The sequence below is a fragment of the Schistocerca cancellata genome, chromosome 10 (assembly GCF_023864275.1).
Source record: "Schistocerca cancellata isolate TAMUIC-IGC-003103 chromosome 10, iqSchCanc2.1, whole genome shotgun sequence".
In the NCBI taxonomy this organism is placed as follows: Eukaryota; Metazoa; Arthropoda; class Insecta; order Orthoptera; family Acrididae; genus Schistocerca; species Schistocerca cancellata.
Genome location: NC_064635.1, coordinates 200,265,268 through 200,337,356, shown reverse-complemented (window position 1 = coordinate 200,337,356; position 72,089 = coordinate 200,265,268). Strand labels below are relative to the sequence as shown.

Sequence of the window (72,089 nt, the reverse complement as noted above, 5' to 3'; positions counted from 1 at the left end):
TAGGGCTGAAAGTGTTGGGGTGGATACTGGTTACATGCAGAGAGCAAGGAGTTAGGAGCATGGCCAGTGTCAGGTATAAGAAGGAGAGGGGAGAGATGGAGAGGAAACAAGGAAGGTGAAGCCATGATATTGTTATTATTGTTGTTGTTGGTAGGGTGGATAGGTATTGGGGCATATTTCATTATCTATGAGGTGGATCAACTGAAGTTGTGTAGCTGTAGTGTCTATAAGTGGAGGAACGATGGGCTGCGTCGATAATGCTGTGGCAGTGTACCATGATTCGTATGGTGGGGTTGTTGGCATCTAGTGTACAGAAAGTGTAGTACACACAGAGATGTCTGCAGTGGGTGATAAGGTGTGCGAACTTGATGAGATAGTAGAGAAACATCATTTGGAAGGTACGTGGATGTGGAAGGCAAGACAGAATCCAGAGTGCTCAAGAATTGATGATAATAGGGGAACCAACAGTTAAAATAACCAAATAAGCAGCAACCAGTCGCAAAATCATGTTTTATTTATTCACTTTTTCAAATCGATTTCAACTGATTAACAGCCATCATCGGGGCTTTCAACGAATATGTGCCCTGAGTAGTAAAACTGTCTTAAGCAGAGGCCAAACACGAAGTTGACCTCTGCTTAAGACAGTTTTACTACTCGGGGCACATATTCGTTCAAAGCGCCGATGATGGCTGTTTATCAGTTGAAATCGATTTGCAAAAGTCAATAAATAAAACAAGATTTTGCGACTTGTTGCTGTTTATTTGGTAATTTTATGGTTTACGGTCGCTGCACAAATTGGGAACCACATGGAGCCCACCATTCATAAGAAACCAATAGTCTTGTTGGAATCAGCTTCACAAATAGCGTGGAATATGCGGAGGTGTTTAGAATACGCGGAGGTGTCCAATGAGGGTGAGCAGCGCAGAAGTGGGAAGGTAAATGGATGCAGAAAGCAGGATGGAGTGGAAGACGTTCAAGGATATGGAGGGACTTACAGAATTTTGGTGGAGCAGATATCCATGCAGCTTTTGTGTAGGAAAGGATGGGCTGGATCTGGGTTTTGCACAAGTTGAGAACAGTGAAGAGGTGAAAACCCCAAGTTGAGACAGTTAGTAATTTTAGTCTATTCTGGGCTTTCCGTTGAAAAATTAGTCGATGGGATGGTGATCAAGTGTTGGCAGAAGATATTTTAGTGTGTTAGCTAATTGGACAGAACAGTTGTAGATGGTGAGGTAGACATCCAGTAGGAGGAAGCTGCAGGTCGTTCATCCTCTAGTTACTGGCTGAACTTTGGAGGGGTTTACCTGATGGAGATGGATATCCAGAGTTCGTTGGAATTTCTGGAATGAGGAAAGCAGTGTCAGCATATGGAAAGAGGTTGACTCATGCAGGTGGTACAGGCATATCGGCAGTTGAGAGAAGTTATACTGTGAATAAATTTTGTTGAAGAACATCACTATGGACCACTGTTGGTGACCCCGACCAACGTACTCCCTACAGCAAACGAACCCCTTCTAGACAAAGACGAGGTTGAAGTGGAATACATTTAACAGGCTTCCAAGCATACAAACCAGACTGATTTAATCGCCATGAAATGGTTCTGGGAGAAATATGTGTGCCGGTAACAGTTTCATGTCTGTAGTGATCTGCCTGGGAGTGAGATGTCTGTTGCTTTTCGCCATTAGGACTACATATCGATGCTCTTGCGCAGTGGTGCTCCGTCTAGGGCCACTAACATGCCTTCACACAGCGTTTGCATGTTCAGCGGCCTTTCTTAAGAAGATAAAGGAGTGGAGAGAGGACAGAGCCTTGGGGCACACCTGCAGTGAGGTGGAGGGTATGTGAGATGATATTGTTAACAGTGACAAATAATGAGCTATTAGATACGAACCATGCAATGAGGCGGAGTTAATTAATTGGAGATGAATAAGTTTGGAGGTTGAAAACCAGACCAGAATGCCTTACATGGTCGAGGGAAACAAAAATGCCGGGTTTTTCGGTGTTGAGCTGGTAAGATAGGAGATGAGCGAGGTAATGGAGTCAGTTCTCAGAGGAGAAACTGGGATGGTAGCCGTACTCACTACCACGGAGGAGATCATGTTGATTCAGATGTTACTGGATCTGTTGGGAGAGGGTGGACTCAAAGAAATTTTCAAATATTGGGGGAGGCTAAGAGATGATAAGAGGTGGTTCGAAAAAAAGTGGGATTTATAAGGTTTTTCACAGTTAAGGATGATAACCTGTGGAGAAGATCGTGTTATAAAGCATTGCAAGGGTGCCAAGAAAGGTAATGGGTCATTCTTTGAGGTGCCAGTAGGTAATACGGTCGTGACCAGGGGAAGTGTTCCGTTTTTTGTGAAGCACTTATTGTATGTCATGTACTGTGACAGATGTGTTTAATTCTGTTTGTGATGTGCTGTCCAAGTAGTGGAGATTGGGAACCAGTGGTCGGTGTGATGGAACTCTAGAGGCGGAGACATTCATCCAGTAGAGGGTTTCGAATGACTGATGATGACTTTGATAAAGTTGCGCCTTACCTGATGGCGGGATGAGACCCGACTCTGGGAGTGCAGAATTAAAGTAGTCATCACTTAGTGACAGACAGCGGGTGATTCGTCATAAATCTGGAAAACTGTGACGTCAGCAACAGATAGCGGAGCGGGAGAAGCGACTGGTGCGACACCTGGCGGCGACCTGTGGAGCGACAGCCGGGCCATGTGGTTTGTCACAACGGGGGGGGGGGGGAGGGGGGGCAGCGGCAGGTGGTGGGGGTGATGACGCAAGCGGCCCGGAGGCAGCGGTTTGCACGGAAAATCGCAGCTGGCAGGGGCATTGGATTCCGGCACACTGCCTCGCAATAGCTGCCTGATTTCTCTGAGTTTCTCTTCCGTCCTCTCTCTACCTCCTTCTTCTCTCCGTCTCTCTCTCTCTCTTTCTCTTTCTCAACAAATTTCGTATGCGCTTTACATCAGTAATAACGGGGTACAAAAAGGAACAATAAGATCAATATGAAGCGTGGAGACCTTTTATTTTTAAAGTGACTGACTTTAATTTTTGGATTTTATTCATTTGTTCATTGTCGGTATATTTTGTGATGATGGTGCCTCACAGTTCACTAGTACCTGAAAAAAGCCGTATTTCCCAACCACTAATTGCTGCTGGTGAAACAGTCCTTTAGTCAATACCCATTTCGATGAACTAATCATCGTCAAGTAAGATAAAATTATTTATGAACAGCCTATAAGGCAAGGATCTTCCTGTGGTGTCAAAAATAAAACAAAATTCTCAGTGAATTCGGCTTAGATAGTAAAACCACAGTTCCATTTAAGCAAACAGTTACAAAAGCCCATTCCAATGTGAAATGTAGAGGTGACATTTGCAGAAGTTTTGGGATTAAAACTGGAGTCAGAAAGGTAGAGTATCTCTCGTTGTGTTCTAGGAAATGCCAGAAGTGAATGGACAACGTCATTAAGAGAAAACCAAATCATTGAGCGACTTAGATAAGGTTACAATAGGGATGAGCTAAAAATTGGCAGCCTAAGTATTTTTCAGACAGTGGAAACAGCTACTAGACAGACAGAGATGCTGAAAGAACAAGCTGAAAAGTCAGGCTTACGAATCTCCTTGGGGAAAAACCAAATTTATAGAAAACATTAAGGCTGCTCCCAAGATGGGGAAAACTAAATATGGAAAAATTGGGGGAGCTAACAAATATATGTATCTAGGAGAAGTCATTGAACATTTCGAAGAAAGCAGCCATCGAAGCAAGAGTTAATAAGATGAAAACAGCGTACTGCCTCACTAAGCATGTTTAAGAACGATAACGCATCGACTTCCCTCAATTCTCCCAAAGTATCTATTTTTATGTAACTAATGCTTAAAAAATCATTAAATCTCTAGGTTTCCTCACTGATCGAAAACGGTCTGTTATTGGCTGAAGCTCAAGTGACGTCACAGGCTAGGAAATATCTGTGTGTTCCAGCAGTGTTACCTGAAGTAACTAGTGTTTTTCCGCAAACAGTTTATTTATTTAAAGTTGGAAAATGCATTCAGAACTTTTACTAGCAATGGAAAGGAATTCTGCGAAGGCTGATGGCTGGAACCTTTCAAAAGTTGGTGCGTTTATGATCCCTTATTTCTTCAAAAACAATGCAGATAATTATGTTTCGGAAATAAGAAACGTGAAAACTGCACTGCATGGCGACTGTGACGGAAGCACTGTGACACAACAAAAGTTCGCAGAATTGTCTTAAAACTGAGGGAAAATGGGTCTGGATTATTTGCACAGATCGTGCTGAAAACGTTTTCCAAGAGAACTTGTGCAAGCCTGTACAATAAAGCAAATTGGAAATTTCTTCATTCTGAAGATAATTCTCATTATTAATTGCTGTGATTGTTGCCAAAACTACTACTGTTTTCCGGATATATCTTTTCTCAGCTTTCAAATTACCAAACAGCTTAATAATACTCATGAGGAGTAGGAGGGCACCATCGTGTTTCCCATCAACAGCTTTACACATTGCTGTTTTTCTGTTCCTCCAGATCATTAATTTAAACCATTGAAAAATTATGTCTAGAAAATATGCAGTTGATGTAGCAAAATTTTATGATATCTGTTGTTCTACTGCATACTTAAGACCATAATTTAAAAGTGCTGAAGCAGGACCAACTTTCATTTTATCGTGATACCTTAGTCTTATTACATTTCCTCGTAGTTTCCAAGAAAAGTTCAATTTTTGAACTTCCTGTCAGGTTAAAACTGTCTGCCAAACCGAGACTTGAACTCGGGACCATTGCCTTTTGCGAGCAAATGTTCAAGTGTTCTTTTTGTCAAAAGATACAGCTTTACAACACACTCAATGCCGACACTTGGAAGTGGCAAATATTGCCTTCACAGACTTGTTGGGAAAGAATAATGTGGTCGTAAACCGTTTAATAGTTCCTTAGATTCCTCAGAGTAAGTGCTGCATCAGGCAACATACACAGTTTCCAAACACCATCCTTGAGATTCATTTAAAATCGACGAGGCGTAAAATGAAGACAATAAATGAAAATAGATATTAAAATGTAATATGATACAGAATTTAAAGCTGGTACATAAATGTATTACGAATAACGTAAAGATAAGAAGACGGCAGTATTAAGCGGAAAAAGCCAACCATGCACCGAGAGGACCAAGCTTGTGAACATTGACTTAGAATCGTCATTTGCTTCAAATTTCATGGGGATACGTTTCTTCTATACAACTAAATGAAAGAAAGTCTGTTATTTGCCATGCACGTTTTGCATCTTTTATTTATGAAGCATCTTCATTTGCCTGTAATAAATGTTAATTTTATACGTATAACAAATATATTATGTGGTACTTACAATGTGTAACTATGTTTCATTTTGTAACGTTTTTCTCTTGTCTTCCAGATTAGAAACAACTTTTGTAGACTAGGTTTTGTGATTTTAAATGATCGTTTGTTTTACTTACGATTTCTAGTGGTGTTAGTTCATATTTGTGGTCCTCGAGATGTATTCTTTTGGCCCCTTGCTGCAGCTGACCAATTTCCAGCGTTTCTTCATCCACATAGATTACATCACTTGCGCTTTTCATTTTGTGATCAACTTGCGTGTGTTTACAGCGTATAGTGTTGCCAACTGTTGTTGAGTATTTATCTTTTCGTCTTTTGTTTCTGTTTTGCGTTTGTGTATGTTTGCTTGTATGTATCTGTTGTTATGTGTGAATGTGTCGTTTTTTGTCAGAGTGTTGTGTGTGTGTGTGTGTGTGTGTGTGTGTGTGTGTGTGTGTGTGTGTGAGAGACACACACACACACACACACACACACACACACAGACAGAGAGAGAAGGGGGAAGTGAGGACGATTCATTAATTACTTACTCTGGTTTCGTTTCAGATTTCTGTTTGTTATTGTTTTAGTGGCTAACATGATCAGTGAGTTGTTGCTTGTATTCATTTGGTCATTAATTACTTACCTTGCAAGGGTTCTTCCTGCGTGAAAGTTTTATTTGTAACGTCAGGAGTAGTTTGTTGTGATTCTTCACTCTCATAATTTTCATGCCTTGTTCCATGTTGGACGTTCATATCCATATTTTATCGGCTGTTTGTCAAAGGTAGAGTGGCTCTTCTCATACTTCCAGCTTCCTATATATTCTTTATTCCCAGTTCTGAGATTCCTGCCTGTCATCCTCACATATACTGATTCACATTCTTGGCACCCCAACTGATATACAGCTGCTCCTTGGTATATATCTGATTGGTTTATTGTTGTTTGTAAATAAATGTGACTGGAGTGTGTTTCTCTTTCTGTAAGCAATGTGTAATCCCTATTTCTTTAATGTATTTGCTACCCTGTGCTTTGACTTGTGTTTCTGTGTTAAAGTGTACCATTTCTTTGTGTTAGATGTGTCATAAGTATTACTGTTTTGCGTTTCCATGTGTTATATGGTCTATGGGGTTTTTCGGTGTTTGTGTTCTCCGCTTGTTTTCATTTTTTTTTTTAGCTGTGTATTGATTTTTTGGTTGAGTCTTTGTACTGTATAGGTATTGTAACCGTTGATTGTGCCTATCCATGTCACGGATTTCCAGTCAAGTTGTACAACAGTTTCAAGAATATCCTTCTCAGACTCCACAAGACCATCCAACACATCATATTCAATCACACTTACGAAATAAATCATGTAATTCCAAATGATATTAATTTAAAGATCAGAAACAACTTGTTGGTAGCACAAAGAACGACATTATTTGCAGAAAAGACGTGGTTAGAAAATGAAATCCAATCGCTTTATACCAAGATGTCCTTGCTTAATAAAATGTCATGTGATTTACATTTTGAGTTATCTGCATTTATTAACAGCTCAACAGTGATGGTCAACATGGTAAAAAACTGAACGCATCACAGCAAGAACACTTCAGTATATACAGTACAAGTACAAACCAAAAATTAGAACACCCACTAACAAAAACAACCGGAAAGGAAAACGTGACAAAGTACAACACACAGACCACCACAATTTCACCCAAAACTAATAAACCTCACAGATATCGACTTAACAGAGAAAGAAACACAGCTGTTAGAGAAAGGGCTGAAACACAACGGCAGTAGGTGACCACTACATAGAAAAGAAAGCATCGTGACAGAGGAAGATAAACTAGACAATAACACAGTAATAATGCGGCTAACACGTGAACTAGTGAAGAAAGAAACTAATAGTATAATCACCGTGTCAAAGAAAGAGCAAAACAGGAAACTTCAAACACAAAACAACACGACTAAGAAATTAAAAGGAAAACTACTATATAACATCTTGAGAAAGCCAACAGCCATAGATACAACAACGCATGCTTCATCCAACCACTGGCAAAATCAATAATTAGCGGCCCTACGACACATGTTATAAAGACTAAGTAATATCCCACTAAGCAAAGAAAACTACGAAAAAGAATTACAAGCAATACAGCTTATAGCCAGAAACAACTGTTGGAACATTGATACAGTACAAAGACTCAACCAAAAAGTCAAAACACAGCTTAAGAAAAAATGAAAACAAGCGGAGTACACGAACACCCAAAAGTGCGACAGACACTACAGAATACACAGAAACACAAAACAGTAACTCATGACATGACTAACACAAAGAAATGGTACAATTTAACGCAAAAAACAAAAAACAAATCAATCCACAGGACAGCAATTATATTAAAGAAACAGAACAAGAAACACACACCAATCACATTTACAAACAACAACAGACAAACCAGATAAAAACCAAGGGACAGTTAGAGTGCCAAGAACGTGAATCAGTATATGTGGCGATGGCAGGGAGAAATTTCAAAAGCTACATATAAAGAACATACGGTATAAGAAGCTGGAAGTATGAAAATAGCCACTCTACCTTTGCCAAACAGCTGATAAAACATGGTCATGAACCATCCAACTTGGAACATGACAGGAAAATTACTAGAGTGAAGAATCACAACAATAAACTCCAGACACTACAAAAAAACTTTCACACACAAACAGCCCTTACAAAGAAAGTAATTAATGACCAAATGAATATAAGAAATAACTGACTGATCTTGTTAGCCACTAGAACAATAAGAAACAGAACTCTGAAACATAACCGGAGTAAATAATTAATGAATCTTCCTCTCCTCCTCCGTCTTTCTCTCTCTTTCTCTCTCTCTCTCTCTCTCTCTCTCTCTCTCTCTCTCTCTCTCACACACACACACACACACACGCACACGCACACGCACACACACACCACTCCAACACAAATCACACTTATAAGAAACGACACATTCACATATAACAAAATACACATACACGCAAACACACACAAAGCAGATGAAGAATATTAGACCATAGCACAGCACTAACAATAGACGAAAGATACCCAACGATAGTTGGCAACACTACACACTGTAAACACACACATGTTGATCACAAAATGAAAAGCGCAAGTGATGTGATACATGCAGGTGAAAAAACGCTAGAAATCGGCAAACTGGAGCATGAGCAACGAATGAACACTTCTCCAGGACCACAATAGAAATCGTAAATAAAATAAATCGATAATTTAATCTCCTGAAATCTGTGCTACAAAAGTTTCTTTCTAAATTGAAAACAAGGTAGAAACGTGACACAATGAAACATAATAACACGTTGTGACTACCACATTATACACTTAGTATAGGTATAAAAGTATACATGTATTACAGGCAACTGAAGATGCTTTATAAATAAAAGAAGCGAAACGCTCATGGTCAAAAAGAAACCGTCTTACATTTACTTGCGTAGACAGGACATACCTCCATAAATTGCGTTAGGAGTCTAGCACAGTAGTGTTTACTTACATCAAAATTATCCTCACAGAAATAAATAAACAAATCTAGTGACCACTATATCATTTTGATTTCTATGAGCGAGTAGCAACCACATTTTATGCATCTTCTCATTGAAATGCTGAGAAACTATTCTTCGGGTGCTTTTATAGCTGCGCATATTCAATATGGTACTACACACCATTTGTCAGCCATTTTCCGAAACATTAAGCTCCAAAACAAAATATCAATGTCAATGAACTTTACGACAGTAGGAGCATTTTAATGGGTTTTGAAATTATCTGAATTTCAGTTCCCCTTATTTCTATATTGCAAGTTCAAAAATGGCTCTGAGCACTATGGGACTCAACATCTTAGGTCATAAGTCCCCTAGAACTTAGAACTACTTAAACCTAACTAACCTAAGGACATCACACACTCCAATGCCCGAGGCAGGATTCGAACCTGCGACCGTAGCAGTCCCGCGGTTCCGGACTGCAGCGCCAGAACCGCTAGACCACCGCGGCCGGCTATACTGCAAGTCACGAGGGAAAGAAAGCATGCTCTTACCCTAAAATAACATAATTAACCATTCAAGATGATTCCGAGAAAACAACCAAATATCAATTGCGTGACGTGTGCTTCAACATTAGATGCGACATACTTCCGGAAACCTACCATGGACTTGTCGAATTTATGTCACGGAGAAACTTTTATTCTAATCCGTTCCGGAGGTGGCCCAACATGTTGCTAAGCATGGAGTCGTTATCTTTTGGTTCTCCGTTGTATATACTTCTAGTAAAATATGTTGCTAGCTGCATGATATATACGTCAACGCCAATGAAATTAGTTTCAAAGAAACAGAAATTGTCCAGGAGGTTACAAGCAACAAGGCAAGACTTTAATTTTTCAGGGTAATGCCATGGCATTAACGTGTGGTGCAGTTGTTATTAGAACCGAACAGGAACGATTGTTGTTATTGTGTGCCAGAGAACGTGCACATAACGAGAGAGGACCAGCTTGTAGCAAATCGCCCCTTCCACCTTTCGCTACCACTCAAGACGAGAGCGCTTTCGCAAGAGGAGAGAATGGTGAAGTTCTTCTTCGCAGAAAGCGATGAGAGGGAGGACGCGATCCTCAACCTTAACAGGCGGGCCGACCGGCCGTAATGACGTCACATCGTTACCCCGGCAGCCAATCACGCGGAAGCCGTTCCGCCCCCATATTTCCCGATAACAGCTGCATTGGAGCAACGCCGAATGCTACTCCATCTTCCCGTTCCCCTCTTCCCAGCCTTCGATTCTCTTTTGTTTTTTTCTCGATCTCCATCCCCCCCACCCCCTCCCACCCCCCTTTCCCTGTCTCTGTCTTTTGTGCCCCCTGTCCCAGCGACCGGCGTATCTCCGACGAACTCATTAAATTTACAAATACCTGTTAGGTCTCTCCAGCAACAGACTTTATCGGTGCTTCATTACTGATGTTTGCTATTCTCCTGTATACAGAGCCTTTCACAAATGGACCTGTACACCTCTAGAGGCTGGTTACGGGACTAGGAAGATAAAATGCACTTTCTAGACCCAAGATTTCGACACCAAAATGTTATGCCTGTCTCTCTTATTTAATTGCGCTCCCTGACAAAAAAGCGAAGCACCTAGAATCACTGCTTAGAGGTAAATATAACTTCGTCACACCATCGGTGGGTATGTAAATGATTAGAACCGAAATTATTTTGACAGGTAGGACGGACTCCAGACTGCATTACTGTTGCACATGTTTGGTGTTATTGCGAAACCTACTAAACCAACAGTCTTGCCACATAAGTAATACTGCACTCATGCTCATAAATTAAGGATAATGCTGATACATGGTGGAACAAAGGTCTGGTGGGCGGCCTGCAGGTTTAAATCACCTCTGGGTATGACCATGCAGTGCATTTGACCTGCGGTCGTCGCACAGTGGCGCTGGCAACAGTCCATATATGCAGAGGTGTCTCGGTGCTTGTCAGAGTACAGTGCAGCGAGTAAGTGTGCAGACGTTTTCAGACGTTCTAATGGTGACTGTGTGTTGAAACAGGCTCACAGAACACATATTGATGACGTTATGAGGGGTAGAATACTAGGGTGACTGTAGGCTGGTCAAACACAGCAGGTCGTAGCACGGGCTCTCCGTGTGCCTCAAAGTGTGATCTCAAGATTATGGCAACGATTCCAGCAAACAGGAAACGTGTCCAGGCGCTACAGTACGGGACGTCGACAGTGTACAACACCACAAGAAGACCGATATCTCACCATCAGTGTCCGCAAACGGCCACGGAGTACTGCAGGTAGCCTTGCTCGGGACCTTATTGTAGCCACTGGAGCAGTTGCCACCAGACACACAGTCTACAGATGACTGAACAGACATGGTGTATTCGCCCAGAGACCTGCAAGGTGCATTCCACTGACCCTTGGTCACAGGAGAGCCCGTAAAGCCTGGTGTCAAGAACACAGTACATGGTCACTAGAACAGTGGTCCCACGTTATGTTCACAAAAGAGTCCAGGTAAAGTCTGAACAGTGATTCTCGTCGGGTTTTCATCTGGCGTGAACCAGGAACCAGATACCAACCCCTTAACGTCCTTGTAAGAGACTTGTATGGAGGTCGTGGTTTGATGGTGTGGGGCGGGATTCTGATTGGTGCCCGTACATTCCTTTGGCAGAGGAACTGTAACACCACTGTTGCACCACTATGTCCGCCTCTTAACGGGTGCAGTGGGTCCTACCTTCCTCCTGATGGATGATAACGCACAGCCCCACCGAGCTGCCATCGTGGAGAAGTACCTTCAAACAGAAGATATCAGGCGAATGGAGTGGCCAGCCTGTTCCCCAGACCTAAACCCCATCGAGCACATGTGGGATGCTGTCGGTCGACGTATCGCTGCACGTCTTCAAACCCCTACGACACTCCAGGAGTTCTGACAGGCACTGGTGCAAGAATGGGAGGCTATACCCCAGCAGCTGCTCGACCACCTGCTCCAGAGTATGCCAACCCGTTGTGCGGCCTGTGTACGTGTGCATGGTGATCATATCCCATACTGATGTCGGGGTACATGCGCAAGAAACAGTGGGATTTTGTAGCACATGTGTTTCGGGACGCTTTTCTCAACTTAACACCAATACCGTGGACTTGCAGATCTGTGTCGTGTGTGTTCCCTATGTGCCTATGCTATTAGCGCCAGTTTTGTGTAGTGCCACGTTGTGTGGCACCACATTCTGCGATTACTCTTACTTTATGACCAAGAGTGTAGTTCCTGTCAGATCAAAGTTAAGGGCTGTCGGGCTTGGCTAGCACTTGGATGGCTCACCATCTGTGTCTGCCGAGTGCTGTTGGCAAGCGGAGTGCCCTCAGCCCTTGTGAGGCCAATTGAGAAGCTACTTGATTGAGGAGTAGCAGCTGCCGTCATGAAAACTGACAAAGGTCAGGAGAGCAGTGTGCTGACCACATGCTGCCCTGTATCCGCATTTGGTGATACCTATCGCGTGAAGGTGAGATGGCGGTCGGTCGGTACCGTTCGGCCTTCTGAGGCCTGTTCTGAGGAAGTCAGCATTTGGATGGCTCACCGTCTGGGTCTGCCGAGTGCTGTTGGCAAGTGGAGTGCCCTCAGCCCTTGTGAGGCCAATTGAGAAGCTACTTGATTGAGGAGTAGCAGCTGCCGTCATGAAAACTGACAAAGGTCAGGAGAGCAGTGTGCTGACCACATGCTGCCCTGTATCCGCATTTGGTGATACCTATCGCGTGAGGGTGAGATGGCGGTCGGTCGGTACCGTTCGGCCTTCTGAGGCCTGTTCTGAGGAAGTCAGCATTTGGATGGCTCACCGTCTGGGTCTGCCGAGTGCTGTTGGCAAGCGGAGTGCCCTCAGCCCTTGTGAGGCCAATTGAGAAGCTACTTGATTGAGGAGTAGCAGCTGCCGTCATGAAAACTGACAAAGGTCAGGAGAGCAGTGTGCTGACCACATGCTGCTCTGTATCCGCATTTGGTGATACCTATCGCGTGAGGGTGAGATGGCGGTCGGTCGGTACCGTTCGGCCTTCTGAGGCCTGTTCTGAGGAAGTCAGCGCCTGATATGTTGTATAAGGGGTGTCAACAGCTCCTATGTTGAGTGACCACTGTGAACGGCATGGAGATGTCACATACTCATGTGAGACAATGTTTCAACACTTGACAGAGTTGTCTCCATTTTGCTGACTGGTCGAATTGTGTAATATCCAAAATTGTGAGGCATTGGGATGTTGGACTAAATGGTAACGTAAGGGCAGGCATAATCCTCATCAAGGTTCTAGTTGACCATATCTGTCACGAAGGAGGATTGCCGTCGTGCGCACCACATCATCACATCTACACCTGCTGTCTGAGAAATGGAGTCACAGCAACATTTTGTGACATCCAGCACCAATGATCAGAATCTAGCAGCAGCCACACTAGGTAATTACCGTCTCATGTGTTGGCTGCCGTTAACACCACAACACAAATGGTTCCATTTGGAATGTTGCCATCACCGGGAGTGCTAGATTTCTTGGGTTTTAAATGATCCTTTTTAGAAAACATAGTAATGTATATTCGTAAAAATCCCAATGCTTTGAAATACAGTGCCGTTTTAAACTGGAGAGCCAAAGAAATTTGTATACCTGCCTAATATCGTGTAGGGCCCCTCGCGAGCACATGACATGGCATGAACTCGACTAATTTCTGAAGTTGCGCTGGAAGAAATTGACACACATCCTTAAGAAGATGATCTCTTCTGAACAGTACGTTGCAAGGCATGCCAGATATGATCAACAGTGTTCATGTTTGGTGAGTTTCGTGGACAGCGAAAGAGTTTAAACTCGGAAGAATGTTCCTGAAGACACTCTGTGGCATTTTTGGACTTATGGGGTGTCGCATTGTCCTGCTGGAATTGCCCAAGTCCGTCTGAATGCACAATGCACATGAATGGATGCAGGTGACCAGACAGGATGCTTACGTACGTGTCACCTGTCCTGTCAGAGTAGTATCTAGACGTATCAGGGGTCCCACATCACTCCAACCGCACACGCCTCACACCATTACCACTCACTGCAGACGTGCGTGGTCTATGGATTCATGAGGTTGTCTGCATACCCACACACGTCCATTTGATTGACAGAATTTGAAACGAGACTCGTCCTACCAGACAACATGTTCCCAGCCATCAAGAGCCCCCCCTCCTGCCGGAGGTTCGAGACAAAAATAGTTCAAATGGCTCTAAGCACTATGGGACTTAACATATGAGGTCATCAGTCTCCTAGACTTAGAACTACTTAAACCTAACTAACCTAAGGACATCATACACAGCCATGCCCGAGGCAGCAATCGAATTTACGACCGTAGCAGCAGCGCGGTTCCAGACTGAAGCGGCCGGCGAGGTTCGAGTCCTCCCTCGGGCATGGCTGTGTGTGTTGTTCTTAAAATAAGGTAGTGTAAGTTAAAGTAGTGTGTAAGTCTAGGGACCGATGACCAAAGCAGTTAGGTCCCTTAGGAATTCGCCGGCCGGGGTGGCCGAGCGGTTCTAGGCGCTACAGTCTAGAAACCGCGCGACCGTTACGGTCTCAGGTTCGAATCCTGCCTCCGTGCATGGATGTGTGTGATGTCCTTAGGTTAGTTAGGTTTAAGTAGTTCTAAGTTCTAGGGGACTGATGACCTTAGAAGTTAAGTCCCATAGTGCTCAGAGCCATTTGAACCTTAGGAATTCACACACACACACATCCAGAGTCCAATGCCGGTGTTGACGGGCCCAGGCGACGCGTAAGGTTTTGTGTCGCGCAGTCATCAGCGGTACACAAGTGATCATTCGTCTCCGAAAGCCCATATCGATGGTATTTCGTTGAATGGTTAGACACTTGTTGATGGCCCAGCATTGAAACCTGCAGCAATTTTCGGAACGGTTGCACTTCTGTCACCTTGAACGATTCTCTTGAGTCGTCTTTGGTCCCGTTCTTGCAGGATATTTTCCGGCCTTTTTTTTTAACTTTATTGTTATTTTAACACCTGAACAACCAGGTAGGCTGGCAGCGGCATGATAAGCCGCTCTTCAGCCATAGTGGTGACAATAACAGTACAAGAATGGAGAATTAAAATGAACAGAGTGATGGGCAAAAAATAGTGGTCACAGAGACACAAAAAAACACGGAGGCGTTCACACGCGACGATAACGACACTGAAAACACGTTGACACGGCGCACATAACACTGATGAATCCGACGGCACAAGTGAACGTAAAAGCGTGGCGGTGGACACTAAAAACTGAAAACGACGTCACACACACAAGACACTGATGGCGATGATCTCCGGCGCGCGAAAGTCCACGTAGCGTGTGCGAGTCTGGGGACCTGCCAAGAGGGGAAGAGCTGTGAGGGCGGGTGGAAAGGGTGGAGAGGGGAGAACAGAGATGCCAATGGCTGAGGAGATGGGAGGAGGAGTAGAAGGACAGGGGAGGGGAGGCCCGGGGGAGGAGTGGGGAGAAGGGGAGGAGGGATGGAGGGTGCCCAAAGGAACAGATGCAGGAAGAGGGAGGGAGGATCAAAGTTGGTAGGAGGGGTAGATGGAGGGGAGGATGACATCATCAGGGAGGGGGAGCCGGCGGAAGCCGCCTTGGGAGAGGGTAAGGAGGGTGGAGAGATGGAGACCGGGTGGGACGTGGGAATACAGGCACGGCAGCGGGCGGGGGTGGGAGAGGATCGGGGCGACAAGCGGGTGAGGAGGATCGAGTTTACGGGAGGTGTACAGGATCCGTATCCTTTCCGGCCTTAGCCATGTCTGAGATTTGATGTTTTGCCGGATTCCTGGTATTCACGGTACACTCGTGAAATGGCCGTACGGGAAAATCCAAAATTCGTCGCTACCTTGCAGATGCTGTGTCCCATAGCTGGTGCGCGCTGACTGCAACACCACCTTCAAACCCGCTTAAAATCTTGATAAGCTGCCATTGTAGCAGCAGTAACCGATCCAACTCTTTCGCCAGACAGTTGATGTCTTACATAGGCGTTGCCGACCGCAGCGCCGTATTCTGCCTGTTTACGTCTCTCTTTATTTGAATACGCGTGCCTATACCAGCTTCTTTGGCACTTGAGAGTAGAATGTATCAGTCCAATTTCGATAAGAATGAGGGCAGTTGAAAACTGATGTAAGAATCAGCACGGCACTGCTGACACAACGGTTACCAGATGGCACATAGTGTGGTACATTAGACGGTAAGCATGTGCCTGCGATGTGCAAGACATGCTTCCACCTGGTCTATAAAGCAGTTTCTCACTGTCGTTCTCAGACAACGGCTACACTGCGGAATGGTACCGTCCCTAGTATGAAAGTTACGAAGTACAGAAGCAGCGAATGCTTCGCAAGTTTTAAAAATTAAAAGTGAGAGGAGGCACAACAGACTTGCCACGTCATACAAGAAATAGGAAGTGCAGGGAAACTAAGACGAAATGGCTGCAGGAAAAATGTGAAGACATCGAAAAAGATATGATTGTCGGAAGGACATACTCAGCATACAGGAAAGTCAAAACAACCTTTGGTGACATTAAAAGCAACAGTGGTAACATTAAGAGTGCAACGGGAATTCCACTGATAAATGCAGAGGAGAGAGCAGATAGGTGGAAAGAATACATTGAAAGCCTCTATGAGGGTGAAGATTTGTCTGATGTGATAGAAGAACAAACAGGGGTCGATTTAGAAGAGATAGTGGATCCAGTATTAGAATCGGAATTTAATAGAGCTTTGGAGGACTTACGGTCAAATAAGGCAGAAGGGATAGATAACATTCCATCAGAATTTCTAAAATCATTGGGGGAAGTGGCAACAAAACGACTATTCACGTTGGTGTGTAGAATATATGAGTCTGGCGATATACCGTCTGACTTTCGGAAAAGCATCATCCACACAATTCCGAAGACGGCAAGAGCTGACAAGTGCGAGAATTATCGCACAATCAGCTTAACAGCTCATGCATCGAAGCTGCTTACAAGAATAATATACAGAAGAATGGAAAAGAAAATTGAAAATGCGCTAGGTGACGATCAGTTTGGCTTTAGGAAAAGTAAAGGGACGAGAGAGGCAATTCTGACGTTACGGCTAATAATGGAAGCAAGGCTAAAGAAAAATCAAGACACTTTCATAGGCTTTATCGACCTGGAAAAAGCGTTCGACAATATAAAATCGTGCAAGCTGTTCGAGATTCTGAAAAAAGTAGGGGTAAGCTATAGGGAGAGACGGGTCGTATACAATATGTACAACAACCAAGAGGGAATAATAAGAGTGGACGATCAAGAACGAAGTGCTCGTATTAAGAAGGGTGTAAGACAAGGCTGTAGCCTTTCGCCCCTACTCTTCAATCTGTACAACGAGGAAGCAATGATCGAAATAAAAGAAAGGTTCAGGAGTGGAATTAAAATACAAGGTGAAACGATATCAATGATACGATCGCTGATGACATTGCTATCCTGAGTGAAAGTGAAGAAGAATTAAATGATCTGCTGAACGGAATGAACAGTGTAATGAGTACACAGTATGGTTTCAGAGTAAATCGGAGAAAGACGAAGGTAATGAGAAGTAGTAGAAATGAGAACAGCGAGAAACTTAACATCAGTATTGATGGTCACGAAGTCAATGAAGTTAAGGAATTCTGCTACCTAGGCAGTAAAATAACCCATGACGGACGGAGCAAGGAGGACATCAAAAGCAGACTCGCTATGGCAAAAAAGGCATTTCTGGCCGAGAGAAGTCTACTAATATCAAATACCGGCCTTAATTTGAGGAAGAAATTTCTGAAGATGTACGTCTGGAGTACAGCATTGTATGGTAGTGAAACATGGACTGTAGGAAAACCGGAACAGAAGAGAATCGAAGCATTTGAGATGTGGTGCTACAGACGAATGTTGGAAATTAGGTGGACTGATAAGGTAAGGAATGAGGAGGTTCTACGTAGAATCGAAGGAATATGTGGAAAACACTGATAAGGAGAAGGGACAGGATGATAGGACATCTGCTAAGTCATGAGGGAATGACTTCCATGGTGCTAGAAGGAGCTGTAGAGGGCAAAAACTGTAGAGGAAGACAGAGATTGGAATACGTCAAGCAAATAATTGAGGACGTAGGCTGCAAATGCTACTCTGAGATGAAGAGGTTAGCACAGGAAAGGAATTCGTGGTGGACCGCATCAAACCAGTCAGTAGACCAAAAAAAAACAAAATTGACAAAATGAATACCTGGACATTGTCCAGTATGTCAGCTAGTAAAAGAAAAAAAATAGCGGAGAAAGTGGTGGGAGAGCTCTGAGGGCTTTCATCCGGACGACCTCGTCGTAAAGACGCTCAGTCGTACAGAATCGCAGGTTCTGTACTGGAAGGACGATCACGTGACTCGGTTTGGGTGACAGCCCCCTTCCGTTGGCCAGACCTGGCTGTCCCTCGCGGCCGCCCTGTGAGGCGCCAGAGGTGTGGGGTTGGGACGCCGTCCCCCCACGGACGACGCAGTGACGTCACGGCAGTGTGCTCCTAATAGCCTATCAGCCGGCAAGATGGGCTCCGCAGCAGATTGGTTCCGCCCCGCCACGCTCTGCGACACCGCAGAAGCTGCCGCACAGCTGGGGTAGCCAGAAGCCAGTAGCCAGCTGCTATCTCATGATTCCTCCACCCACGTGTGGAGCCCACCTCACAGTTTTTCTATATCGATGACGTCTGGATACTGTATACAGGGTGAAAAGTATTTAAACCGACAAACTCTGGGAGGTTGTAGGGGACATCAAAACAAATATTTTTCCCTAATGTCATTTTTTCCTATGAGGAGTATTTAAACCGGCAGAGGAAGATTTCTCTGGCGGCAAATTAACTACACCAACAAACACTTTTCCATTTTTTTATGAAGAAGAGACATGGCACTAACACAACCCAATTTCAATTGCAGTAGATTTTCAAAAATGCCTCCATTGACACGTAAACAAAGGTTACACCGTCGGATCATGTTCTGTCTCACACAGGCAAAACCCCCAGGAGAATCCCGAATTGTTCCTGCTGCTGCTACTATCCGGGCAACCAGATCCTCGTCTGATGCAACAGGAGTTGCGTAAACAAGGTTGCGCATCTCTTTCCACACGTAAAAGTACAGAGGGAACGTATCTGGGGATCGAGCAGGCCATGGTGCAGGACCACCTCTGCCAATCCACGTTTCTGGGAACCGTCGGTCCAGGAATCGACGCACACGACGACTGAAATGTGCCGGCGCCCCGTCATGTTGGAAGCACATGCGTTGTCATATAGGGAGCGGGATGTCTTCCAGAAATTCTGACAATGCTCTGGCGAGAAAATTGTAATAGTGCCTGCCATTTAATGGCCTAAGTAGGAGATACGGGCCAATTAAACAGTCCCCAACAACACCGACCCACACATTAACGAAGAACCGCACTTGATGAGCGCTAGTAACTGTGGCATGTGGGTTATCCTCACTCCAAAAATGCGAATTGTGCATGTTGAAGACTCCATCACGCCCGAACGTTGCTTCATCGGTAAACAACACAGAACATGGAAATGTAGGATGCACTTCACACTGTTCCAGGTAGCACTGCGATAACTGGGCTATGGGTGGATAATCAACTGGTTCCAGGTTGTGGACACGCTGTAAGTGAAATGGACGTAACAATTGCTCTCGAAGCCTGTTCTCACATTCGTCTGATTCGTCCCCATGTTACGTGCAATTCCGCGAGTGCTGATTGAAGGATCCCGCTCCACATGCTGCAAGACAGCTTCCTCAAATTGCAGTGTTCTTGCCGTGCGACGGCGTCCCTGTCCAGGTAATCTGCTAAATGACCCGGTCTCACGCAGACGTTGGTACTCAGCAGCAAAGGTCGTATGATGCGGGATACGGCGATTAGGATATTGTTGTTGATGAACCCGCTGTGCAGCTCGTCCGCTGTGACGCGCTACGTAGTACGCACCAACCATATCAGTGTACTCACTCCAGGTGTATCGCTCCATTAGTAAACAGAGACAATGCACTACTACACTGGTGGACAGCAGTTGCCTACAACTGAAGAGCGTAATACGGCTTCCACCGGTTTAAATAATCTTCATGGGAAAAAATGACATTAGGGAAAAATATTTGTTTTTATGTCCCCTACAACTTCCCAGAGTTTGTCGGTTTAAATACTTTTCCCCCTGTATACACGTTCAGTCGGAACAGATACGGGTTTCGGAAGTGGAGCTTGCTGGATTTTCTGTTCTACCCTGCAATATTTAAACAAGACTTACCACTTGCTGTAATGAAAGAAACACTAAAGAAAAATCAAGACATGTTCACTGGATTTGTCGACATGGCAAACCGTTCCACAATGTCAAACGGTGCAATATAGGCGAAGTTATGAGGAAAACAGGGATGAGATGTAGGGAAATGAAGGTAATATACAATATCTACAACAGCCAAAGCGGAACAGTAAGAGTGGAAGACCAAGAAAGCAGTGCTCGAATTAAAATGTGTGTAAGACAGAGATGTAGTCTCTCGCCGCTACTGTTTAACCTATACATTGATGATGTAGTCACGGAAATAAATGAAAGGCACAACAGTGGAGTCAAAATTCAGGGTGAAGGGATATTAGTCATAAGGTTCGCTAATGACATTGCTATCCTCAGTGAAAATGAAGAAGCATTACAGGATCTGCTGAATGGAACGAACAACCTAATCATAACGTGTACAGATGTGGATTGTGAGTAAATCGAAAAAAGATGAAAGTTGTGTGAAGTAGAAGAAATAACAACAGCAGAGGGTGGGCGTACTGGTAGTTGGGAGCTCCAACGTCAGGCGCATGATGGGGCCCCTTAGGGATATGGCAGCAAGAGAGGGGAAGAAAACCAATGTGCACTCCGTGTGCATACCGGGGGGAGTCATTCCAGATGTGGAAAGGTCCTTCCGGATGCCATGAAGGGTACAGGGTGCACCCATCGCTCATGTCGGCACCAATGATGTGTGTCGCTATGGATCCTCTCTGGCTTCCGGCGGCTATCTGATTTGGTGAAGACTGCCAGTCTCGCTAGTGGGATGAAAGCAGAGCTCACCATATGCAGCATCGTCGACAGGACTGACTGCGGACCTTTGGTACAGAGCCGAGTGGAGGGTCTGAATCAGAGGCTGAGACGGTTCTGCGACCGTGTGGGCTGCAGATTCCTCGACTTGCGCCATAGGGTGGTGGGGTTTCGGGTTCCGCTGGATAGGTCAGGAGTCCACTACACGCAACAAGCGGCTACACGGGTAGCAGGGGTTGTGTGGCGTGGGCTGAGCGGTTCTTTAGGTTATATGACCTTGGGCAAGTACAGAAAGGGCAACAGCCTCAACGGGTGCAGGGCAAAGTCAGGACATGCCGGGACCAAGCAACAATCGGTATTGTAATTGTAAACTGTCGCAGCTGCGTTGGTAAAGTACCGGAACTTCAAGCGCTGATAGAAAGCACCGAAGCCGAAATCGTTATAGGTACAGAAAGCTGGTTGAAGCCAGAGATAAATTCTGCCGAAATTTTTGCAAAGGTACAGACGGTGTTTAGAAAGGATAGATTGCATGCAACCGGTGGTGGAGTGTTCGTCGCTGTTAGTAGTAGTTTATCCTGTAGTGAAATAGAAGTGGATAGCTCCTGTGAATTATTATGGGTGGAGGTTACACTCAACAACCGAGCTAGGTTAATAATTGGCTCCTTTTACCGACCTCCCGACTCAGCAGCATTAGTGGCAGAACAACTGAGAGAAAATTTGGAATACATTTCACATAAATTTTCTCAGCATGTTATAGTCTTAGGTGGAGATTTCAATTTACCAGATATAGACTGGGACACTCAGATGTTTAGGACGGGTGGTAGGGACAGAGCATCGAGTGACATTATACTGAGTGCACTATCCGAAAATTACCTCGAGCAATTAAACAGAGAACCGACTCGTGGAGATAACATCTTGGACCTACTGATAACAAACAGACCGAACTTTTCGACTCTGTATGTACAGAACAGGGAATCAGTGATCATAAGGCCGTTGCAGCATCCCTGAATATGGAAGTTAGTAGGAATATAAAAAAGGGAGGAGGGTTTATCTGTTTAGCAAGAGTAATAATTGCAGATTTCAGACTACCTAACAGATCAAAACCAAAATTTCTGTTCCGACACTGACAATGTTGAGTGTTTATGGAAAAAGTTCAAGGCAATCGTAAAATGCGTTTTAGACAGGTACGTGTCGAGTAAAACTGTGAGGGACGGGAAAAACCCACCGTGGTACAACAACAAAGTTAGGAAACTACTGCGAAAGCAGAGAGAGCTTCACTGTAAGTTTAAACGCAGCCAATACCTCTCAGACAAACAGAAGCTAAACGATGTCAAAGTTAGCGTAAGGAGGGCTATGCGTGAAGCGTTCAGTGAATTCGAAAGTAAAATTCTATGTACCGACTTGACAGAAAATCCTAGGAAGTTCTGGTCTTACGTTAAATCAGTAAGTCGCTCGAAACAACATATCCAGACACTCCGGGATGATGATGGCATTGAAACAGAGGATGACACGCGTAAAGCTGAAATACTAAACACCTTTTTCCAAAGCTGTTTCACAGAGGAAGACCGCACTGCAGTTCCTTCTCTAAATCCTCGCACAAACGAAAAAATGGCTGACATCGAAATAAGTGTCCAAGGAATAGAAAAGCAACTGGAATCACTCAACAGAAGAAAGTCCACTGGACCTGACGTGATACCATTTCGATTCTACACAGAGTACGCGAAAGAACTTGCCCCCCTTCTAAGAGCCGTGTACCGCAAGTCTCTAGAGGAACGGAAGGTTCCAAATGATTGGAAAAGAGCACAGGTAGTCCCAGTCTTCAAGAAGGGTCGTCGAGCAGATGCGCAAAACTATAGACCTATATCTCTGACGTCGATCTGTTGTAGAATTTTAGAACATGTTTTTTGCTCGAGTATCATGTCGTTTTTGAAACCCAGAATCTACTATGTAGGAATCAACATGGATTCCGGAAACAGCGATCGTGTGAGACCCAACTCGCTTTATTTGTTCATGAGACCCAGAAAATATTAGATACAGGCTCCCAGGTAGATGCTATTTTTCTTGACTTCCGGAAGGCGTTCGATACAGTTCCGCACTGTCGCCTGATAAATAAACAAAGTAAGAGCCTACGGAATATCAGACCAGCTGTGTGGCTGGATTGAAGAGTTTTTAGCAAACAGAACACAGCATGTTTTATCAATGGAGAGACGTCTACAGACGTTAAAGTAACCTCTGGCGTGCCACAGGGGAGTGTTATGGGACCATTGCTTTTCACAACATATATAAATGACCTAGTAGATAGTGTCGGAAGTTCCATGCGGCTTTTCGCAGATGATGCTGTAGTATACAGAGAAGTTGCAGCATTAGAAAATTGTAGCGAAATGCAGGAAGATCTGCAGCGGATAGGCACTTGGTGCAGGGAGTGGCAACTGACCCTTAACATAGACAAATGTAATGTATTGCGAATACATAGAAAGAAGGATCCTTTATTGTATGATTATATGATAGCGGAACAAACACTGGTAGCAGTTACTTGTGTAAAATATCTGGGAGTATGCGTGCGGAACGATTTGAAGGGGAATGATCATATAAAATTAATTGCTGGTAAGGCGGGTTGGTTGGTTGTTTTGGGGAAGGAGACCAGACAGCGTGGTCATCGGTCTCATCGGATTAGGGAAGGAGGGGGGAGGAAGTCGGCCGTGCCCTTTCAGAGGAACCATCCCGGCATTTGCCTGGAGTGATTTAGGGAAATCACGGAAAACCTAAATCAGGATGGCCGGACGTGGGATTGAACCGTCGTCCTCCCGAATGCGAGTCCAGTGTCTAACCACTGCGCCACCTCGCTCGGTGGTAAGGCGGGTACCAGGTTAAGATTCATTGGGAGAGTCCTTAGAAAATGTAGTCCATCAACAAAGGAGGTGGCTTACAAAACACTCGTTCGACCTATACTTGAGTATTGCTCATCAGTGTGGGATCCGTACCAGATCGGGTTGACGTAGGAGATAGAGAAGATCCAAAGAAGAGCGGCGCGTTTCGTCACAGGGTTATTTGGTAACCGTGATAGCGTTACGGAGATGTTTAACAAACTCTGCAAGAGAGGCGCTCTGCATCGCGGTGTAGCTTGCTGTCCAGGTTTCGAGAGGGTGCGTTTCTGGATGAGGTATCGAATATATTGCTTCCCCCTACTTATACCTCCCGAGGAGATCACGAATGTAAAATTAGAGAGATTAGAGCGCGCACGGAGGCTTCAGACAGTCGTTCTTCCCGCGAACCATACGCGACTGGAACAGGAAAGGGAGGTAATGACAGTGGCACGTAAAGTGCCCTCCACCTCACACCGTTGGCTGGCTTGCGGAGTATAAATGTAGATGTAGATGTAGCGAGATACTTGACATCATAATTGGTGATCACGATGCAGAAGAAGTTAAGGAATTCTGCTATCTAGGCAGCAAAATAACCCATGATGGATGGAGCAAGGAGGACATCTAAAGTATATTACCACTGGCCAAAAGGGCATTCCTGGCGAAGAGAAGTCTGCTAGTATCAAACATTGGCCTAATGCGAGGATCAAATTCTGGGAATGTACGTTCTGCGCACAGAATTGTAGGATAGTGAAATATGGACTGCGTGAAAACCGGAACAGAAGAGAATCGGACCATTTCAAATATGGTGTTACAGAAGAATTTTCAAAATTAGGCGGACTGATAAGGTAAGGAACGAGGAAGTTCTCCGGAGATTAGGCGAGGAAAAGAATGTATGGAAAACACTGAAAAGAAGACAGGACATGATACTAGAGCTTCCTGCCAACAGCCTACAACCTACAAACGTGCAGCATTCCATCACATGAACCACCTTTTCCTTTCTATCCCTATGTGCCAAGAAGACTTTGACCAGGAACATAACACAATAAAAACAGTAGCCATGAATAATGAATTTGACCCCAACACCACTGACAAAAGCTTTAGATAAGAAGAAGAAGAAGAAGCAAGTCTGTTGCCAATGAAAAATACAAACAGTAAAAGAAATGGTGTAGATTACCTTTTATAGGGAAAACATCAAATAGCATAAATAACATCTTGAAGGCAAAGGGTTTCTCTGAGTTTTTCTATGTCCCATAGACAATAGGTAGTTTCTTGTTTAATTCAAAAGACAAACAATGGGCTATCACAGAAACTGGGGTTCATAAAATCACATGTTGTGAGTGTCAGTCTTGCTACATTGGACAGACTGGGAGGTCAATCTGTACCAGGTTTAAGGAACACCACAGAAGCTGGAGATTGAGGAAGCCTGTTACAGTCTTTGCAGAACATTGCCTGAACAATAATCACACATATACAATAGATGTACAGGTCCTACACACAGAGGAAAAGGGAGCCAAACTCAACCAATTAGAAATTTTAGATGAAGTGTATACCCCATACCTATTATTAAACGAGCAAACCAAATTCAATTATTCACTTTTTTTAAATGACATCACAACTCCAAGATACAGGCAAAACTTTGAGCCCCAGTCCATCGTAGTTAAAAATATCTCGGTTGATGCATAACTTTAGTCCGGTCATTGTAGTATAATTGGTGAATGGATAATAACGTACGTAATTTGTTAAAAATGGTCATTAACGTAATTGCACATTAAGCTTTGGATCGATACCCTAAGAAGTTGAGACGATTATCTTTGCCTTGTCATCATGTTTCTCTGTGCATTATAATCTTTGGGAATCAGTAATGCACTGAAAAATGAGCTTATACCCGAAACCTTGGTTAAGAAATAACATTAATAATAAATTATGAAACAAGGCTAAAAACAGTGTTCGTTTAGTAAATTTACAATGTTTCACCAAGAACCCAAAGCTGATTCAATTAAAAGTTTTCAAGATAAGTAATTTTGAAATCAGGGAGTCCTTCACTGCACAGCCTGTAAATAAACAAACAAGTGTCCACTAGTGGCGTCCACTAAGTAATGATAAACACTTTTTTTCTAAAAGTAGGTTGGTTCTAATCAGGATTCCAATCTTCTGGCTACAAAACCCTAGTTTTCAACATAATCTCCGTTCAGTGCGAAGGCCATGTGGGAGGAGGGAGGTGCTGTACGGCTTTGAGGTACCAGTCTGCTAGTCGACGTCGGAGCCGACGGCTGACTCCATCAATAACCTCCTCATCATCCATGAATCACTTCCAGCGGAGTGCATCCTTCATTGGGCCAAACGAATGGAAGTCGGAAGGTGCGACATCAGAGCTGTAGGCTGGATTAGGAAGAAGTCCAATCAAGTTTTGTCAGCTCTTCTCGGTACGCAGAGGCCATGCGTCGTCACGGAGAAGAGCCGACGAAAACAGATGCCTCGCCCAACGACTCACCGCGCTTTTGTTCACTGTGTCTGTGCACATTTTGCAAGCGCATACGAATAACTTCAATGCCTGATTTTCCGCGAAAAGAACACACCACCGTTATACAGGGTGAAAAGTATTTAAACCTCATAGGAAAAAATTAAATTAGGGAAAAATATTTGTTTTGATGTCCCCTACAACCTCCCAGAGTTTGTCGGTTTAAATACTTTTCACCCTGTATACGCATTTTCAAGGCTGTGTGTAGCGGCGCCGCCCCATAACAGAACTTCATGAAAATACAGTGGTTGAAGCGCGAATATTCAACGCTATTCAACAACAAATTTTTCATCTTTTCAACCGAAATTGGCCGAGGACGAAATGTGTAGCCTTACTTATTCAGCGGCCCTCGTATACCCGGCTAGTAGTGCAGGCTCAGCTGACCGCCAGTACCTGCCGAGGACCCCCAGTGACGGACCACTCGCTCTGGTTGCAGGTTGTTCGAGGAGCACTCCGACCTGCTGGAGCTGTTCGAGCGCTTCCGGTCGCTGAAGACGCGCGAGGAGCAGGCGAGCAGCATGGAGCTGGCCGAGCACGCCACCACCGTGATGAACTCGCTGGACGAGGCCATCCGGGCGCTCGACGACGCCGACACCTTCTTCACCTTCGTGGAGCAGGTCGGCGCGTCGCACCGCCGCATCCCGGGCTTCCAGCCGGAGCTCTTCTGGGTGAGTCGCAGCTCTACCCAGCCCACCGCCCGTGTCAGTGGCCCTCTGCAACTACTGGAACCAGCAGACGTTCCATAGTTGGTCTGGTACTGCGTATAATGGATCCGTGCTCGCTCCATTCAGATCACTCGTACTCTTGCACAGTTACTGCCCTGAGAGGGAGGGACAGAACCACCCTTTCCCAGTTGGTTAGAATATGACATCTTCTCTATGCTTTTCACAAAACTAGCTCCAAATTGTTCTTGTTGATTACTAAAGTTCACGACAAGCTTCTTCAAACATACCGGGTGATCAAAAAGTCAGTATAAATTTGAAAACTGAATAAATCACGCAATAATGTAGATACAGAGGTAAAAACTGACACACACGCTTGGAATGACATGGGGTTTTATTAGAACAAAAAAAAAAAACAAAGCCCACAAAATGTGCGACAAATGCGCGTCGTTTGGTGATGATCGTGCGCTCAGCCGCTACTTTCGTCATGCTTGCCTCCCAGGTCCCCAGACCTCAGTCCGTGCGATTATTGGCTTTGGGGTTACCTGAAGACGCAAGTGTATCGTGATCGACCGACATCGCTAGGGATGCTGAAAGACAACATCCAACGCCAATGCCTCACCATAACTCCGGACATGCTTTACAGTGCTGTTCACAACATTATTCCTCGACTACAGCTATTGTTGAGGAATGATGGTGGACATATTGAGCATTTCCTGTAAAGAACATCATCTTTGCTTTGTCTTACTTTGTTATGCTAATTATTGCTATTCTGATCAGATGAAGCGCCATCTGTCGGTCATTTTTTGAACTTTTGTATTTTTTTTTTTTTTGTTCTAATAAAGCCCCATGCCATTCCAAGCATGTGTGTCAATTGATACCTCTCTATCTACATTATTCCGTGATTTATTCAGTTTTCAAATTTATACTGACTTTTTGATCACCCGGTACATTATCCAATTGTTCTTGTTGATTACGTAAGTTCACGACAAACTTCTTCTAACATACATTATCAAGTATTTCTGCTGACATTATAGTTATACACTGTAAGACAAAAAAATCGACGCACCAGGAAGGAATCACCTGAATGGGACGGAAATTGATACATGTGACACTTGTACAGTCAAGCAAATGATAACAGTAATGACGGGAACTGAAGAAATGACTTAAAAATTGTCCTACAGCTAGGACTCGAACCCAGGCGTCCTTGCTTAGTAGACAGAAACGCTGACCGCTACGTCACCGCAGCACACTATACTCTCCCCAATACAAACTTCAATTCATATCTTCGGCTTATTTCCCCCCCCCCCCGCCCCCCCTAAATTGTCGCCTTGCAGGGACTCTCTGGCACTGGAATAGCATCGCAAAGGCGGTGTAATGGTCACCATTTCTGCTTAGTAAGCAAGGAGACCCGTGATTCTTCTGTTTCTCCCGGCGTATTTGTTGCTCGAACAGTCCACGGGTGTGCTGCCGGTTGATAGTGTCCAACGGGCACAATATTTCGGCGATCAGACATGTCGCCCTCGTCAGGTGCGCTGACGAACTGAGCTCCTGAGGGCGGGTGGCCGTCTTAAATCCCCTCCACCTGCGAGGCCGTCCGTCCTCAGGAGCTCAGTTCGTCAGCGCACCTGACGATGGCGACATGTCTGATCGCCGAAATATTGTGCCCGTTGGGCACTATGGACCGGCAGTACACCCGTGAACTGTTAGAGCAAGGAGACCCGTGTTCAAGTCCCAGCCGTAGCACAAATCTTTAATTCATTTTTTCACCTTCCATCATTTGGTCAAAATTTCATTATATCTACACTCCTGGAAATGGAAAAAAGAACACATTGACACCGGTGTGTCAGACCCACCATACTTGCTCCGGACACTGCGAGAGGGCTGTACAAGCAATGATCACACGCACGGCACAGCGGACACACCAGGAACCGCGGTGTTGGCCGTCGAATGGCGCTAGCTGCGCAGCATTTGTGCACCGCCGCCGTCAGTGTCAGCCAGTTTGCCGTGGCATACGGAGCTCCATCGCAGTCTTTAACACTGGTAGCATGCCGCGACAGCGTGGACGTGAACCGTATGTGCAGTTGACGGACTTTGAGCGAGGGCGTATAGTGGGCATGCGGGAGGCCGGGTGGACGTACCGCCGAATTGCTCAACACGTGAGGCGTGAGGTCTCCACAGTACATCGATGTTGTCGCCAGTGGTCGGCGGAAGGTGCACGTGCCCGTCGACCTGGGACCGGACCGCAGCGACGCACGGATGCACGCCAAGACCGTAGGATCCTACGCAGTGCCATAGGGGACCGCACCGCCACTTCCCAGCAAATTAGGGACACTGTTGCTCCTGGGGTATCGGCGAGGACCATTCGCAACCGTCTCCATGAAGCTGGGCTACGGTCCCGCACACCGTTAGGCCGTCTTCCGCTCACGCCCCAACATCGTGCAGCCCGCCTCCAGTGGTGTCGCGACAGGCGTGAATGGAGGGACGAATGGAGACGTGTCGTCTTCAGCGATGAGAGTCGCTTCTGCCTTGGTGCCAATGATGGTCGTATGCGTGTTTGGCGCCGTGCAGGTGAGCGCCACAATCAGGACTGCATACGACCGAGGCACACAGGGCCAACACCCGGCATCATGGTGTGGGGAGCGATCTCCTACACTGGCCGTACACCACTGGTGATCGTCGAGGGGACACTGAATAGTGCACGGTACATCCAAACCGTCATCGAACCCATCGTTCTACCATTCCTAGACCGGCAAGGGAACTTGCTGTTCCAACAGGACAATGCACGTCCGCATGTATCCCGTGCCACCCAACGTGCTCTAGAAGATGTAAGTCAACTACCCTGGCCAGCAAGATCTCCGGATCTGTCCCCCATTGAGCATGTTTGGGACTGGATGAAGCGTCGTCTCACGCGGTCTGCACGTCCAGCACGAACGCTGGTCCAACTGAGGCGCCAGGTGGAAATGGCATGGCAAGCCGTTCCACAGGATTAGATCCAGCATCTCTACGATCGTCTCCATGGGAGAATAGCAGCCTGCATTGCTGCGAAAGGTGGATATACACTGTACTAGTGCCGACATTGTGCATGCTCTGTTGCCTGTGTCTATGTGCCTGTGGTTCTGTCAGTGTGATCATGTGATGTATCTGACCCCAGGAATGTGTCAATAAAGTTTCCCCTTCCTGGGACAATGAATTCACTGTGTTCTTATTTCAATTTCCAGGAGTGTAAATGATAACAGATTCAGAAAAATTGGACGATATGTTCTAGAGAAAGAGCTTCACAAACTGAGCAAGCCAACAACGCCTTCGTACACCTCTGGCCCTTATGCAGCCAGTTATTCGCCTTGTACTCACCTGGGATACCGCGCCAATTTCTTTCGAACTGGCGCGTTAGATTGTGAAAATCCCGACACGGTTGGAGAATCCTGCCAACTTTCTCTGTTTGGGTAAGATCCGGCGACCTTACTGTCCAAGGTGGGGTTTGGCAAAAATGGAGATAATGGGTAGAGACTGCCGAGTGAGTGAGGGCATTATCTTGGTGAAATGTAAACCGAGGGTGGCTTCCTATGAAGTGCAACAAAGCTAGGTGTAGAATATCGTCGACGTACCGCCGTGCTGCAAGGGTGCAGCGCACGACAACCAAAGGCATCCTGCTATGAAATGAAATGCCACACAAGACTATCGCGTCTGGTTTTCGGGCCACATGACGGCCCGAGCGAGGTGGCGCAGTGACTAACACAATGGACTCGTATTCCGGAGAACGATGGTTCAATCACACGTCCGGCCATCCTGATTTAGGTTTTCCGTGATTTCCCTAAATCGCTTCAGGCATGTTCAGGAGTGGTTCCTTTGAAAGAGCACGGCTGGCTTCCTTCCCCATTCTTCCGTGAGACCGATGACCTCGCAGTTTGGTCTCCTCCCCCAAAATCGACCCAAGTCCCCCGCCATGTGACGGGCGACAATCAGGTTGATATCCCACTGCTGTCTGGGCCGTGTCCGGATTTGTCTTCATCCTGCAAGCTCGCTGACTGGAGCAGAATTGTGTTCAGTGGCGAGTCTCACTTCGAAATGCGCCTCGATAACCAGCGAAGAAGTGCCTGATGACTTCCTGGATACTGGTGGGACACCAACCTGGTTGTCGCCCGCCATACGGCCTGAAAATCAGAAGTGATGGTCCAGGGGCCATTTCATTTAATAGCGGAATCCTTTGGTTGTCATCTGCGGCATCCTTACAGCACAGAGCAACGTTGGCGACACTCTAGGCTTCATTTCGTTGCCATCCATGACAAGCCATTCTGGGCTTACATTCGGCGAGATAATGCCCTACCACACACACAGCGAGAGTTTCAACTCTTCGTCTTACTGCTTGCCAAACCGCACCTTGGCCTGCAAGGTTGCCTGATCTCTTGCCAACTGAGCACATTTGGAGCATTATGGGCAGGACCCCACAACGATCTAGCGCGCCAACTGGACGTAATTTGGCACGATATCCCTCAAGAGGACATCCAGCAACTCTGTCAATCAACGACAAGCCGATTAACTGCTTGCATCAGTGCCAAAGGTGGCTTAACACATCAATGACTATCTCAGTTTGCGAAGCTCTTTCTCTTGAATAAATCATCCAGTTTTTCTGAAACAGTAATCATTTCTTTGTCTGTACATCGACATCACATCTACTGATTCCCTCCCATTCGGATGATTTCTTTTTGGAACGTCGTTCTTCTTTTTGTCTTGTAGTGTATGTAATTTTTTAGTAAGTCTGTGTGATGCTACTATGATTTACTACATCTAGATGGAGAGAAGAAGTCCATAAACCATCTTGGAACGTGAGATCTTTTATAAACTGTGTTGTTAACATTGGTTACATATTTACTTTCTATAGATGAGTAATAGCGAAATGTCGTGTTTTTTTTTTAGCAATAGCAAAATGACAGACGATTTTTCCGATGATGTTTTATGTTTACAAGTAAATTGTATCTTAGAGATGTTTTTGTCAGACATACTGTACGTTATGTGAATGTACGATGTTGATGTTGTCTATTGTTTTTTGTTTATCGTGTTCTTCACCTGTTTTCTTTTTCTATTATGTCAACGAATAGACAGACATCAAACAGAAAAATTATGTGGAAAACTTTATTGACATAGCACCAGTCCATAGACGAAGAATAAAATAATACGTAAATGCAATGTCAACAGGAACACTTTATAATAGCATATGTGCCGAAACAAGCTTGTCGTGAACTTACGTAATTAACATGAAGCAATTTGCAGCTAATTTTATCAAAAGTATAAAGATGGTGTCATTTTACGACCTTATACAAGCCATGGGACCAGCGGAGAAGAAGTTATAGTTGGTTAGGGAACACACATTAGAGGTTACTATAATACTGGTCAGAAGAGAATTACTAGTTCTGCCCACAAGGACCAATGTCGAGCCCCTTTTAGCTAGTAATAATGGTGCTAGGAAACAATAAACTGTGTCCCACAGGGTTCTTTGTTGCGTCTTTAGGGTTCAAAGTTGGTTTCTCTGTTGTTCTTACCTCAGTCTATGCTGTTTGTAGTTTGGTATACTAATCTGACCACTACTCACAGTTATTCCTCAGACAGAGAGAGAGATGAAAACATCCTTTACATAGTTCACTATTTACCGTAATAAATGTAGAGGGTAGTAATAATATTGCTAGGGAAAAATGAACCAATTGCCTCTCTAGGGTTCAAAGTTGGTTTCTCTGCTGGTCCTATCTCAGTCTGTGCTGTTTGTAGTTCGGTATACTCATCTCACCATTACTCACATTTGTTCCGCAGACAGAAAGAGATGAAAACATCATTTACATCGTTAATTATTTACTGTACTAGATGGAGAAGGTAGTATTAATACTGCTAGGAAACAATGAACCAATTGCGTCTTTAGGGTTCAAAGTTGGTTTCTCTGCTGTTCTTAGCTAAGTCTAGTTACGGCTACTGTACTACAGTTATCGCGCTGACACGAATATGTAGAACCAGCCTTGACATAATTTCTTACATTTTACATACTTCAGATACGAGATAACAATAATACTGTTGCCAAAGAAGTTATCAGATGTTTCTCACTTGCATCAGTGTGGCTTCCACACTACTAATACAAAATTACTACCTTAATAGAGAGAGACTGAATTACTATCCACTTAGCTGACTAATTAATGAATGTAGGAAGTGTGTATGAATGATACTGTTATGATAGGAAGTACCAATTGTGTCAAACAGGGGTCCACTGAAGGTTCTCTGCTAGTCCTACGGCAATCCATTCAACTTAGAGCTACTGTTCCACAATTATCACGCAGACAGGGAGAGACAGAACCAGCCTTTATATAGACTGTTAAGTAATGCCATTAGTAATAAGAATATTATTCTGCTACCAGTTTCATTGCACAGAATTCAAAGTTCGCCCTATGCTATTCCTGCCTCAGTCCAGCTTTCCACCTGTATTCTATAATCATTTCTGTAACAGCGAGAGACAGCCACCCATTACACAGGTGATAGGATAATGGGTACAGGAGGTAACTGTAATACTGTTGGGAATGAAACAACTTCAGTCTCACAGGGTTGAATGTTGGTTGCACTGCTATTCCTGTCCCAGTCTGCTGCTGTTCCACAATGATACTGCGTCAGAGAGAGATAGTATCAGCCACTACATAGTGCTTAGATTATGCATATTATAGATAATAATAATAATACTGCTAGCAAAGAAGTTAACAGTTGCATCCCAAAAGGTCAATATTTGGTCTTAAACTAATCGTACCTCCGTCCGTTCAACTTACTATCGCTCTGACCTAATAATTTCCCTGAAACATAGAGAGGGAACCAGTCCTTACATAGCTGATTAGGTACTGCACATATGAAGTAATAATAATACTGTTAGGTAAGAAAGTACCAATTGTACTATTCATAGCTTGATCTATTCAGCTCACTGCTGATGTCCCACAATTACTGTCGTCATAGGGAGAGGTAGAGCCAGCTGGATGTAATGTGTATGTACTAGGTAGGAATAATAGTACTAGGAAAGATCTTATTAGTGTCCCACAGACTTCAGTGTTGGTTCCTATGCTATTCCTACTTAGGTCTATTCGGCTCACTGCAGATAGTCTACAAGTGTTGCCATGACGCAGAAACAACTTATACGTATACATTTAGGTCATGCCTGCCAGAGACGATAATTATACTGCTAGGCAAGGAGTAGCCATTGTATGTTGTATTCCTGATTCATTAGCAGCAGGTCAATAGTCTTTCTACGCTCGATAAATTCTCTTCCGGAGCTCCCCATAGTTTCCTGTACACATCCATGTAGGTCCTCTGTGTTTTCTAATGCCAAGTTCTCCAATTAGTTAAAGAAATTCCCTAGCCCAGCGAACGCTACCTCATCTGGATATATGTTCTGTCAATCTCCATTTCATTTTTATTTCAGTTTTAGTTACATCTCCCACAGCAGATTTTTCTTTTATCTACTTTTTTATTCTCCTATTTCTCCCAATACTTCTCAACCTGTGTCTTTCCGTTGCGGATTGAGTAGTTTTGACGTTTAAACCAAGTCTCATTCTGCTAAGTCAAAAGAGAAAATATGCATTGATAATACTGTATATTTACTGTTCCAGCCACACTGAAACCTCCAGGTTAGCAGGTCACTTTTATTCTTTTGTTAATTGATTTTCACGTCCATCCAGTCAATATCCTTAACTGTCCTAAATACAGAAACTCTTCAACTACTTTCTATGACTCATTGTTCATCTGTACGATTATTTTTTCACTACGTTGCTTACAAATTATTTTATTCCAATTGTAATTCAGTTTCAGCCCTACATTCAAACGACCTAACTCATTCCTATTATAAAATAGCGGATGATATGGTCAGATTTATTCAGCAGCACTCAACATAAATACAAAAACCACACAGAAAAATGTGTGCTGATTACATGGGTTTTATATGCACGGACAGGAAGCTGTAACAAAAGATTCTAGTTTAACATTCCACTGCCGACGTGGTTATTGGAGTCGGAGAACTACTTTAGACTCGCCAATAACAGGACAGCACATCACCCGTGACTTTTTCAAAGGATTGATTTTGAATTTTGCCTTAAATTGTTTATTGGGAAATCAGTTATTTAGTATGATTGATGCACATACTTGGCTGAAACTTTTAAATTAAGACGCTGTGGTATCTACTCTTCAGGATGTGTAAGAGCTTACCGGCGAAACATTTGCAGCGTACTAGAAACAACAATGGTAACATGTGGGCGGTGCCAATTCCGAGTACGCTGCAGTAATTTCACTGGGAAGCCCTTGCACATACTTCATACAGTTCCGATTCTCCCCATGCAATTTCCATATTTTTGGAGCCCTGAAGAAAGTCATTCGTGGTCGTCGTTTTTCTTCGGACGAAGAGATGCACAACTGGGTACAATCAAGGCTCCGAAGGCAATCACATTTTTCCGAGACGGCATTGATCATCTTATCATATAGTGGGATAAATGTATTAACAGTTACGGCGATTACTTTTGAAATGATGTAGTTTAACGGATTTTTTCCATCTGTCTCGTTTTCAATTGACTACCTCTTATACTTTCTTGTGCGTCGTTGTGACAATTCACTTTCTTGAAAATGCTGAAAGTAAAGGGCAATGAAATGAAATTTAATATCCAATAAATTATTTGTTTTATAATTTTTGTTTGGACATTGTATACCTTTCATCCTCGCGTCATTATGCTACTTTTCTGACTGTGCATTACCGCCTAAAGTTTATCTCATCTTGAATCAAACAATACTTCATTTGAAACTTCCCGGCAGATTAAAACTGTGTACCGGACCGAGACTCGAACTCGGGACCTTTGCCTTTCGCGGGCGAGTGCTCTACCGTCTGAGCTACCCAAGCACGACTAACACCCCGTCCTCACAGCTTTACTTCTACCGGTATCTCGTCTCCCACCTTCCAAACTTTACAGAAGCTTCCTGCAAACCCTGCAGAACTAGCACTCCTGAAAGAAAGGATATTGCGGATACATGGCTTAGCCACAGCCTGGGGGATGTTTCCAGAATGAAATTTTCACTCTACAGCGGAGTGTGCGCTGATATGAAACTTCCTGGCAGATTAAAACTGTGTGCCGGACCGAGACTCGAACTCGGGACCTTTGCCTTTCGCGGGCAAGTGCTCTACCAACTGAGCTACCCAAGCACGACTCACTCCCCGTCCTCATTCTGGAAACATCCCCCTGGCTGTGGCTAAGCCATGTCCCCGCAATATCCTTTCTTTCAGGAGTGCTAGTTCTGCAGGGTTTGCAGGAGAGCTTCTGTAAAGTTTGGAAGGTGGGAGACGAGATACTGGCAGAAGTAAAGCTGTGAGGACGGGTCGTAAGTCGTGCTTGGGTTGCTCAGCTGGTAGAGCACTTGCCCGCGAAAGGCAAAGGTCCCGAGTTCGAGTCTCGGTCCGGCACACAGTTTTAACCTTTCAGGAAGTTTCATATCAGCGCACACTCCGCTGCAGAGTGAAAATCTCATTCTGAATACTTCATTTGCTCGTAGTTCTGTCTCCTGATCAATAAAAAGTACTATTGTTGTGCTGTAATAAAAAAAATGGCTCGGAGCACTATGGGACTTAACTTCTGAGGTCATCAGTCCCCTAGAGCTTAGAACTGCTTAAACCTAACTAACCTAAGGACATCACACACACCCATGCCCGAGGCAGGATTCGAACCTGCAACCGTAGCGGTCTCGCGGTTACAGACTGTAGCGCCTAGAACCGCTCGGCCACCCCGGCCGGCTGCTGTAATAATGTTACAGACTGTCGTAATGAAGGTTAACTACCAGTTGACATCAATTCCTCTGAAATAACAGCTAACAGCGAATTACACAAACAAGCTGGTACACCTGCTTAATATCTTGTAGCGCCACCACGAGCACACATAAATGCCACAACACGACGTGGCATGGACTCCACTAATGTCTGAAGTGTTTCTGGAGTGAACTGACACCATTAATCCTGCAGGGCTACCCATAAATCCGCAAGAGTGCGAGGGAGTGGAGATCTCTTCTGAACAGCACGTTGCAAGGCATCACAGATATGCTCACTAATGTTCATGCCTGGGAGGTAGGTGGCCGGCGGGAGTGTTTACAACTCAGAAGAGTGTTCTTGGAGCCACTCCGTAGCAATTCTGGACGTGTGGGGTGTCGCAGTGTCCTGCTGTAATTGCCCAAGTGTGTCGGAATGGACAATGGACATTAGTAGATGCAAGTGATCACAGGATGCTTACGTATGTGTCACCTGTCAGAGTCGTATCCAGAAGTATGAGGGATCACATATCACTCCAACTGTACACGCCCCACCCCGTTGCAAAGCGTCCACCAGCTTGAACAGTCCGCTGCTTACATGCAGGGGCCATGGATTCATGAGGTTGTCTCCATACCCGTACACGTCCATCCACTCGATACAATTTGAAACGAGACTCGTCCGACCAGGCAACATGTTTTCAGCCATCAACAGTCCAACGTCGGTGTTGACGGGGCTAGGCGAGGCGTAAGGGTTTGTGTCGTGCAGTCATCAAGGGTTCACCAGTGGGCCTCCGGCTCCGAAAGCCTGTTTCGATGATGTTTCATTGAGTGGTTCGCACGCTGACAGCTCTCCATGGCCCATCGCTGAAATCAGCAGCAATTTTCTGAAGGGCTACAGTTCTGTCACGTTGAACGATTCTCGTCAGTCGTCGTTGGTACCGTTCTTGCAGGATCTTTTTCCTGCCTCACCGATGTCGGAGATTTGATGTTTTACTGGATTCCTGATATTCACGCTACACTCCTGAAATGATCGTACGGGAAAGTCCCCACTTCATCACTACCTCGGAGACGCTGTGTCCCATCGCTCGTGCGCCGACCATAACACCACGTTCGAACTCAATCTTGATAATCTGCCATTGTAGCAGCAGTAACGATCTAACAACGCCTCCAGACACTTGTGCTGTACAGACGCTGCCGACCGCAACGTCGTATTCTTTACATGTCTCTGTATTTGAATACGCTTGCCTATACCAGTTTCTTTGCAGCTGCAGTGTACATCCATTGTGGGACGTGTGTCGTTCTCAGACTGTTTGCCTAATGAAAGGCGAGATCCGACATCTGCTTCTGTATTTGTCAAGCCACCCGATCGTGAGTGTTAGAGAATATAATATGTGCTACTGATATTTCACCCCTTTCCTGTTCCAGTAGTGAATAGTGTGCGGGAACCGCGATTGTTGGTATGTCTCCGTGTGAACTCAAACGTTTCTGATTCTACCTCACTATAATACACAACCAAGTAAGAAATTCATTACTTCATTCTTCTAGAAGCGCACTCTCCTGGATATTTACCAGTAAAGCATACGTGATACACAATGCGTCTTTTAGTGTCTACCGCAGGAGCTGCGCGAGCGTCGCCGTGTAAAAAGAAAGGGTTGCTCTTTTTGGATCTTCTGTGCGAGGGCATATGCAAAAAAAAACCGGAATTATTTGTCTGAAGCTATATATTGTCTAATTGCCAACGGCCTTGTCGCAGTAGTAACACCGGTTCCCGTCAGATCACCGAAGTTAAGCGCTATCGGGCTGGGCTAGCACTTGGATGGGTGACCATGCAGTCTGCTGAGCGCTGTTGACAAGCAGGGTGCACTCAGCCCTTGCGAGGCAAAAATTATCAGCTATCAACTCAAACTGATAATTGATAGTTGGAGAGACAACATCGCTGTTTCAGGTAGTCTGCGATAGCCAGTTGCAGATGTTAGCCACTGATTAATCGTGTATACGGGTGGTGTTAACCCTCTCAGCGTCATTTAAGGCCTGAAGATGGTCGACTAAAGCACCGAAACTGGTAGCCATATAATTAATGACATCGTAAGGACGGGTGTAGGTGTTCTATTTTATCATATAAGTGGACGACCGAAGTTCCTCAGACCTCCAATCACAAGGATGGACATAGAAAACTATTCTATTCCTGGTTGGTACACCAGCACATCGCCTGTCAGCGCTGCACTTCACGACACCGGTCCACGACACAGTGAGTTTGCAACAGCAGTGAAGTGAGTGGTATCAATGAGAGGGCGTGCTGCCGACGTGGACAACTTTACTGCCCTTTTGAGTATCGAGCTAAAACATGAGTACAGACAGAACAATCTCATTTGCCTGGTGCTTTCTCATGTCCACTTTAAACCTACGCTGTCAAAGATCTTTTAGCTCCACTTGAAGTTAATGTAACTTCCTTGGAACGCATTTTTTGCCACATTGCCTTTTTTGCGTATTATCCTCTCTAGGATCGTTTCTTGCAGTATGTCCCCGTTTGGCATCACTGTTTAGCAAGCCGCTGTGGCCGGACGGTTCTGGGCCTTCAGTACGGAGCCGTGCTGCTGCTTCGGTCCCAGGTTCGAATCCTGCCTCGGGCGTGAATGAGTGTGATGTCCTTAGGTTAGTTAGGGTTAGTTAGGTTTAAGTAGTTCTAAGTCTGGCCGTGGTCTAGGGACAGCTGGCACGGTAGCTCAGCGTGTTCAGTCAGAGAGCTGGTTGGCCTCTGTAATAAAAAACTGAGTGGAAGGATCAAAAAACGAACTTGACTCGATGTCATGTGACGTCCGCCGGGTTCGATCCCCGCCACTGCCTAAATTTTGATAAATAATCAACATTGGCGGCCGAAGACTTCCGGCATAAGAAGTCAGCCTCAATCTGCCAACGGCCTTGTCAAAGAGGGCGAAGGAGCGGATAGAGATTCAGGGCACTCTCTTGTCCTAGGGGTGGGAAATTGCCCCTAAAGGCAGAAGAATCAGCAATGATCAACGATATGAGGATGCAGAAGGCAATGGAAACCACTGCATTAAAGACACGTAACGTGTATCCACAGGACATGTGGCCTGTAATTGAAGAAGTGTCATGATGATCTCTCCATTGGCAAAAGATTCCGGAACAATCCCCCATTCGGATCTCCGGGAAAGGACTGCCAAAGGGGAGGTTACCATGAGAAAAAGACTGAATAATCAACGAAAGGATAACGTTCTACGAGTCGGGGCGTGGAATGTCAGAAGCTTGAACGTGGTAGGGAAACTAGAAAATCTGAAAAGGGAAATGCAAAGGCTGAATCTAGATATAGTAGGGGTCAGTGAAGTGAAGTGGAAGGAAGACAAGGATTTCTGGTCAGATGAGTATCGGGTAATATAAACAGCAGCAGAAAATGGTATAACAGGTGTAGGATTTGTTATGAATAGTAAGGTAGGGCAGAGGGTGTGTTACTGTGAACAGTTCAGTGACCGAGTGGTTCTAATCAGAATCGACAGCAGACCAACACCGACAACGATAGCTCAGGTATGCATGCCGACGTCGCAAGCTGAGGATGAACAGATAAAGTGTATGAGGATATTGAAAGGGTAATCCAGTATGTAAAGGGGGACGAAAATCTAACAGTCATGGGCGACTGGAATGCAGTTGTAGGGGAAGGAGTAGAAGAAAAGGTTACAGGAGAATATGGGCTTGGGACTAGGAATGAAAGAGGAGAAAGACTAATTGAGTTCTGTAACAAGTTTCAGCTAGTAATAGCGAATACCCTGTTCAAGAATCACAAGAGGAGGAGGTATACTTGGAAAAGGCCGGGAGATACGGGACGATTTCAATTAGATTACATCATGGTCAGACAGAGATTCCGAAATCAGATACTGGATTGTAAGGCGTACCCAGGAGCAGATATAGACTCAGATCACAATATAGTAGTGATGAAGAGTAGGCTGAAGTTCAAGACATTTGTCAGGAAGAAACAATACGCAAAGAAGTGGGATACGGAAGTACTAAGGAATGACGAGATACGTTTGAAGTTCTCTAACGCTATAGATACAGCAATAAGGAATAGCGCAGTAGGCAGTACAGTTGAAGAGGAATGGACATCTCTAAAAAGGGCCATCACAGAAGTTGGGAAGGAAAACATAGGTACAAAGAAGGTAGCTGCGAAGAAACCATGGGTAACAGAAGAAATACTTCAGTTGATTGATGAAAGGAGGAAGTACAAACATGTTCCGGGAAAATCAGGAATACAGAAATACAAGTCGCTGAGGAATGAAATAAATAGGAAGTGCAGGGAAGCTAAGACGAAATGGCTGCAGGAAAAATGTGAAGACATCGAAAAAGATATGATTGTCGGAAGGACAGACTCAGCATACAGGAAAGTCAAAACAACCTTTGGTGACATTAAAAGCAACGGTGGTAACATTAAGAGTGCAACGGGAATTCCACTGTTAAATGCAGAGGAGAGAGCAGATAGGTGGAAAGAATACATTGAAAGCCTCTATGAGGGTGAAGATTTGTCTGATGTGATAGAAGAAGAAACAGGAGTCGATTTAGAAGAGATAGTGGATCCAGTATTAGAATCGGAATTTAAAAGAGCTTTGGAGGACTTACGGTCAAATAAGGCAGAAGGGATAGATAACATTCCATCAGAATTTCTAAAATCATTGGGGGAAGTGGCAACAAAACGACTATTCACGTTGGTGTGTAGAATATATGAGTCTGGCGATACACCATCTGACTTTCGAAAAAGCATCATCCACACAATTCCGAAGACGGCAAGAGCTGACAAGTGCGAGAATTATCGCGCAATCAGCTTAACAGCTCATGCATCGAAGCTGCTTACAAGAATAATATACAGAAGAATGGAAAAGAAAATTGAGAATGCGCTAGGTGACGATCAGTTTGGCTTTAGGAAAAGTAAAGGGACGAGAGAGGCAATTCTGACGTTACGGCTAATAATGGAAGCAAGGCTAAAGAAAAATCAAGACACTTTCATAGGATTTGTCGACCTGGAAAAAGCGTTCGACAATATAAAATGGTGCAAGCTGTTCGAGATTCCGAAAAAAGTGGGGGTAAGCTATAGGGAGAGACGGGTCATATACAATATGTACAACAACCAAGAGGGAATAATAAGAGTGGACGAGCAAGAACGAAGTGCTCGTATTAAGAAGGGTGTAAGACAACGCTGTAGCTTTTCGCCCCTACTCTTCAATCTGTACATCGAGGAAGCAATGATGGAAATAAAAGAAAGGTTCAGGAGTGGAATTAAAATACAAGGTGAAAGGATATCAATGATACGATTCGCTGATGACATTGCTATCCTGAGTGAAAGTGAAGAAGAATTAAATGATATGCTGAACGGAATGAACAGTCTAATGAGTACACAGTATGGTTTGAGAGTAAATCGGAGAAAGACGAAGGTGATGAGAAGTAGTAGAAATGAGAACAGCGAGAAACTTAACATCAGGATTGATGGTCACGAAGTCAATGAAGTTAAGGAATTCTGCTACCTAGGCAGTAAAATAACCAATGACGGACGGAGCAAGGAGGACATCAAAAGCAGACTCGCTATGGCAAAAAAGGCAGTTCTGGCCAAGAGAAGTCTACTAATATCAAATACCGGCCTTAATTTGAGGAAGAAATTTCTGAGGATGTACGTCTGGAGTACAGCATTGTCGGTAGTGAAACATGGATTGTGGGAAAACCGGAACAGAAGAGAATCGAAGCATTTGAGATGTGGTGCTATAGACGAATGTTGAAAATTAGGTGGACTGATAAGGTAAGGAATGAGGAGGTTCTACGCAGAATCGAAGGAATATGTGGAAAACACTGATGAGGCGAAGGGACAGGGTGATAGGACATCTGCTAAGACATGAGGGAATGACTTCCATGGTACTAGAAGGAGCTGTAGAGGGCAAAAACTGTAAAGGAAGACAGAGATTGGAATACGTCAAGCAAATAATTGAGGAAGTAGGTTGCAAGTGCTACTCTGAGATGAAGAGGTTAGCACAGGAAAGGAATTCGTGGCGGGGTCAAACCAGTCAGTAGACTGATGACCAAAAAAAAGAAAAAAAAAGTCTAGGGGACTGATGACCTCAGATGTTAAGTCCCATAGTGCTTAGAGCCATTTGAACCATCACAATTTAGCGCAATGATACAGGGATTAACACGGGTTCCAAAAATAAGCGAAAAATATACGTATAAAAAAAGCAGATAAAACTTCACTTGACACCTTCCTAAGAGACAATCTCCACTCGTTTCAAATTAATAGTAGAAGTGTAGAGCAGATGTGGCTTGAATTCAGAGAGATAGTACCGGCAGCAATGGAGAGATTTATACCAAATAAATTAACAAACTACGGAGCTGATCCTCCTTGGTACACAAAACTGGTTAGAAGGTTAGAACACTGTTGCAGAAACAACGAAACAAACATGCCAAATTCAAACAGACGCAAAACCCCCAAGATTGGCGATTCTTTACAGAAGCTCGAAATTTAGCGCGGAATTCAGTGCGAGATGTTACAGTTTCCTCAACGAAACTTTGTCTCGAAACCTGGCAGAAAATCCAAAAAGATTCTGGTCGTATGTGAAGTACGTTAGCGGCAAGAAACAATCAACGCCTTCTCTGCGCAACAGCAATGGAGATACTATGGAAGTCAGTGCTGCCAAAGCAGATATCACGGTATAAGTGTATATTTTTATTTTTATAATTATATATTTCATGATTTTGGTTGGGGTGGCTTTAAATATTATGGGCTAGAATGAGACTTTTAATTAACTTATCCCGCGATAACACTGTATGGACATCGGCTGCCCCGAAGTACGTACGATATAATATTTTTTAAAACACAGCGCGCGACTCACCGCCTTCTAATAAATAGTTTGCGTATGCGCTGCTATTTAGAAAAGAAAATATGCGTATTCTTACGCAAACTGTAATTATTAATATAAGTCTCAGGGGCTACTGGTTATTTATGTACCGAAGTACACAAAGATTAACTGAGATATTGCGTAATGTAATGATTTTTTAATATTTATTTTTCATTATTTGCAAGGCAAAACTGGAGAGAATCTCGTCTGCCGTTAGGCGGCCAAAATGAAGCATACTGAACTCACTCAGTATTCTAAATATTAATAAACGAAATCTATTTTGACTCTTTTTAACTTTGAAATTAATGAAAGATCAAAATTGAGAAGTCTCTCGCATTTACATTTAACATTATGAGGTGATATTTTAATTAAATAATACAGTTAGCGTAGTGGCCGACTAAATCCTGTTAGGGGAGATGAGCTCCCTGTACTGCGAAATTCTGTAAAAACTTTTTTAATTATAATTAGTGGTTGCGATCATGAGAGGTGACAACTAAGTCAATAATACACACTTTCTAATAACAATTTCTATTATACTTTTCAAAATACAGATAAAACTTACGTTAATTATCAGACAGCACTGCAATGGGGGCCTACCGCTAGACGAAACAAAACAGGAGAGCTAGTTCAATCAAAGCATTGTCTCTGATCTTCATGGCCTATGTTACACAGAGATTATACCGAAAAAAACAATGTTTTGTTAATTACATCGATATTCGTGTTTTGATAATAATAACTTACGTTCTTTACTATTTGTTATACATCGCGCACACGTACACAGTCTTGAAATAATTTATAATTCACACGTCTCGTAACAAAAACTTCCTTTCCCTTTCTCCAAATGTACATTTATGTGAGGTACCGTCACACAGAGTTTCTAAACACAGCCTTCAGAAATGCCTTCACAAAAGAAGACGAAGTAAATATTCTAGAATTGGAATCGATAACAGCTGCCAATATGAGTAACGTAGAAGTAAATATCCCCGGAGTAGTGAAGCAACTCAAATCACTTAATAAAAGCAAGTCTTCTGGTCCAGACTGTATACCAATTAGGTTCCTTTCGGAGTATGCTGATGCATTAGCTCCATACTTGTTGTTGTTGTTGTGGTCTTCAGTCCTGAGACTGGTTTGATGCAGCTCTCCATGCTACTCTATCCTGTGCAAGCTTCTTCATCTTCCAGTATCTACTGCAACCTACATCCTTCTGAATCTGCTTAGTGTATTCATCTCTTGGTCTCCCTCTACGATTTTTACCCTCCACACTGCCCTCCAATGCTAAATTGGTGATCCCTTGATGCCTCAAAACATGTCCTACCAACCGATCCCTTCTTCTAGTCAAGTTGTGCCACAAACTTCTCTTCTCCCCAATCCTATTCAATACCTCCTCATTAGTTACGTGATCTACCCACCTTATCTTCAGCATTCTTCTGTAGCACCACATTTCGAAAGCTTCTATTCTCTTCTTGTCCAAACTAGTTATCGTCCATGTTTCACTTCCATACATGGCTACACTCCATACAAATACTTTCAGAAACGACTTCCTGACACTTTAATCTATACTCGATGTTAACAAATTCCTCTTCTTGAGAAACGCTTTCCTTGCCATTGCCAGTCTACATTTTATATCCTCTCTACTTCGACCATCATCGGTTATTTTACTCCCTAAATAGCAAAACTCCTTTACTACTTTAAGTGTCTCATTTCCTAATCTAATTCCCTCAGCATCACCCGACTTAATTTGACTACATTCCATTATCCTCGTTTTGCTTTTGTTGATGTTCATCTTATATCCTCCTTTCAAGACACTGTCCATTCCGTTCAGCTGCTCTTCCAAGTCCTTTGCTGTCTCTGACAGAATTACAATGTCATCGGCGAACCTCAAAGTTTTTACTTCTTCTCCATGAATTTTAATACCTACTCCGAATTTTTCTTTTGTTTCCTTTACTGCTTGCTCAATATACAGATTGAATAACATCGGGGAGAGGCTACAACCCTGTCTTACTCCTTTCCCAACCACTGCTTCCCTTTCATGCCCCTCGACTCTTATAACTGCCATCTGGTTTCTGTACAAACTGTAAATAGCCTTTCGCTCCCTGTATTTTACCCCTGCCACCTTCAGAATTTGAAAGAGAGTATTCCAGTTAACATTGTCAAAAGCTTTCTCTAAGTCTACAAATGCTAGAAACGTAGGTTTGCCTTTTCTTAATCTTTCTTCTAAGATAAGTCGTAAGGTCAGTATTGCCTCACGTGTTCCAACATTTCTACGGAATCCAAACTGATCTTCCCCGAGGTCAGCTTCTACCAGTTTTCCATTCGTCTGTAAAGAATAGCTCCATACTTAACAATCATATACAACCGTTCGCTCGACGAAAGATCCGTACCCAAAGACTGGAAAGCTACACAGGTCACACCAATATTCAAGAAAGGTAGTAGGAGTAATCCACTAAATTAGAGGCCCATATCGTTCACGTCGATATACAGCATGATTTTGGAACTTATATTATGTTCAAATATTATGAATTACCTCGAAGAAAACTGTCTACTGACACACAGTCAACATGGATTTAGAAAACATCGTTCCTGTAAAACACAACTGGCTCTTTATTCACTTGAAGTGTTGACTGCTATTGACAAGGGATTTCAGATCGATTCCGTATTTCTGGATTTTGACACTGTACCACACAAGCGGCTTGTAGTGATATTGCGTGCTTATGGAATATCGTCTTAGTTATGTGACTTGATTTGTGATTTACTGTCAGAGAGGTCATAGTTCGTAGTAATTGACGGAAAGTCATTGAGTAAAACAGAAGTGATTTCTGGCGTTCCCCAAGGTAGTGTTATAGGCCCTTTGCTGTTCCTTATCTATAAAACGATTTAGGAGATAACCTGAGCAGCCGTCTAAGGTTGTTTGCAAATGACGCTGTCGTTTATCGACTAATAAAGTCATCAGAAGATCAAAAGAAACTGCAAAACGGTTTAGAAAAGAGTCACAGAAATGGTACAGGATTTGGGCTGGACATCATTAAAAGAAAGGCGTCTGGACATCATTAAAAGAAAGGCGTTTTTCGTTGCGATGGAATCTTTTCAGGAAATTTCAATCACCAACTTTCTCCTCCGAATGTGAAAATATTTTGTTGGCACTGACCTACATAGGGAGAAACGATCACCACGATAAAATAAGGGAAATCAGAGCTCGTACGGAAAGATGTGTTCTTTCTTTCCGCGCGCCAAACGAGATTGGAATAACAGAGAATTGTGAAGGTGGTTCGATGAACCCTCTGCCGTTTTGTAGGTTTCAGGCACTTTCTACTATTACGCTTAATTTTCTGTAATGTCAGCTAGTGGTAAGGCTTGACACATACTACATACTCGTTGTTTTAACATGCAGAAACCCGAAGACGTCATTAATGTGATTCCGAAACTGGTCGTGTAAATAAAATCATTTCTGAAAATGTAGACTGATGGTGATTTTTGTAACTGTAGTAATAAGGTCCATGGTTCTAAAGTTTCCATTTTCATGTATCGAGAGACATTTCATAAATAACGCACACAAATCTTTTTACTTTCACGTTTATTTTTTTTCAGTATTACCGCCCTTCAGTATGGTCTCCCTCCTTCTCTGTGACTGAATCTCGTCTCGGAAGCTCTGTTATTCCAGCCAGGACACCACTTCTGTACATCTGTCGAATGGCTCGGGCAACGGTGGCAGAAAGCTCTCCCAGAGGAAGTTAACGACGTCCACATGCGGGTTTTTTTCTTTATCAACTTCGGGAACAAGTCGAAGTCTGGTGGACACATATCCGGGCTGTAGGGAGGATGCGGCAACACTTCCTACCCGTATTCGCGCTGCTTTTGGGCTGCAAAACCGCGGATATGCGGCGAGCATTGTCGCGAAAGATGAGTGACCCAGCCTCGAGCAGCTGAGGTCTGAGTTTTGTGGAATTCTCTGCGCAGGTTTTGCATGAAGTTACGGTAATACCCTGCTGTGTCACTTTCTCCACACGAAGCCCTGTCTGAGGTGATGATTCCTTGGTGATCATAATCAAAAGCATCATTTGCTTGGGCTTTTATTGAGTGCGCCAAAATTTGTTTGGGCGTGGAGAATCTGAAGCTCTCCACTCATTGGACAATGATTTCAACTCCTGTTCAAAGTCTCTAGTCCACGTTTCATCAACAGCGACAATTCGTCACAAGAATCCTTGACCGTTACTGTCGATCGTTGTTTGTGCAAGTTGCAATGTCCAGGCTTTTCCACTTCTCCTTAGCAGTCACAGAACGTGGCACCCATATCGCAGAAATTTTTCTCTTCTTCAGATCATTTCTCATAATACGGAATACTGACGTTTGGGAAATTCCCGTGGCTTCAGAGAGTTCCTCAAAAAACACACTGAGATCTTCTTCAAGAGCGTTTACCACAAGTCCCACACTTCATTCATCTCCTTTGGTAGCGACCGTCCAGGAGTCCATCTATGCCCAGGAACGGTCCGGTCGATCAGTGGTGTTTGAGTGGACCTCAGGAGACGTCGGAATCTCAGGCAACGAACTTGCTGACAGGCTGGCCAAACAGGCTACACGGAGACCGCTTGAAACGTCCACTTAGAAAAATTAATGAATTACTGTGCTGATAAGCCTTTACGTTATTTGATTTTCAAACAGCTGAGCAAAACTGAACGTACTCAGACAGTACTCTCTTTACGTATTCTGATCGACACGAAACTGACACACAATATTTTTAACGCAACGCAATCTGACTTTCAAAAATCCCTACAAAAGAATGGCCCTAATAATAACTTATACCTTTCATGAATCACTTACCTCGCAAAAATCTTCGTTACTCCAACTACTGCAGTACAGCGAGCGCCACTACTGCCAGCTAAATAAAAGATTCTAACTACTGAAGGCACTAACTACTGATAGGCATACTTAGCAAATGAAAGATTTTGATAGAGCACAAACAATGTATTTACCTTAATAGTGTTCACGGGGTTCAAATGGCTCTGAGCACTATGCGATTTAACTTCTGAGGTCATCAGTCGCCTAGAACTTAGAACTACTTAAACCTAACTAACCTAAGGACATCACACACATCCATGCCCGAGGCAGGATTCGAACCTGCGACCGGATCCGTCGCTCGGCTCCAGACTGTAGCGCCTAGAACCGCACGGCCACCCCGGGCGGCCAATAGTGTTCAAAAGTCATCATATATATACAGGGTGTTACAAAAAGGTACGGCCAAACTTTCAGGAAACATTCCTCACACACAAATAAAGAAAAGATATTATGTGGACATGTGTCCGGAAACGCTTTATTTCCATGTTAGAGCTCATTTTACTTTCTTCCACCTACGCTCAATGGAGCACGTTATCATGATTTCATACGGGATACTCTACATGTGCTGCTAGAACATGTGCCTTTACAAGTACGGCACAACATGTGGCTCATGCTCGATGGAGCTCCTGCATACTTCAGTCGAAGTGTTCGTACGCTTCTCAACAACAGATTCGGTGACCGAGGCGGACCAATTCCATGGCCTCCACGCTCGCCTGACCTCAACCCTCTTGACTTTCATTTATGGGGGCATTTGAAAGCTCTTGCCTACGCAACCCCGGTACCAAATGTAGAGACTCTTCGTGGTCGTATTGTGGACGGCTGTGCTACAATAAGCCATTCTCCAGTGCTGCATCAGCGCATCAGGGATTACGCGCGACGGAGGGTGGATGCATGTATCCTCGCTAACGGAGGACATTTTGAACATTTCCTGTAACAAAGTGTTTGAAGTCACGCTGGTACGTTCTGTTGCTGTGTGTTTCCATTCCATGATTAATGTGATTTGAAGAGAAGTAATAAAATGAGCTCTAACATGGAAAGTAAGCGTTTCCGGACACATGTCCACATAACATATTTTCTTTCTTTGTGTGTGAGGAATGTTTTCTGAAAGTTTGGCCGTACGTTTTTGTAACACCCTGTATTTTATATATATATATATATATATATATATATATATATATATATATATATATATATATATATATATATATATAATCAGTTCATGATATCCAATAGTACAAATTTACTCTTTCTGGCGGACACACGTCCAGATCGTCCGCTCTTAAAATTCTGCCATCTCTCTCCCCACATCCACCACTGCTGGCGGCTCACCTCCAACTGCGCAACGCTATGCGCTGTTCACATCCAACTGCCCAACGCTACAATAGCGAATATTTCAGCAATGCCAACCAGCAACAGACTGCACACAGCACAGTCGGTGATTTTCATACAGAGCGCTACGTGGTGTTACCAACATAAAAACCTAAACAGCCTACTTACACGCTTATGGAGATCGGCATTGCAATAATTGACCTGCTTTTCGGCTTTGGGAGACTGAATGGCATGGTCTCAGAACGCACAATAAACTGCGTGCCATTGAGGAGAGTACGAATGTGTGGCAGCCCTCCATGCGGGCCTCTCGCAGGGACTCTGTGGTTCTCTGCCGGCTCCGCGTTAGCCACGCTTGGGCGACCCACGGCTTCCTCCTGCGCCGTGAACACCCGTCTCAGTGTCGACGCGACGCCAGGTTGACAGCCCTGCGACGAAATTCGTTGCCGCTACTTTTATCTAACAACGCCTCATAGGATGATTGAGTTTTAGCGCATATCCTTTGTCCCTCCACCTTAGTGCTTTTAGGGCCGAGGTTTTAATGTGTTGCAGAGTGGCTGGCTTCTCCTTTTTATTCTCATGGTCAGCCAGCCATGGTAATCTGTTTTGTCGTTTTAATCTCTTCTATCTGTTTCTTGCGTATCTGTGGCTTTCTTCTCCCCTTTTTTTTCATTTAAGTGTTTGTTGCCCTTCCGTGGTTCTTGTCGTTTTTTCTTTCTCTCCATTCTGTGTTATCAGTCTTGCTTGTTTTATTCTGCCCCTTGTGGCATTGTTTTATTCGTAACAAGGGACCGATGACCTAACTGTTTGGTCCTTTCCCCCCTCTTTTAAACCAACCAACGAACCAATCGTTCATCTGTTGACGTTTTTGGCCTTCCCAGTATTGGATTATCGTCTGTCTTCATATGACCACTCCGAAAACGATTAACCCAACGTGAAACTGTACTACGGTCCACTGTAAACCCACCACAGACTTCACATAACGCACTCTGGATTTCTGTCGGGATTTCCTGCATTAAGTTTCGATCTTGACGTACGACCTCTGGTACAGTCACAGTATCCGACGCCACTGCAGGGTCCATTTCTACCTCTCACTAATTTTATGTTAGAATACACAGCAAAAAAAGAAAAACATGTGCTTCTTTCTCAAGCTCTCAACTGTAGCTGACGTAATTTTCATTGTTGTTGCATCAAACAATCCACAGTCATACCAACCAGTGCATTATTTATGAAATGTCTCTCGTGTGTTTCAGAAAATCGAGAAGCCTTTCCTTGAGGCAGTGAAGACGACGCTGGGAGACCGGTACACGGACAACGTGGACACTCTCTACCGGGCGACCATCAAACTCATCATTGAGACTCTCATCAACGGATACAACAACGCACAGGACAACCCGCAGACGCAGGAGAAGGAGCAGTCCTCGTGAGGAGTCGCCAGCTGACGAACCTGGGGTCCTCAGCGCCACTCCAGGCTCCCAACTGGAGCACTAGCCGCATCAGTGGAGCTGGAACTTCCGACGGCCCCACTGGAGCCTTCCAGGGACGTTCACAAGCATTACGATAGTGGACCACTGCCCGTGCCATCCACAGTTCTGGATCTGACCATTTGTCTGGCACGTTATATATCACACATGGTAGCTGTGATGGACGTACTAGCAGATAGGGATGTTCTCATCGTGATGAAGCTCGAAGAAATGAACTCATGAAGAGCCCCTCTTTGAGGAAAAATGGTCCCAGGGTCTGTTACATGGTCGAGAGGTTACTCACCAACAAAGGATGTTCTCTGGGAGAAGTACATAAAGGCCAAAAGAATTATAAACAGATATATCAGTACAGATAATCTCATTTGTGCAAACATATTGCCCATATAGATGGTGTAGATATAGCTCACGATAGTGTTGAGGGTGACCTTGGTCCATATATAACTTTTTTAGCATCAGCTCCGCTAAAAAATGGCCTGTTTCAGTGGTACAGGCATGTTCTTGAGATTACCCCACCAGTAAGAGAAATTCAATGGGAATTATATTAGTGGAAAAGCACACATTCGAGCGAACATATTTTCCAAGTAGTTTCGATGGTTTAGATACAGCTTTCATGGAAATTTCTCAGGATTAACATGGTGAATGAAGTACTTAATTTTTGAACCTAGTCTCTACCAAAGAAAATCGCAGTGTCTGTGGTACAGATGCGGTCTTCATACTGACCACCAGTAACAGAAATCCAGTGTGGGCGTATATCGTAATCAGCTCAACAGAGAGAAATTCTATAGTCGCTAGAGTTTAGATATGCCCTCCGGTAAAATCTTCCCTCGCGCTTACATGGTTTGACCGTAAAATGTAAGCTTACACACCCAGAATAGTACAATTATTAAACAGTTTCCTGGCTGCTAAGCTGTGGTCAGAATGGATCTTCTTCAGAAACGTATCACTTCATTGCCACACACAGAGGATACACTCACTATATTCGTAGCTTCGAGTCACTACACACAGTGGCAGCAATGAACCAATCTTTTCAGTGAATCTAGGTCTTGATCTTCGTGAAGATGTTCTCCACAGGTAGGGACGAAGCGTTGGGCTTACCAAGGAAATCCACGCGACCACAGCTTAATATCTAGGAAAATGTTTATTGTTAGAAACATTTTCCTCAAAGCTACGCGTGCTGGATTTAGTTGTTGGTGGTGCTTTAATAAATGTATACAGTTTTAATGAAACTTTTTTTTTAATACCAGCAGCTACCTCCACCTTGTGACAAAATATCAATACTGGCAGCCCTATCTCTTGGGTTAAAAAGAACTACTAACTGAAATGACTCTGGGAGAGACTAGCTTTTACAACAAGGTAATTTACACAACACCAAACTTTCCCAGGATGGAGTTACCCTTCCCACCCTCATCCCCTCTGCTTTTCGCAGTAAACCCTACAATTCTTGCTACCAGCCTTCAACGGCTGTTCGCTTCTACGCCTGGTCATTAATTGGCTGAAGTTTTGTGAGCGTAATTCCACTGTCGTACATATCGAACTTATTATAATCCAGCAAATTTTTCTCGATTCTAAGCAACTTATCCTGTTCTGACATTTCAGTAACGTTTTCTGTTCCCCTGACGGATTCGCCATTCTCCACATGCCAGAAAATATTATACACGTAATGAAAAAGGGAATGCTCAAATGTGTACAACGCAAGCATCACAAAGTATGTTCTCTGTCACAAGTAAATGGTTACGAGTGGACAAACAAATCCCTATTCGAATTAGAGCGAATGCGACCGCATTCCTTTCTCAATGACTGCAAGGAGGTGCGCGACTATCTGTCATCATCTTTCAACGACGCGACTGATTGCGCGGAAATACCAGACGCCACCCAAAATTTTAAATGTTGAAAAGCAGTATTTAGATGACATTGTGAAATGTCCTTCCACACACAGTCCTCACTGGAGTGCCTTAAATGGCAAAGACTGTTCTAAATCGTATACACCAGTGGGAAATATTGGTTCTGTAATCCTCCAAAGGACCTAAAGGCTATTACTGAAAATCATACAGTACAATATTTATTATTTAAGTAAACTGTTTTCATCTATTAAGCCATCATCAGACACAGAGATTAGCGTCTGTGGCTGTGAAATTTGAGAGAACAGAGATTTTAAACTTGGTGAACCCAAAGAATCTCTGAAGAGGCTGTCAAAAATAACAATTATTGACGTCAGACATAAGAATAAAGTGAGAAGAATCATTTCGATTAAAATGCGAAGTAAAACAATTTAGTTTAGATAAAAGGTATGACACACTGAGTTAATGAACTAAATAAAAAATTGTACGAGTTGTTCAGAGAATTATAATAAATAGAAAAAATACAGTGCACTTGAGTGACAGGTTTCAAGGGCATGACTGAACAACATTAACTTGTCTTAAACAAGAGTATTATAAATGAGACAAAGATGAGACTAAACTGTGTTAAATAACGGTAAATATACAAATTTAAATTATAGGGTCAGTGAAACCACAATAATTGAAATGAAGTTAAGCATGGGGCGTATTACCACCTGTAAAAGCACTGCAAATAAACTCATCCAGACTACTTTTTAAATTAGCTCTCCTACTTATCGGCCCCATTCACTACTTCACATGTTGGGACGACCTCACCGACAGTACACCCGCTCTAGCAGCCTCTCCCATTCTGTTTGCCCATTTGAAGCTAATGTTCATCACAGCTGTGTCCTTTTGGATTTTATCTCTCCACCTAATGCTGGGTTTTTCTCTTCCTCTCGTTCCCTCAATTCTACTGCAGAATGATATTCTACGCAGTCTACGTCGTTCGTCCTATGTGACCAGTCCAGCGTAACCTTTTCTTCTTCAGCACTTCGACAGTCTTAAGTCATTCGTACAGTTCCCATAGTTCTTCATTCTTTCTTACCCTTCATTCCATGTTATTTTTCTCGCATACAGGTCTCAAAATTTTCCTTAATATTTTTCTGTCGAATATTGTCAGTTTTTCTTCATCTTCGTTCCTAAATATGAATGCTTGACACCTCTATAATGTCATGGGTCTAGCACCTGATTGATACAACCGAATTTTTGTGTTGTTACTAAGTGATCTTTTCCTTAATATGTTGCTACAACTGAAAATTGACTTTTTTCACTTCTGCTAGATGGGCTTCTATTTCTGTATCTGTTCTACTGTTGTTACTGAAAAAACTCACTACATACTGGAGTAGTCAATGGAAATGACTCCACCTGGAGTCAAAAGTGCATCACTCTGGATATTCTTTCTTATGAGCCACTACTCTGTCTTTTCTTCATTCACATGTAATCCAGTTTAATCAGTGATTTTTTAATTTTTTTATGCTCCATATTTTACTTTATTTTAGCTTCCTTATAATTTTATTTTATATAGTTACAATAATATTTCACTCATCAATTTAGTCCCATAATCTGTCGCACTTTTAGAGCTCTTCTTTTCCCTCTTGTCGTTTTTCTTGCATATCCCCTATTTTACAGAGGACGGTACCTTAATCTGGATATGTCAATGTTAGTGGTAGACGATGGCTGGATGTTCTTTCCCATACCCACTTCTCCCCCCCCCCCCCCCTGGAACACAATCTGTAAACTCCAACTGTCCACATCTAGTGTTGTCCCATGTGAAAGTGTGAGAACGTTTTCAGTATGTTTGCGAATCGTGTAATTGAGGCTAGCCGTGGGTACCAGCCCAGTTTTCACCTAATCGGACGTGGCAAACCGCTTAAAATCATATCCAGGCTGGCTGGCAAACCAGCCTTCGTCATTAATTTGCCGACTGGACTCTATCCTCTGGCCCCGCTTCTCTCCGAATCCCGCTAGCGCACGCTGCTATCTGGGCAGATCAGTGATAGTGTACTTGTGTTACAGTCTAAGACAAAAAAAAAGACGAGCCACATAGCAATTATCCGAATGGGATGGAAAACCCGATATGTGACATACGTGTAGAGACAAACAAATGATCACAATTTCAGAAAAATTGAATGGTTTATTAAAGAGAAACAGCTTCACAAACTGAAGTAGGTCAATAACACAATAGTTCAAATCTGGCCCTTATGCGAGCAGCTATTCCGCTTGACAGTGAGTGCTGGGTGTCGTCCTGAGGGGTATCGCGCCAAATTCCGTCCATCTGGTGCATTAGGTCGTGAAAACCACAAGACAGTTGGAGGCCCATTGCCATGATCCTCCAAATTGGGAAGAGATCCCGTGATCTTGCTGGTCAAGGTAGGGTTTGGCAAGCACGAAGACAAGCAGTAGTAACTCTGGCTGTGTGCGGGAGGGCATCAACCTGATGAAATGTAAGCCCAAGGTGTCAAAACGGGGCGTAATACATCGTTGACGAACCGCTGTACTGTAAGGGTGCCGTTGGTGGCAACCAAAGGGGTCCTGCAGCTAGACCATCACTTCCGCTTGTCGAGCCTTACGGCAGGTGGTCAGGTGACATACTATTTCCTGGCACGTCGTCGCTGGCCACTGGAGCTCAGTTCGAAGCTGGACTCATCACTGAAGACAATTCTACTCCATGAGATTCCAGACCCTCATGACCAGAAAAGAAATGTGAGGGGTCGCCCGAGGCAGTGGTGGGATACCAACCTGCCTGTAGCCCACCACACTGCAACCAGGATTGGTGTCCTGGAGAGCCATTTCATTTCATAGCAGTACCCCGTTGGTTGTCATCCTCAGCAGCCTTACAGTGCAGCTGAACGTCGACGATATTTCACTCGCAGTTTTGGTGCCCTTCGTGGCATGCTACCCTGGGCCTTCTTCTCGTCAACATAATTCCCACCTGCACACACAGAGAGTTTCTCTGCGTATCTTGATGCTTGTCAGACTCTACCTTGGCCATCAAGATCACCAAATCTCTCTCGAACATTTTTTGGAGTATTTTGGGCAGGGCACTCCAACCACCTCATGACTTTGACAGTCTAACACACCAGTTGGAAAGAACTGGATACGATATCCCTCAGGAGGACATCCAAGAGTTGTCAATCGATACCAAGTCAAGTAACTACTTTCATAATGTCCAGAAGTGGACCAACGCGTCATTGACTTGCCCAATTTCTTTTCTTGAATAAAACATCCAATTTTTATGAAAGTCTAATCATTTATTTTCCTGTACATGTACATCAAATGTACCAATTTCCATCGCTTTTCGGTAACTGGCTCGTGGTACATTCTTTTTCTTCCAGACGTTCACTCGAAACAGATCACCAAAATTCGGTGCAGTTTGCAGTGTTTATTTTTCTTCTCTGAACAACTGAGTAATTTGTTTGCAGTTGACTAACTCGGCGTGCCATATATTTCAACTAAGTTATTCGCCCCTAACGACGATTTTTGTCGTTAACGACACAGTTATTTACAGTCGCTGGTTATTGCTTTTCCTTCTTTTTATAGGAATTAAAAATTTTATTTACACGGTGTCTCAGCCTGTCATTTTTCGACAAAATGTACTCTTTTTAAATTCTTACGATATATTGCTCACACGATGCTGACCAGTGTGTAGCGCGTTGCAGCTCAGTACATGAAGGGGTACTCGTAAGGACGCTAGCTGGCAATATCGTAATGGATTCTTTTCGCGAAGCCGTGAGACGCTACGCAATAGCGAGGGAGGGGCCGTCAGAGATTCCCACGCTCGGGCCCTTTACTGGGCTCCGAATCTTGTCATCCCATTAGCGTTGATGGCCGGCGCGTGCCGACTGTCGACTGTTTTCGGACTCATTAGCGGACGGCGGGCCACTTCATTACGGAATTACGGGGGTGTCAGAGGGTGGGGGAGGGGGCGGAGGCTGTGGATTGGGGGCGTGGCTGGCGGAGCCATTAAATTTCCCGGGACGGAGTGAGGGTGAATCTCCCAGCGCTCGACACGCACCGGTGCCCGCTACAGCAATACGTCACAGCCTGTCAATAGTGACTACCCCTCTCCCCCACCCACCCACTCTCTCTCTCTCTCTCTCTCTCTCTCTCTCTCTCTCCCTCCCAGGTTTCTGTCCTCGATTTATTCTTCAAGACACCCTCTACAATCCGTCAAAGCTTATTGCAATATTTCTGGGACACCCTGTTTGGCGCCCTAAGTAATTGAAGTGTTAAACTTGTGCTACAGTCTAATCTTCACCGAACGAGGTGGCGCAGTGGTTATACACTGGACTCGCATTCGGGAGGACGACGGTTCAGTCCCACGTCCGGCCATCCTGATTTAGGTTTCCCATGATTTCCCTAAATCGCTCCAGGCAAATGCCGGGATGGTTCCTTCCAAAGGGCACGGCCGACTTTCTTTCCCGTCCTTCCCTAATCCGATGACCTCGCTGTCTGGTCTCCTTCCCCAAGCAACCCAACACAACCCTCTAATCTTCAATTAAAATTTTACAACTTTGAACATGGCTGACGTCTGCAGCAACCGTATACACCAATTTGAAAAATGTGTAAAAATTTGCCGACCGGTTGCATAGGTTTTCTATGTACCTTGACCAGGTTTCGTCACCTCTAATGGTGACTTCATCAGAAGGTAAGGTAATTACCTAAAATGGATATGTCACATTTAATATGTTATCTAATAAAAGCTTACATTAATGTAAACGAGAGTAAAACAAATAGTACTTACGTGAAGAACACATGGTCAAAGATGTACAGTGATTTAAAAGCTGAGTTGCTGAAGTCATGTTCTTCAAAAAGTTAAACATTAAAACATAAGTAACACCGGTGTGGTGTGGGGAGACCGACTGTGTGGCAACTAGTCACGCTGCCAAGTAAACGTAATGTAGGGCGCGCCACAAGCGGGCCACTACTAACGTGAGCAAAATAATTTTGTATATTACACATTTTCTGATGTAAATCGTACGTATAGCCAATATAGCTTTTAACAAAAATTAATTTTACAAAATTATTGAGTAACATTTATAAATGAGCTTCAAACGGGATAAAATAGTACAAAGTTCGCTGTTTTACGTAGCACAGGTACAACCAGAGTTAAATACGACTGGAATTACATAGGTAATGAAGAACATCAGTTCATTATATGACACAAAATTTGAAAAGAAAGCTTGCATAACTAGGGCACAGAGGTCATCTGGTGTGTTAGTAATGAGCGTAACTTAACAGAGGTAAAATAATGTTTCTGAAAAGGAGGAGAGAACCTGGATTATAAGTATCATAAAACTGAGAGCACTGGCTTAAAAGCATTAAAGAAATTTCTATTTTTCAACTGTACTTGTTCATTCAACATGTCATTTTTATTTGGTGTGTGCCTGAAAATTTCAAGTTCTTCCAAGACATCAAGTTTTCTCCCTTTCTTTTGTCTATGCAGAACTGTCATTTCGTTTAATTCTTTGGGGTTATGCCCTGTTATGAAAAGATGTTCTGCAAATTTTTAATTGTGCACATTAGTGCCTTTTGTGCCTAAAAGATGTTCTTTGTATCTTACGTTGAAACCTCTGCCTGTCTGTCCAATATAAAATGCTGGACATGTATTACAGGAAATTTTATATACCCCTGAGCCACGTAAATGTTTGTTTGACTTGAGCAACTCAGTTCTTAAATCACTGTACATCTTTGACCATATGTTCTTCATGTAAGTACTATTTGTTTTACACTCGTTTACATTAATGTAAACTTTTATTAGATAAGATGTTTAATCTGACATATTCATTTTAGGTAATTACCTTACCTTCTGATGAATCACCCTTAGAGGTGACGAATCCTGGTCAAGATATATAGAAAAGCTATGCAACCGGTTGGCAGATTTTTACATATTTTTCAACTTAAAATTTTGTTTCAAACTTACTGTTTCTCATGGGATTCAACTGTCACTGTCTCTCTCTCTCTCTCTTTCTATCCACATCTCAGTTTCAACTTCTACATGGTTATTTCGCAATTCGCTCTAAAGTTGTTTATAAAAATGGTCTCTTCTTGTTATTCTGTTTTCCACATATATGACCTATCGACCTGTTCTACCTTCAGTTCTCTCTTTTAACTGGTCGGCCAATGTCCCTCTTTCTTTGGGTTTGTATTGTAAAAACGTCTTACGAATCCTTGTTTCTACCATTCGTTTCACATGTTCCTTTCAGTTTTATTTCTGTTCTTCTGGTTTGTCATTTACTGCAAAAATAAAATATTCAGTTCTTGTCTAATTTTTTCTTTAGGGATCCTGTAAAACTTAGAGCATCGTTTGACTGCTCATAAAAAATTAATATTAGCCGCCTCAACACGGGTAGAACTTTATCTCTTCATAACACAGGTTTCACTACTGTGTAGCAAAAGCCAGCACCATTTAATTTTTTTGTGTCCTTATGTGTCTTTTAATGTCCTGCTTATACTGAGCACATATACTCTCATATCTCTGTAATTTAATATCTACGTCCTTATATTCATTAAAAGCCACACAGTGTGTCCCATAAACGCGACAAACTTCGAGTTGTGTAGAGGGTATCTTGAGGAACAAATCGAGGATAGAACATTGTGTCTGGAAACATAATAAAACGATTCTACACAGCGTCGAAGTCATAGTTGCCAACACTTGCCACTAATCCACCCCTTCAGCAACAAAAGTGACTTTGTACGCTGACGGAGCGTAGTCGGAACGTCTCGCAATGTTGTTTGTTATTCAGCGGTTGTGACTGATTGCCACGATTGCTAGTGGAGAGGATGGCGCTAGCTGCTGCTTAAAAAGTCCTTGTCTCCTGTGCATGCAACGATCTGTTCCATAGGTGGATGAAGGTTTCAGACAAGGGTTTACATATGGAGTTTATTTTTCTCCTGAGACCCTCTGAAACCTCCAATGCTTTTCCATGCACAGGAAAAAAAAATAGACTGCAGATGGAAACATGTGTCTGAAACCATCGTCCACCAAGGCAACAGAGTATCGCATTCATAGGAGACAAGGACTGTCTATGCAGCAAAGACTGGCGATCATGTCCATCAGGCACAATCACTGAATAACGAACACCATTGAGAGACATTCCACCTACAGGCTATCTGTGTACAAAGTCACGTTTGGTGCTGAGTGGGTAGCCTAATGACAGGCGCCAGAGCCTACAACTTCAATCCTTTGTAACACTGCTGAATGGCGTTTACCAGGTTCCTGTCCCCAATTTTTTCCTCAAGACATCCTCTACAGTCCGTATAGTGTAAGTTCCATTACATAGACTCTCGATCCAGTTTCTTAAGTGATTTGGGCAACCACACTTTGCCATAATTTTCCACAGGCCCTCCCTATCCGGAATGTCAAATGCTTTTTTTTTCTCAGAATCTCTGAAAGCCAGTTAGGCTGGTAAACAATCTCGTTTTAGCTACTGCCGTTAGTGTCTCCCGTCAGTGGGGACCTGTTAAAGACAAAATGGGGTTCATAAGATGTAAAATTTTGGCATAACACAGCAAAAAAGTGGAGAAATACTTGAAAGCCTTACATTTGAGGCAGCAGCGATGTGGGTGTCAGGGTAATACCGAACCGCATCTGTTAAGTGGTGAGCAGAACTATTCAGTAAACAGCAGGTGTCTGACAGCTATAGAGGCCAAGTCACGCTGCTTTTGTCTCACATGCAATATAGCTTAATTTAGTAAGACATGTCAGTTGTAAATAAAGGGGTAAAACAGCATCCATGAATGTTTTACAGTTTTAGAATTTAAAAACCAAACTAAAAATAAGTAATGATGAGGTATTTTTGATATAATGTCGAGAAAACATATGATAATGTCATCCACATTGGTTATAAACGGACATATTGTACAGTTCTAATTATCACCCTCAACAAACATGATAATGTCATCCACATTGGTTATACAAGGGCATATTTTACAGTTTTAATTATCACCCTCAACAAACATGATAATGAGTTTGTGTTGATTTGTTGTTGTTAAGTCTTCTTTACTCAGTCACCATCCAAATTTATACATTTTCCCAGCGTTTCAAGACCTTCAGAATTCCTTGATGTGCACGTCTGCAGATTTTCTCTTAAACCATTTATTAATGACTTCATACATGTTGACAAGTCGACAACTACACAACGAATTCGTCATTTCTGGGAATAAGAAAATTCGTTTGGAGCGAGACCAGGAAAACAAGGAAGATGCTGCAAAAGTGCAAAGCCACATGATTTCGTTTCGTCAACCATAACTTGAAACGAACAAACCAGTACATGGTCAGCCATGAGATGAACGCCTCTGGAGAGCTTACAGTGACATTTTTTAAATCATAGCTTCTCGTATCGTAACTTGTCCAGAATGTTGCTGTAGTGTCTACCAGTGGTTGTTTCACCCTTGTTAAGGTAATCTTTGAGGATGTCTCCCTGACAGTCTCAAAAAATGAAAGCATGACCTACCCAGCTTTTTTCACTAGGCTTGTCCATCAGTGGCGTGTTCCTATTCCTTTTCCACCGCACAATAGTGTCATAAGACAAAAAATAATCTCCATAAAAAGTCAACATCTCACCATAGATTTCCCAATCCCTCCTACATCTCAAATTCAGGAACTTTGTCCCATTATGAGCCTCAATTTTCTCCATCTCACACCAGCCACTTCTGGCACTCCTTGAAAAGTGTAATAAACACTATTAACTGAAATTTTCAACACCATGTGCTGAGGTACCAATGACAAGACTGACTAAATTTCATTAATATACGACATAGACATATAAAGCGGAGTGTATTTGTGTCTCTTCACGATCTGCTCCCAAACCCCTAGATCAGTTTCAACCCAATTTACCACAGTAACAGCAGACCTCACAGATATCAGTGCTGTGGGGTTTATAACTGCCTAGCTTCAACAGGTGCAGAGATAAGGGCAAAAATCTAGTTTTTTTTATCCATGGCACATAGGCTGCACATGTGCTGCACTGCATGACAGACATGGTGTTAGGGAACAGTATCAAACTGCCAAAATCAACTTGCTTTGCAGGCCAGCCTACATGTCAGGGACAAGAAGTGGTTTCCTAGCCCCAACATGTAGGCTGCTCTGCAAGACAGGTGCGCTGTGTTGCAGTAGTTTGGACTGCTGTATCAAAATGCTTTGTATGGTAGCCCGTACATCAGGGCAAATTAATGATTTTTAAGCCATTGATGTTTAGCCTGTCCTGCATTACAGCAATTTTGTGGGAGTAATATCGGTATGCTTTATTGGACTGTGATGCAGGGACTAAATGTGCCAATGAACATGACTGAGGACAGTCTGAGGTGGGGAAGGAGAAAATTGACAGGAACAGGGGAAGGGAGATGCATGAGGTATGTGGAAGATATGAGGGGGTGCTGGGCAGACTGAAAAGAGGAATAGCCACAGCACCCTTTGTACCACCAAAGGTACATCTTCCACCATGACAGCCAGGGTGACACACAGAAAGTACACATATGCCTCATCTCTGAGACATTACCTGTGAGGCAGTCACCAATAATCCCCACCCATGTACTGTGGCTGAATAAATACTATTGGTTTGCTGCTACCATACCACTGAAATACTAGTAAAGACATACTATTCCCACTTGCTTGGTGTATTCTCATGTGTGCTTTCAATCAATGAAACAAAAACTGTCAAAGATCTTTTACATGCATATGTACCTCCTTTGGAACGTGTTTCTGGCCATGTGTCCATATGACCTTACTGACTACTTGTTCTCTCACATACTGCTTCCTGCAGTTTGTCACCTTTTAGCAAATTTACCTTGCATAGATTGTCATGTAGCATATTGCAGTGACTGAGATCAAATGCAGGACATTTTGATTACTACTCGAAGTCGCTGCATGCGCTTCTCTCTTACTGTTGGTGTATGACTCCAGTCAGCTCCGTTTTCTGATTTGCTACGACAGTATCTGACGAGCGTTCTGTGGTAGCCACCTCCAGAGGAAACACTAAGTGCCCTTGGTAGTCATTGATGCTGATTGGGGTCAGTAAACTGGATTCCTGGGGGCGAGCTACAGTGGAAAGAATATATTCGAGGTTTTTGGACTACAATAAGTCCTTCATACACATGCCGGCTGGTTCGCCAAGCTACTGTGTGGATGAGGAGTTTGCAGTTAGGTCCATAGTTCAACTGCGTTAGTTCCACTGGCGAGTGTCTTCCACACTTTCTTCTGCCCCACCCACTGCAAAGAGAACCCAATGCATGGAATAGCTCACATCTTTTAATTAATATTTAATAGATGTAGATGAGGCTTGTACCGTTGCTATACTGCACGTCCTGAAAATATACATTATTATTGGAATTTAACCATCAACTTTAAAACTCTGGACACCATCCTTGTTATCATCACTGTCTTCAAGTTTCAGGCCTTTTTCGTCTGTTCCAGTTCAGAATTCTTCACCTCATCCCTTCAAGGTATAATTATGTTTCATTTTCCTCTTGAACTGTGTACTATTGTAGCTTGTATATAATGTATGAGGAACTGTATTACAGATGTTAGATATAGTTCCTTATAACAGTTGAACTCAAAATGATTATTTATTGACCAGTTAATATGTCACTTCATATGGGATAGAGGTCCACTGATTCCCAGTGTACAAATGTCACTGACACTTCTGCGTTTCTTGTCCTCAGCATCATTACCAGTTCATGCTTCCAACTCTCTTGCGTCAGTCTGCACTAAACATTTGTCATTTCATGTCACACACATGACATCACCTATACCTCGAGAATGAATTACTCCCACAAGTGATGTAATGACTTACTCATCCAGAGACAATATACACTGAATGTATTTCATCATAAAATACATAGCTACATAGCACCGAAAAATACAAGGGTGTATAGCACACCACCATATTCAAAATTGCAAATACAAATCTGAAGAAATACGAACAACCATGAGTAAGGTAATTTATATAGAATACATATAGTTGACACATGAACATATAGAATCTGAACTCTAATTTATTTTTCAATATATTTATTCGCCTTAAAGAAAGCAGTTTATTAAAACTGAGACTCCAAAAATCAGAACTGTGTTGGCTATATACAGTGTCAGCTCTGTCTCTACATCTCACAATTTGACGACTTTCACTTCTTTGATTTGATAGGTGACAGAAGAGATATGACTTTTTCGGAAAACAACATGATGGATCCCCATTACAGAACAGTCTGGTATCGTCTCGCAAAAATATTTTTATATACAATATGCAGCAATCCTGCACCACTTCAGAATTAAAAATTATAAGGTAAAAGAGGGGCTCCTCACGGGGAGTAAAAGGTAAAAAGTAATGAAATGGCCTGAAAATAACAGGTAAACGTATAAATTCACCTTGAAGATCTATACAGAGGTAGGATCGAAATGCAAACCTCTAAGCAAATCTGTACGCCCGTTTCAGGGTAGTGGGATACCGTACAGAAACAACAAATTTTGTGCATAATGGCAGATCTGAATGCGGCAATCAGCTGTCCTTGTTCTGTTCGCTCTAGTTCACACCTTTCTTCGGGGTACCCAACTTATGACTGTCAGCCGAAACATCGTGGAAATTGGTCAAAGATATCCATCTGCAATTATGAAATCCCACACATGTATCAATATCCCACGAGAACGTATCAAGACGCATTCCATTATCGTGGAGTGAGAGTATTGGATGAGTTATATGTGTCGGACACACCAGACTGGTTTTGACTTAAAAGAAAATACGGTGCACGTTTTATAAGCTCAGGGACTGAATCGCAAGGATATTCTGTGGAATTCCCAAATTTCGTAAACATTACCCATCCCCAGAAGTAGTATTTTGTCAACGTTCTTGGAAGTTCTCGGGGAAAAAAGGATAATTGTTCCTATAAAAAACTGTCCACACTATTAGTTTTCTTTCCATGGTAAAATAAGGGCACAAAACCTTACCACCCTCAACGACTTCACCAAAACAAACTTTTTCACCAGGTTACTCAAAATGATAGTACTTTTTCTATAAGTAATTCAATATCAGACAAAACTAAATATTATATTTTTACTTGAATCTACTTTCCCATTTCACGTACCCCATTTAGAGAAATGGCATAAAGAAAATGTGGATCTAGTTGCCTTCACTACACGTTTTGATATTTTAAGAGGAAATTTACCACAGGTTTTCGAGGAGACCTCTATTTCAGCTTTTTGCCAGGAAGAGGCAAAGTTATTGCTTGAAATGTAGTTAACGAACTTTTTTTCTGTGTCTTATACAGAAACGACCAGTTTTGTTTGTGAACATTCAGACATTCTCCTACTGAATGTGTTAACTGATAAAAATGTTGATATGTAGCGTCATTCTGCGAATATTACAAGTGTTAATTATTTGATGTGCAACGCTTTGAAAGGCTTCCATAGCCAATTGTTGATAAAACGACAGACAGCTGGAAAGAATGTCAGTAGGCATCTGTGTTAGTAACTATCTATTTGTATGTACCGATGACCCAAACGTTCACATGTTAATAGTCAATATAGCACAATCGTTGGCAGCAAATATAAAGTGATATATACATATGTATGTTGTTGTTTAATCCTAATTATGGAAAATATTATTAATATGTGTGTAAAAATGTGTAATTAATGTCTGTGTCACCTATATGTTCGAAACATCGTTGTCATGTAATAGGATAGATAGTGTGCCCTGCAGGTAATGGGAGTGGTTTGTGTGTAAACATTTCATTATATGTGTGGGCATTTCCGTTGCAATTATACTAATAAAGATGCATACACAGTGTTTCTCCATGACTTATTATTCCTTAATGTTATGAGTACAATTATTAACAAACTCCTCTTTAATATAAAACATCTGGAAAATGTTTATATCTGCACAGTGTGAGTACATTGTCAAAAAAGTAATTATTTTTCTCTTCAAGAGTTTGTAACTTAATGACAGCATAATACACAATGTCATATCCATGGCCCTTTATTGTTCTAAAAAAGAAGAGAGAGAAAACCCAATCAACACTTCATTTCATTCAAAATTTACACAATTAATTTAACAACAAAAAATTAGTTGTAGTCTTACCTGACATCTGTTGCTTCATCAAGAAACCATATATTATTTGTAAATTTGACATATAGACTGTGCAAGGATCAAAAAATTCACTAACTTTTTTATATTATACATACAACCAAAAATATTGAAATGTAACTGGATGAACAAGGTAACTTTCTTTTACTAGCTACTGCTACAACTCTTTTCAAAGCTCTTCTACAGATCAGTTCAAAGAATATATACAAACATACATCTGGCAAATCTCTCCCCTTAAGATACAATAAGACAAGTACCATTTTATTTTTCTTAAATGAGTCTTTTCTACACTTTGTGGTCGTTATTTAAATAAAGTTGTTCAACATTTGCTTGCTGAATCTGTTCTGGGCCTTCATTTAGTTTAAAATTAATTTTTACACGTTTCTTAGGGCACCAGTAATCTATGATTGTAAAGGTAAGGAAGACATTCAGTACTATTGAAACTATTTTACCTGGTATTGAAAAAATTGTGATCAAAGATCCTTGTTCAGTGATTTCAAATCCTACTACAAGTTCATCTTGAATATCAACGTCACAATCACCATCATGTTAAGTTGTCTGCATACTTCATACTCTTTGTTTAGCCATTGAGATATTCCACTGTATCTGCGTAGCTCAATGATCCACAACTAATCTCCCTTCTTCAATACAGAATGGTATGGCTCTCACATATCTGAGCAACATTCTAGACTGAGCTGCATGAGTGTTACAAAAGCACTCTTCTTCATAGGGAGATTGTATTTTCGTATTATCCTACCAATGAAATCAGTTTGTTGAGTTAGTGTCCAAGCTCCATGCTCCATGTATGTGTAAACAAAAAGTTCATGTAAGTTGAATAATTTTCTAATAATGATTATTGCTGGATTTAATTTTTTTGTTTTGCCATTTGCTTATTATCCACTCAAGAGAAATATTAAAATATGAATAAATAATGTGGGGATTTGTTAACTAGCTTTCATTTCATCTGTTTCTGAAGGTCTACTACAGATTGGTTCCAAGAAAAAATATAAATGCACATGTGATATACAGCGAACAGGAAAAAACGATATTTTAATTAATATTTAACAAATTTCTCAACATACATTTATGAGAAACGTAGGCTATGACCTTCACCAATAAATACATGACTCTTATAAGGAAATACATATTCTTAAATGGAAAACCATTAGCATGAGGTCAGTAACAATATAACTCCCTAGCTTCACATTATAATTCTTCCACTTGGTCTCGATAAATGTGTTAGCATGTTTGAAATAACCATACCTGTTGATCTGTTGCACAGAAAAGAAAATTTAGTGCAATTGAATGCTGCACAATACCTCACCATTATAACAAAAAAAATTGACTTACAACACTACAAAGAAAAATGATTGCTTGCTCCATAAGCTGCCTGCAAGCTGTGTCAAACTGTCAACTGACCAAATTGTTGATTTCCATATAATAACCTACTACACTACTGGTACATACAGGTATTTTATTTATGGTTTTAGGTGACAAAATAATAATCTTTTGTGCATTTTCTGCATACCTGTGGTGCAGTTGAAACCATTATTTATAGCAACAGGGAACCCACTTCTTGTACACATTTAGCAAAAAGCATACCACGATCTAAAAATTGCCAAAATACATAACTGTTATATTTCCTGGGAAATAAATCACGGCACTTTGACCCTTAATGCACACAATTATGACACTAATTAAAATTTGTAGCCAATATCCTCTCCCTACACGTTTCCTAAGGTATCAATAATCTATGATTGGAAAAATAAATAGACTAAAAAACTGATATTACTGGAACTATTTTATTCAGTTTTTTAAATCCTCAGACAATAAACGTCCTTCACTAATGAACATCTTCAGATCCATCAAAGAGGCAGCAAACTAAAACAAACATAAAAACAGCACCGTATACATAATCTAAGGTACAGGTACAATGTCATTTGTATCCAAAGTTAAACTCACACTATGTGATGAAAAGTATCAGGACACCTGGCTGCAAATGAGTAACAAGTTCGTGGTGCCCTCCATCAATAATGCAGGAATTCAATATGTGGTTGGCCCACCCTTAGCCTTGATGACAGCTTCCACTCTCGCAGGCATACGTTCAGTCAAGTGGTGGAAGGTTTCTTGGGGAACTGTAGCACATTCTTCATGGAGTGCTACCCTGAGGAGAGGTATCAATGTCGGTCGGTGAGGCTTGACACGAAGACGGCGTTCCAAAACACCCCAGCATCCCAAAGGTATTCTATAGGATTCAAGTCAGGAACCTGTGCAGGTCAGTCCATTACAAGGATGTTATTGCCATGTAACCTCTCTGCCACAGGCCGTGGATTATGAGCAGGAGCTCGATCGTGTTGAAAGATGCGGTCGCCATCCTCGAATTGCTCTTCAACAGTGGGAAGCAAGAAAGTGCTTAAAACATCAATGTAGGCCAGTGCTGTGATAGTGCCACGCAAAACAACAAGGGGTTCAAGACCCCACCATGAAAAACATGACCACACCATAACACCATCGCCCCCGAATTCTACTGTTGGCACTACACACGCTGGCAGATGATGTTCACTGGGCATTCGCCATACCCACATCCTGCCATCGGATCACCACATTATGTACCGTGATTCGTCACTCCACACTACGCTTTTCCACCATTCAGTCGTCAAATGTTTACGCTCCTTACACCAAGCGAAGCGTCATTTGGCATATACCAGTGTGATGTGTGGCTTATGAGCAGCCGCACAACAATGAAATCCAAGTGTTCTCATCGCCAGCCTGACTGTCATAGAACTTACAGAGGATCCTGATGCAGTTTTGGATTCCTGTGTGATGGTCTGCATAGTCGTCTGCCTGTTACACATTACGACCATCTTCAACTGTTGGCGGTCTCTGTCAGTCAACAAACGAGGTCGGCCTGTACGCTTTTGTGCTGTATGTGTCCCTTCTCGTTTCCACTTCATTACCACATCAGAAACAGTGGACTTAGGGATGTTTAGGAGTATGTAAATCGGACGTATGACACAAGTGACACCCAATCACCTGACCACATTAGAAGTCCATGAGGTCCGCAGAGTGCCCCATTCTGTTCTCTCACGATGTCTATTGACTGCTGAGGTCGCTGATGTGGAGTACGTGGTAGTAGGTGGAAGCACAAGGCACGTAATATGAAAAACATATATTTTTGGCTGTGTTCGGATACTTTTGATCACATAGTGTAGTTGAGAGTGTATATCACTGTAATAACTTATAGGAGTATTCTCCAATACCCCATCCTCGTCGCCACTGGAGAATACTCAGTATTGTAGAACACTCAATATAATGTCGTTTATTGAAACTGAACTATTCTTCTCGAACAATCACTATATGCACACAAAAACAAATAACTTGTAGACGACCATTCATCTAGAGCGTCAGTGAGGTCCATCAGAGCTGGTCCTAATTCAGTGAGGAACTGGCTGTATTGCTGCTGCGCTGGTCTTATAAAGCTGGCTGAGGCCGGCAGAGTACTCCAACTTTCCCAGTATCAGTGAGGCACCCTTTGCAGAAAAAGGTTTGCATTAGTCTCTAGCAAGCTCTGTTTGTTTTGAAGAATTGTTTTCCTCTTGGTTGCACCTGCAAGTGCTTGTGTATGTTATATGGTACACAGGGGTGTCTTGAGTGTAGTCTGTCTGGCAGGGGCCGTCTGTGGCAGACGTAACAGAAAAACTATTAATATTTGGAAGAAGAGTAAAGAGGGTAATATGGAGATTCAGGTTAAAAGCTTTCCGATGTGATTACGTCCGCAAGACGGCAGTTAACAGATTTTGAACATGGAATGATAGTTGGAGCTAACACATGGAACACTCCATTTCGGAGCCCGCATCTCGTGGTCGTGTGGTAGCGTCCTCGCTTCCCACGCCCGGGTTCCCGGGTTCGATTCCCAGCGGGGTCAGGGATTTTCTCTGCCTCGTGATGGCTGGGTGTTGTGTGCTGTCCTTAGGTTAGTTAGGTTTAAGTAGTTCTAAGTTCTAGGGGACTGATGACCATAGATGTTAAGTCCCATAGTGCTCAGAGCCATTTTTGAACTCCATTTCGGAAATCATTAGGGAATTCAATATTCCGAGGTCCACAATGGCAAGAGTGTGCCAAGAACACCAAATTTTAGGCAGTGCCTCTCATCACAGACAATGCAATGGCCGGCGGCTGTCAATGCTAGCAAACAAGCAACACTGCGTGAAATAATAGCAGAGCTCAGTGTGAGGCGTAAGATGATCTTATTATCTAGGGCAGTGCAGCAAAATTTGGCGCAAAGTCTGGTGATCAGGAACTTTATACCACCACCTCTTCTCCCCTTGCTGGCCAAATGCCGCGTCTTGGATTACTCAAACCTCTCTGGTGAGTCTCATGAAGTCGTCACAGTTATTAGCAATCCGTCTGTCAGATGGGGACGTTAAGTTTCTCTGCCCCCTAGGTGCTATTCGCAAGGGGTAGGCTATGAGCCAGCACAGTGTTTTACCCTCTACCTCTACATGAATATTACAGCATACACACACATATACACTCCTGGAAATTGAAATAAGAACACCGTGAATTCATTGTCCCAGGAAGGGGAAACTTTATTGACACATTCCTGGGGTCAGATACATCACATGATCACACTGACAGAACCACAGGCACATAGACACAGGCAACAGAGCATGCACAATGTCGGCACTAGTACAGTGTATATCCACCTTTCGCAGCAATGCAGGCTGCTATTCTCCCATGGAGACGATCGTAGAGATGCTGGATGTAGTCCTGTGGAACGGCTTGCCATGCCATTTCCACCTGGCGCCTCAGTTGGACCAGCGTTCGTGCTGGACGTGCAGACCGCGTGAGACGACGCTTCATCCAGTCCCAAACATGCTCAATGGGGGACAGATCTGGAGATCTTGCTGGCCAGGGTAGTTGACTTACACCTTCTAGAGCACGTTGGGTGGCACGGGATACATGCGGACGTGCATTGTCCTGTTGGAACAGCAAGTTCCCTTGCCGGTCTAGGAATGGTAGAACGATGGGTTCGATGACGGTTTGGATGTACCGTGCACTATTCAGTGTCCCCTCGACGATCACCAGTGGTGTACGGCCAGTGTAGGAGATCGCTCTCCACACCATGATGCTGGGTGTTGGCCCTGTGTGCCTCGGTCATATGCAGTCCCGATTGTGGCGCTCACCTGCACGGCGCCAAACACGCATACGACCATCATTGGCACCAAGGCAGAAGCGACTCTCATCGCTGAAGACGACACGTCTCCATTCGTCCCTCCATTCACGCCTGTCGCGACACCACTGGAGGCGGGCTGCACGATGTTGGGGCGTGAGCGGAAGACGGCCTAACGGTGTGCGGGACCGTAGCCCAGCTTCATGGAGACGGTTGCGAATGGTCCTCGCCGATACCCCAGGAGCAACAGTGTCCGTAATTTGCTGGGAAGTGGCGGTGCGGTCCCCTATGGCACTGCGTAGGATCCTACGGTCTTGGCGTGCATCCGTGCGTCGTTGCGGTCCGGTCCCAGGTCGACGGGCACGTGCACCTTCCGCCGACCACTGGCGACAACATCGATGTACTGTGGAGACCTCACGCCCCACGTGTTGAGCAATTCGGCGGTACGTCCACCCGGCCTCCCGCATGCCCACTATACGCCCTCGCTCAAAGTCCGTCAACTGCACATACGGTTCACGTCCACGCTGTCGCGGCATGCTACCAGTGTTAAAGACTGCGATGGAGCTCCGTATGCCACGGCAAACTGGCTGACACTGACGGCGGCGGTGCACAAATGCTGCGCAGCTAGCGCCATTCGACGGCCAACACCGCGGTTCCTGGTGTGTCCGCTGTGCCGTGCGTGTGATCATTGCTTGTACAGCCCTCTCGCAG

The 72,089-nt window shown here is 43.4% G+C and overlaps 1 protein-coding gene across 1 annotated transcript; it reads left to right on the top strand.

Annotated features, from left to right (window-relative positions):
• Positions 1-18,401: 18,401 nt before the first annotated feature.
• Positions 18,402-51,198, top strand: LOC126106264 (myoglobin-like). Its single transcript, XM_049912488.1, has 3 exons — positions 18,402-18,472; positions 26,714-26,945; positions 51,025-51,198. Exons 1-3 carry the CDS (start codon positions 18,402-18,404, stop codon positions 51,196-51,198), a joined length of 477 nt encoding a protein of 158 aa, XP_049768445.1.
• The last annotated feature ends 20,891 nt before the right edge of the window (positions 51,199-72,089 follow it).

Excerpts from the sequence above, each read along its gene's own strand:
- LOC126106264 (XM_049912488.1), top strand. The coding sequence starts at position 18,402 with ATGGGCTCCGCAGCAGATTGGTTCCGCCCCGCCACGCTCTGCGACACC. Across the intron at positions 18,473-26,713 it reads GAAGCTGCCGCACAGCTGGG|GTTGTTCGAGGAGCACTCCG; the intron begins GTAGCCAGAAGC and ends CTCTGGTTGCAG. Across the intron at positions 26,946-51,024 it reads TCCAGCCGGAGCTCTTCTGG|AAAATCGAGAAGCCTTTCCT; the intron begins GTGAGTCGCAGC and ends CGTGTGTTTCAG.